This window comes from Nicotiana tomentosiformis, chromosome 4 (assembly GCF_000390325.3).
Source record: "Nicotiana tomentosiformis chromosome 4, ASM39032v3, whole genome shotgun sequence".
In the NCBI taxonomy this organism is placed as follows: Eukaryota; Viridiplantae; Streptophyta; class Magnoliopsida; order Solanales; family Solanaceae; genus Nicotiana; species Nicotiana tomentosiformis.
In genome coordinates, this window is record NC_090815.1 from 54,456,232 (window position 1) to 54,528,320 (window position 72,089).

General features: G+C 39.5%; 4 protein-coding genes, 1 long non-coding RNA gene and 1 other non-coding gene across 6 annotated transcripts; 2 read left to right on the forward strand and 4 right to left on the reverse strand.

The window, feature by feature from the left end:
- The first annotated feature begins 1,378 nt into the window (after nt 1–1,378).
- On the forward strand, nt 1,379–3,215 carry LOC138910630 (uncharacterized). The gene is made up of 2 exons (XR_011415764.1): nt 1,379–1,903; nt 2,606–3,215. It is a non-coding gene; the product is annotated as an uncharacterized lncRNA (long non-coding RNA).
- Nucleotides 3,216–18,368: 15,153 nt separating this feature from the next.
- On the reverse strand, nt 18,369–19,958 carry LOC138909714 (uncharacterized). Its single transcript, XM_070200926.1, has 3 exons — nt 19,334–19,958; nt 18,690–19,087; nt 18,369–18,587 (listed from the first exon to the last, which is right to left on the reverse strand). Exons 1-3 carry the CDS (start codon nt 19,956–19,958, stop codon nt 18,369–18,371), a joined length of 1,242 nt encoding a protein of 413 aa, XP_070057027.1.
- A 1,506-nt stretch (nt 19,959–21,464) lies between these two features.
- Nucleotides 21,465–21,571, forward strand: LOC117275998 (small nucleolar RNA R71). The gene has a single exon (XR_004506221.1). It is a non-coding gene; the product is annotated as a small nucleolar RNA R71 (small nucleolar RNA).
- An 8,915-nt stretch (nt 21,572–30,486) lies between these two features.
- LOC138909715 (uncharacterized) lies at nt 30,487–31,092 on the reverse strand. Its single transcript, XM_070200927.1, has one exon. The coding sequence runs from the start codon at nt 31,090–31,092 to the stop codon at nt 30,487–30,489; it is 606 nt and encodes a 201-aa protein (XP_070057028.1).
- A 6,738-nt stretch (nt 31,093–37,830) lies between these two features.
- LOC138909716 (uncharacterized) lies at nt 37,831–39,426 on the reverse strand. Its single transcript, XM_070200928.1, has 2 exons — nt 38,930–39,426; nt 37,831–38,041 (listed from the first exon to the last, which is right to left on the reverse strand). Exons 1-2 carry the CDS (start codon nt 39,424–39,426, stop codon nt 37,831–37,833), a joined length of 708 nt encoding a protein of 235 aa, XP_070057029.1.
- Nucleotides 39,427–39,722: 296 nt separating this feature from the next.
- LOC138909717 (uncharacterized) lies at nt 39,723–40,151 on the reverse strand. Its single transcript, XM_070200929.1, has one exon. The coding sequence runs from the start codon at nt 40,149–40,151 to the stop codon at nt 39,723–39,725; it is 429 nt and encodes a 142-aa protein (XP_070057030.1).
- Nucleotides 40,152–72,089: the final 31,938 nt, after the last annotated feature.

A 72,089-nucleotide genomic window follows, 5' to 3' on the forward strand; every position in this document is an offset into this window, starting at 1 on the left:
CCCACTTATAATCATACATTACGAGTTGTGGCCATGTTGGCCCGTGATAGAAGAAAAAAATGAGTTACAGAGTGGTTCGCTTGAGCTAGTATGGCACCGGGTGCCAGCCACGCCTCACCAGATTTGGGGCATGACAAAGTGGTATCAGAGTAAGTCGTGTCCTAGGGAGTCTACAAAGTCATGCCTAGTAGAGTCTTACTTATGGGTGTGTTGCGCGCCACATTTATAACTGAGAGGCTATAGGAAATTTAGAAAATATTACCCTTCTTTTGTTTCCAAATTGTGCCATAGAGCTGAGTAGTAAGAAGTTAGTATGAAGCTTTCGACAGATTTTCTATGCACCAGATGTGCAAGTATCACAGAAGAGCTTTAGGCATAATTTCTACCTATGTTGAAGGGAGGTTATGAAAGAAACAGAAGATACGATATGAGATTGAAAAGTAAGTAAGGTAAAGGTGAAGAAGATACAAGATACTCAAGTACAAAAGGTTGTGAATAGTTGAGACTTCAGATATAGTTTGGGTTTTAGTTTAGTTTAGAGAGGAGACCCTAGTAAAAATTTTGTAAATCTCTAAGAGTTAACATTCGAGGACAAATGTTTTAAAGGGGGGAAGGATGTTATATCCCGTACTTTAATATTAGTATGAGTCGTAGTAATCCTAGTAATCCATATGAGCTTGAACGGATTAAGAACATTCATAAGGTTATAAAGAATTTATGACTATGTTATTGTAAGACCCCGTAAGTTTAACAATATTGATACTGTTATATACATTTGATATGTTATTTTGAGTGGAACATATTTGTAAAAAGTTTGAAAAATATGATTTTATATAGCTATTAATATTGCTACTTTCGAATATGCTTTAAATTATACACATAATATGAGAAAGTTTATGAGATTTTCTTTATTGTAAAGATAGAAATTATTTTTTTTTCACAAAAAAAGAAGTTTATTTTTTTTTACCATTTTAAGAATTAAGCGTACGAAAATTTGTACTCTTTATATGAGATTAGGAAAATTAAAAGTTGAGAAAATATATGTATTTTTACATAGATGTTTTAATGAAATAATAGTGTATGCATTGATTTTATATGGTACCATGATTTATTAATATTTTTATATTTTAATAGTAGTACTTTAGGATGAGGACAAGACTATTTTCGAGGTTATAAGTATTTATGATATGTCAAGCAAGTGATAAGTAAGTGTTATAAAGGTCATAGGGTAAACGAATCGAAGAAATTGAGTATCGCCGAAGTTTGCAATTTGAGATAAAATACGGTCCAAGGTATAATACCCTGTATTTATGGGCTAGTGCCATACAAGGTACCACATGACCGTGATAGTAGGGTACATAAAATGTGTTAAAAGTGAATAGTATTTCAGGTAATTTGAGATAATTCTTAATTATATGAGTAATTGATTAATTATTGATTAGTGGGAGATTAACAAGTCAATTAATTTGAAATTTGTGGATAATTATTTTAGTGAGATTTTTGGATAATGATTAAAGGGGCAACATCCACGTGGGATGATAGGAATTTGGCAACAAATTGCCAACTACTCATGTGCTAAGAAGGTGGTGGCAATGTTTAAAGACATTTACACCTTTATATCATTTTGTTAAAGGATGCTATTAAGAAGACAAATTGTACGGCATTTTAGGGATCTCTCTTTCTTATAGTAAGCAACATCCCATTCCTAACTAGTGATATTGTTCATAAGTTTTAAAGTGAATTGGGTATTACTTCATTGTGATGTAAATTAACGTGAAGTTATCAAGAATACAACCCAAGTTTGATCCAACGTCTATGACCTTCAACAGGTTCGTATGAGCATTCGAGGTTAGATGTTATCAAAAGGATTTACTAGTCGTAGTCATCAAAAGATGGAATTGAGGTATGTTAAGGCTATCACTCCTTTTCTTTTGGCATTATCCAAGTAACGATACGTAAATGTAATGTTATTCCATAAGTGGTTCTACTCTTAGCAGTTAAGGATATTTATGTTATTTATTCCGGTAAATTTATATTCAAGCATGTCTAAGTATGGATCTAGTTTCCTATTGAGATATTATGATAGAGATGTTAATATTTTTAATATAGTGATACATGCATCTTTATGCATTTACCACCGTGCTACGACCGGGTAGGCAGTTACCACCTGTTGGGCAGTTATGTATCATTATTTACCGCTGGTTGGGAAGACATGCATATTCATTTACCACCGAGCTACGGCCGGTCGGGCAGTCATGCCTTTACCATCGAGCTATGGCCGGTTGTGCAGTTATACATTTATCACCGAACTACGATCGGTCGGGTAGTCATGCATTTACCACCGCGCTACTGCCTGTCGGGCAGTTACCACTGATCAGTTGGGCAGTCATGCATCATACGATATGGATAAGAGTCTCAAAGAGAAGCATTATAAATATAAGTATAATAAGTATGCAAATACGGTGGCACTTCAGAGATTCAGGTTGATTCTTATATGTCTTTAATAATTGTTGGCTTATTGTTATGTTTCAGTTCCGCCTTACATACTCGGTACATTATTTGTACTGACGTCCTTTTGTTGGGGACGATGCCTTCATGCCTGCAGGTACAGATAATCAGTTTGACGAGCCCTCATAGTAGACGAGGTTAGCATTCAGCGAAGGATCAGTAAGACTCCACCTCATTCGGAGTGCAGTCGAGTCTATGAGTCATCGTGTCAGAGTTTTTCTACAGGCTTATGGGTAGGCTGGTACCCTGTCCCATTTGATGTCAAATAATCTTAGAGGCTTTGTAGACAGAGATTTATTTTATACAGTATGTCAGAGGCCTTGACGGCTCATATATATTCATGTTTTAAGAACGTTGGTTCATTGATACAACATTTACCCACTAATAGTCATACATTACGAGTTGTGGCCATGTTGGCCCGTGATAGAAGAAAAAAAATGAGTTACAGAGTAGTTCGCACGGGCCAGTACGGCACCGGGTGCCAGCCACGCCTCCCCAGGTTTGGGGCGTGATATGACTCAACTCTCTCAATATAGTAAGTAAAATAGATGTCCAGCCTTATAAGGCTCGGTATACATATAACTTCTTTGTCGTAGTAGGCTCGCTCATAGGCGCCCGACCATACTAAGCTCTGTATTTCGACCAACTGGGATCGCTCATAGGCGTTCGGCCAGAGTAGGCTTGATATATAACTTACCATCTGATCAGAGGTTGCTCAATAGGGGACTGCCCATTGATTATAACTCAATGGTAATGAAAATATTGTAATACTGTATATATAGGCTCTCTGCTCTCTTGACTGGAAGAAGACAACATACAATTAAATATGATGTCCCGATAAGGAGAATACTGTAATTTATGAGACTAGGATAATGTATATAAATTCGGGAGTATGAACTTCTCTTTATGCCTCGTTATCAATCACATGTAGTTATAGGATCATGCCAAAATGAAGAAAGGTTTAGCCTTAACATACTTGAACCGATTCTCTTGACAATCCCTTTAACACCGTTGATTGCGACAACATGTAATGACAGATCGAAGTAGGGAAAATTCGTATGATATTCTTGAGAAAGATTGCACCGTACTCCCTTAAAATTGCAAAATCCCACGTTGCTTAGATGCTATGAAATCTTTGCTTGAATTTTATTGAAGCAATTTACTTTGTCAAAGCAAATCCGTATGACATTCTTTCTTAAATGAATGAAATGAATTAGAAAGGTCCCCTTTTTATAATGGTGTGGGCCCCACTTATAAGGCTTACTTTAGCCACCTATAATCTCTTAAAATACCACCTTTCACATACATATAAGAGTCATTAAATTGACTTTAATTTGTTGCCAAGTATTCATAAACCCATGTGAAGGTTGTCCCCTTAGTAATTATCCAAAAAGATCCAATTTGCAAGTTAATATCCCATTTAAAAATTCATAATTATTCAATTATTCACATAATTAGAAATTATCTCAAGTTACTTAAAATACTACTCACTTTCAATACACCTTATATATCTTACTATCATGGTCATGTGGTACCTTGTATGGCACTAGTCCATAAATACGGGGTATTATAGCTTGGACCGTATTTTATCCCAAATTGCCAAATTTCGACGAAACTATTTTCTTCAATTTTTTTACCCTCTTACCTTCACAAATTTACTTATCACTTATTTGAAATATCATAATACTTATAATTTCTAAATAATCTTGTCCTTCAACTGATGTCAATTATCTTACGATAATTTCAACGTACAATACTACAGGATGCAACATCGTCATAATATAATACTGCGGAGCGTAACATCATCGTAATATAATACCGCGGGACGTAATATTGACGTAATACTGTGGGGCGTGACATCATTCCCCCCTTTGGAATATTCATCCCCGAATGTTGACTAATGCATTTATCGGTCTCATAACCGGATAACTCTTACGAATAGTTTTAATACTGTCCTTTTCATCTAGGTAACTGCTATGTGAATAAATTCAAAGGCCAAGGCATTCCCCCCCGACTTCCGATCTTGTAATTGTTGCTACCTTCTATCATGCAGTATGTACGACACTGACCTTGTAAGTGTGCCTTTGTGACTCTTCTCTTTTTTTTGCTCCAATTTCTAGCCAATCTCTAGGCCTCACTTTGCAAATATATATAGAGCTTGATAAAATGTCCCTCTAGGCATCTGTAGGTATATTGAATTTCTTTGCTCGGTACTTTGTCGAACTTACGAATATTGTTATACCTTATTTCATAGATCTGTTTATCCATCCGTATGACTTTGTTGCATCTAGGTAGGTCATACTATACCATAACTCTTACTTTGATTTATCGTTACTGAGGTCTGCGACCAAACTCTAGGTTACTCTTGTTGCTTATCCTATATGCATAAAGCTAAGCTTTTTAACGCTTCTTCATTACTGTTCATCTTATGACTGATGGCCTAATCTCATCTCGTACTTTGTATCTTTTATCCATCCATTGTCGCTTTACCTCAATATTGATCTACGATCTTCCATTGATAACTTGAAACTTCTTACGTAATACATTGCCACTAGGGCCTATGTTGCATGGTGGAACATTTGAAGTGATTTTCCTGATCCACCTGGGGTGATACGATACTATACTTCCATAACCATTTTTCATAGCATCCCAATATGGTTTAACTTACGTGGGTATTTTAACCCTGTACAATTCATGAAATTATTACTCAATCAAAGGCCCAAATATCATCCTTTATCTATCACAATTACACCCTCATTCTACTACCAGGGCAGCATTCCATCTCTACCAATTGCTATTAGTATTAGACTCCTTTAGGTTCGTTCAGGCTATGTTGAGCTTTCTATAACTTAGAGAAACCATTAGCTCTCTTGTTTTTATGGGCTTAATCCTGAGGACTTATCCATTTATCGTCACCTTCTCACTCGCCCCTTTCTTATCCTTACTCCTGTCATAAAACCTTGTCGCTTTACTATACTTTAGCTTGCAACTTATACATATCTATTTATACTACTCGCAACCTCCCTTCAACTTGATTGCACCATAGATTTCCTTATGTTATTCTGGAACATCAAGCAAGACATCACATCATCTCTAACTCTTCTTTAATATCTTGGCTAGATCTGTCGATCCCTAGAAACCATCGGCTGGAAGGTATGCCACTAATGACACTGCTATTATTCCTGGATACTGAATCCCAATGTTTCTAGCCCTCTATCTGATATATGGATTATTCACAACCTTCTGCACTTGAGTATCTCGTACGTTATTCATCTCTACCTTATTTACCTTAAAATCTTGCATCATGTCTTCTATCGCTCTCATGACCTTCCTTCCACATAGGTATAATTTACATCCACAACTTGAAGCTCTATTATAATACTCGCACCTCTAGCGCATACACAATCCGGTGGGAGCTTCATACTGACTTCTTATGAGGCTGGTACTCTTCTAACTGGCTTTATCGTAGAGCCGTTATAGAATATGGTTTTTGTACTATCTCTCTTGTACCTTTGATATTAAGAGTGATTCTGCTATGTTCTCAATCACGATTCCTATAATTTTCTGGGTCTAATAATCAGACTTCTGATTTACTTAGTTGATTAAACTCTTTCAGTTTCCTCTTCCTTCTAATCAGCCTTCATGTAGGCTTAAGCTATCTTCCGATCTGCGGCTCCTGGTATTAGTTATTACTTTAGCCTTTCATGGGCGCAATAGAATATCCATGATACAATCTTCTAACAATTCAATCCTTTGTCTACACCCTGGGCTCAATTCTTTCTTTTGTCTTATACCGGAGTCTTCTACGGCTGTATGAATGTCAGTATATATGCTGCATGGATAATATTCTAAAATCTTAAGTGCATTCATAACGTAATTATTCTGGATTATTGATTGAATAATTCTTTTCGTTCCATCTCAGCTTTCTTTAAATGTGAGCTATTACTTTTCCTGGTCTTTCTGCCCCTTGTTGCGTGCATACTTAGCTTATCTTAGTTCCCACGCATGCCAGAATTTTCGTGCAACTCATATGATCTCGAATATTACTTTTGATTTTACTTCCCATTCATTAGCCACGGTAGGTGCCACTTTCTTATGGAGTGCCTACAATGTTGTGAAACTATGGTTATAAGACCATTTCCTCTTTAGGTCACTGAGCTTAGGTTGAAGCCTTCTTCCTTATTTTCCTTAGCTAGTCTTTCGTTTTAGTACTTAGGGAGGACCCTATGATTCTTGCAAGGCTGCGAGCTTATTACATCGTTTACCCGGCGGAATATTTGATGTTCTTTCTTACTTGTAATTATCCTTACTTACTTACCTTCATGCCCTTGTGCTCATAGGGTTGCTTCTGAGCTAATATTTTGATTGTCTTCCCAGTGGAACTCTCTTTTATCTCTGTAACACTCATACAGTATATTTAACTACACCATTCCCTATCTTAATATTTCTCAAGGTTTCAATGTCATATCTGCGAGACTGAATTCCCCATATTGGTGTTCACTGTGTTTATCTTGCACGATTTATTGATTTGTCTGTATCCTGTTATCTAGCCATAACTAGGCTCTTCCTGAATCAACTACTAACTACTCATTGGCCCATTCTCATATCAATATTCCATGTCATTTTTCTTGGGTTATTTCCTCTGTCTTAACTTACGTCTCGCACTGGCTCGTTATCTATCAATAACATCTCGGGCAAAAACCCATAATTCCTTTCCTTGATGTCGTGCTTGCATAATGTTCTGGAATCGTAGCATATCTGTAGGATTTGAATAAGTGCAATTTCATCCCTTTCTCATTTTTATCGCATTCCTTGTTTACCACTCCATAGGTACTAGAACCACTTAATTCTGACTTAATATCACGTCACTCCATATTCCCCCTTTAGGGGAGTACTAAGAGTTGGAGCTACGGCAATCTACCTATAGATATTTTACCTCTTCATTTTTGGCATCTTTTCACATCATCGATGACCCTTACTCGCCTTGCGGTAATCCTTTTGTACTAAGGATAATAAAATTCCTTACTCGCGAGGGTGACAATTACTATAACTCGCACATACAGTCTCTTAAGCTTAACCTTGTTCACATTGCTTGCTTTAGGGAAGTGTCTTCCTGAATGACCATTCTCTGAATTTCTCATGAATCTTCTTCTGTTATCCATTCTGTTATTGCCGGAACTAAATCTAAAATTCTCATGATGTCGACCACTATCAAACCACTCAGCCCCTAATTCATGTTTAGTTTATCTTGTTCACTAGCCCATACTAATTTCTATTATTCTGAGGTCTAACTTTTCCTTCTGGTAGTCGCGTTGGAGTCACGAACTTATTTCTTGAAATGAGGATATAACTGTAAGGCCTATACTCTTTTTGTTGTCTTAAGGCATGTCACCTCTTGTCTCTTCCTTCGCTTGACTATAGATTCTGTAATACTCTACCGTTGTCATCCATGTATCACATCTTACTCATAATGCTTCATTAACTCTCTTCTCTTTTCTCCCTGCTAACATTTTTGTCTATCACTTTATTCTGAAAACTTCAACAAGACATTCTTTTGCTTTTAGCTCCCCTTTGCTCCATCCAGTGGCTCTTTGGGTTGCTCAACGTTCTCGCTCTACTAGGGACAGGAGCCATACTAAGGTAATATTTATCCCTTCCAGGCTTTTAGTGCCTATCTTCTGAATTTTTGATCACGCTAGTATTCATATCTAATTGTAATATTCTAGAGTGCACTATCTGAGTGTCTCACAAGGAGATCTTATTAGCACCTTTGTAATATCCTTTGGAAATGTCAACTAACGCAAACAATCCATTCACCATTTTGGGTTACTCTAACCCCAGCCGGATCCGGATATCTCGTCCTTCTCTTATACTAATTCTGTTAACTTCCATAGGACATAAATGAGATGGGTGTCGCCATTTGTATGTACCTCTGTTATTTTTGAAGGTAACTCAAAAGGCTTATGTGCCTCTGCCTGAATTTGTAAATACTGATAATCTTCATTAACTGGGCGCCTTGTACCCTTCTTCATCTTGTTTCTTTTACTTGTTGAAACATGTATCTATCTTCTGAATCTCTCATTGCCTTTCACCATAAGGGTAGATAGATATTCTTGCCTTAAGGTTCCTTATCAAGAGGCTTACATGTCTTAGTACACACATGATCTACTGGAGACCTTACATTTACTCATCATAAACATCATGAAAAATCGAGTTCCTCTGACTCAACTCTTCCATAGCCACATGCAATCTCTTACCAATTGTCTTTCTAGATGTAGGCATCGTCGTATTATGAATAAGATAGAGTTAAGGAAATTGAGTTCTTACAACTGAGTTCTACCACAAGATCTAGAGTAAGAAAAAAGACTGATAGTCCTAAATGCCCTGTAGCCTCCTGCTTATAAGTGTGGTGCACAACACACCCATAAATAACTCTACTAGACACGGCTTGTAGACTCCCTAGGATAGAACTGCTCTGATACCACTTCTGTTACGCCCCGAACCTGGGGGCGAGACCAGCACTAGGTGCCTCACCTATCCTTGCGTACCAACTTGCGACTAAGGGACTCTGAACATATAATCTCATACTTTGGCCATGGGCCACATTGCAAGGCAATTTGCAAACACTGACTAAACATCAATATAAAGCTGGGCCGATAAGGCCGTCATAACTACTACAGCTGGCAAACCAATCAAAATATACATACAAGCCTACAAGCCCAAAATACTACACTAACTGATAGGATATGTCCACAAGCCTCTACTAATGGATGTACTGTGATCGGAACAGAGCCCCGACCTACCCATAACATATATATACATATATACACAATATGTACATATAACTCTATACCCGGCAACTTCGAAGGACGTGGAGCTTACCGATCAAACTGAACTAGGGCAACACCTACTGAGGAGGTCTATCCGTTTATCTGTCTGAACTTGCATGCATGAAATGCAACGTCCCCGACAAAAGGAACGTTAGTACAAAATAATGTACCGAGTATGTCAGGCAACAGAATAACTGAAAGCTGAAACTGAACTGATAATATAATAACTGTAAGTAACTGGGAGTCAAAGATAATCTGAAGATCTGCTTACCTGCTGATACTGACTCAACTCTCTCAATATAGTAAGTAAAATAGATATCAGGCCTTATAAGGCTCGGTATATATATAACTGCTCTGCCGTAGTAGGCTCGCTCATAGGTGCTCGGCCATACTAGGCTCTGTATCTCGGCCAACTGGGCTCTCTCATAGGCGCTCGGCCACAGTAGGCTCGGTATATAACTTACCATCTGATCAGAGGTTGCCCAATACGGGCCTGCCCATCGACTATAGCTCGATGGTAATGAAAATATTGTAATACTGTATATATAGGCTCTTTGCTCTCTTGATTGGAAGAAGACAATACTCAATTAAATTTGAAGTCCTGATAAGGAGAATACTGTAATTTATGAGACTAGGATAATGTATATAAATTCGGGAGTATGAACTTCTCTTTATGCCTCGTTATCAATCACATATAGTTATTGGATCATGCCAAAATGAAGAAAGGTTTAGCCTTAACATACCTGAACCGATTCTCTTAACAATCCCTTTAACACCGTTGATTGTGACAACGCGTAACAACGGATCGAAGTAGGAAAAAATTCATATGATATTCTTGAGAAAGATTGCACCATACTCCCTTAAAATTATAAAATCCCACGTTGCTAAGATGCTAAGAAATCTTTGCTTGAATTTTGTTGAAGCAATTTACTTTGCCAAAGCAAATCCGTATGACATTCTTTCTTAAATGAATGAAATGAATTAGAAAGGTCCCTTTTTTATAATGGTGTGGGCCCCACTTATGTGGCTTACTTTAGCCACCTATAATCTCTTAAAATGACACCTTTCACATACATATAAGAGTCATTAAATTGACTTTAATTTGCTGACAAGTATTCATAAACCGATGTGAAGGTTGTCCCCTTAGTAATTATCCAAAAAGATCCAATTTATAAGTTAATATCCCACTTAAAAATTCATAATTATCCAATTATTCACATAATTAAGAATTATCTCAAGTTACTTAAAATACTATTCACTTTCAACACACCTTATACATCTTACTATCATGGCCATATGATACCTTGTATGGCACTAGTCCATAAATACGAGGTATTATAGCTTGGACCGTATTTTATTCCAAATTGCCAAATTTCGACGAAACTCATTTTTTTTAATTTTCTTACCCTCTCACCTTCACGAATTTACTTATCACTTGTTTGAAATATAATAATACTTATAATCTCCAAATAATCTTGTCCTTGAGCTGATGTCAATTATCTTACGACAATTTCAACGTACAATACTATAGGGTGAAACATCGTCTTAATATAATACTGCAGAACATAACATCATCGTAATATAATACCGTGGAACGTAACATTGACGTAATACTGCGGGGTGTGATTGGTAGCCTTTGATATTATCTTGGGCATGGACTATTTGTCGCCCTATCATGCTATTATAGATTGACACGCCAAGACTGTGACGCTGGCTATGCCAGGTTTATCATGGTTAGAGTGGAGAGGTGTTGCTCCCAAACACACACACAAGTATACGTGGTCGTACAAGTAATAAAGTGATAAATCGAGTGTCGAAACCACAATGACTTGTGTTAACTACCCACTAGTTTCACCAAGATTATTATTCATTCGAGTCAATCAGAGTTCAAAAGTGTTATTATACTAAGCAATAATTCTAACAAGTAACTGATTTATCAAGCAGCAAAATAGTTATTTTGTATTCAGTAGAGACAAATATTCCAGAGTTATGATCGATTGACCAATCCTATTGTGTTCTAATTAACACTCCCTTTCATACAATTCACTCACGGTTGCTAATTAATTCTCCCGAATTACTACCTGCCTATTCAAAATAGATTGATGCCTATATTCCTATGGAATTAATCTATTAAGAACGCATTAAGAGTACAATATTTAATTAAGCATGGTGACTAGGTATATTCCTATCCTAAGCACAAATCCGCCCCCCACTCGTAGTTAAGATCATGCTCTCTTCAATTCTTCTTTAATCTAGACGTAGATTTCCCAAGCATAATATAGATAGTAAATAGAACCTAAATGTTGGCCATACAATTAAGCAATTAATCACAGAATTGAAGAAACAACCATATATTAGTGAATTGTAATCAAGGTTAAGTCCACTTTAAACGACAATATTCATGGCTAAATTACAACCCCAGAACTATGGGTTTTAACCACTCATGATAATATCAAAATAAATTCACAAGTGTTGAATAATTGAGAATACTAAGAAAAGATAAAAAAAACTGAGATATCCTCACTCCCGAATGTTCCTCGTGTGTATTTATTTTTCAAAGTTGTGCCTCCCTTCGCCAAATAGGTTTAGTCTTGCTTTTATACGCGTTTGGGAGGGGGAGGGGGGGTCTTAGGCCGAAATACCCTTGTCCCGGGAAAACTAGGAAAAACTTTCCATCACGAGCACCCAGGGTAGCGTGGGGCACTATCCCTGTCACTGGGAAAAAATGCATTCTGACTTCTGCTCCACAAGTATCGCCACACACTGCCTGTGGCGCTACAAAGTGGCCATTTTCCAATTTTGCTTCTTTTTGGCTCCAATCTCGCACCTTCGCCCCATATTGTCTCTGGATGATTCCTGCACATTAAAACACCATGAATTAGCACAAATCATTACATTTCACATCAGAAGTCTATGAAACACGAGTAAAATGTGAGGCGATATACATATAAATATATATACTTTAAGCTAAATATCAACACCCCACACTTAAACTCTAGCTCGCCCTCGAGCAATGGGATTATCAACTACACCCCAACAATGTACACCTCTCAACTAGAGAGGAACACTCCAATTTTTAACCATACACTCTACCCTTGACTATGATTGATGCCGACAATCAAGCATGAACATACAAATTTTACATTCTTCCCGTTTCAAACATGCCCAAGTATAAACATTTCAATTCAAACAACCTATCCGTAACCACCCTACCTCAAGAGCCGACTCGTTACCACTAAGCACTCTCAACTCGTGCACTCACTCAACAAGAGAAGTTTACAACGTTACCAATCTTTCATGAGATCATGTTCCCTTACCAACAAACAACAGAGTGAATATAGAATTGTCCACACATTCAAGTATGCCTTTGAACATAATTTAAGGACATCACACAATTGAACAAAATTCGCCCTCTCACAAAGAATTTCATGTGCATCCCATGGTCATACGATAAGCTTGCCCGTAGTGTACATATCGACTAATCTAAGCTAGCCAAATCTAGGATCAATTAGGAATTTAAGGATGTAATGTAGGCTAGGGACGGGTAGGATACATTTAGGAATAGTGACTAACCCTTCTAAGCACTTTAATACACTACACTCAAAAATCGAGAACACCTTCTTCTCAACCAATTCACTCGCCACAACCCATATACAAAATAGCCTATTTTTCAATTAAGAACTTATATATTCCCACTAGCACGAATTAGTAAGATTGGGAGGTGTGTTTTTCTACATTATTTGAACTATTCTTTTTTTCTTTCTTGCAATTTTTTTATTTTTCTCTTTTTTTTTTCTACACACACTCCATGTATTAAGGTTCATCGGTTAGTGACCTTTTTATACAACTTTAGTGCACCTTAAGGCCTTTCCATGGTTCCACTCAAAATCTACTCCCCAATCTCTCACCTTAATTCTTTTAGCGTCCAAGTGTCTTAGGAGGTAAAGGTTCAACAATCTCAAATTAAGAACAAAATAGGGATACGGCTTGTAATGTAGATGCCAAAGACAAGGTCAATAGGCTCAAAGGGGCTAGCAACGAAAAATTTTATTTTTAAGTGACAAGCACAACTATGATCAAGCAAGAAACGCCTATGTCATCTCCTAGACCAGCACAACTTAATGATTTTGCTTCGATTAACAGACGGGGTGAGTTCTAGACTACACAGGATAGCGCAGAAGATCACAAATCCTCACAAACACATTGCACATGAATCAATCAAGATGATTCTGTTCAACTCTCAAGTCAAGCAAGCATATATAGTTGAGAAATTTTAAGCAATATTGCACTTGTGGCATACAAGTTGAACAATTGAGAAAAGGTATCATAGAGTAGGCTGTTTATTTTACTCAGGCATCACAGTTTTAATCAAATGTACGGAAAGATAGAGTACATGCCATAGCCTAATGTGCCAGCACCAAACACGTCAATAGGTACCTCAGAGCAACTCAGTTTCTTCCTAACCTACTCCTAAAAAAACAAAGTACCCAGTTCGAGCTACACCCTTGGAAAAGAACTGGCGCCCAAAGAAAAACCAAGGGATACTACCTAACTATCCTAAAAAAAGAATCTTTTTGGTGTTTTTAATCGGACTTTAATCCCTCAAGAAAATTGTCCAAAAGATCCATCATCGGGAAAAGTTCGAGTTTTTTCTTAATTTTTTTTCTTTTTCTATTTTTGTATTAAACTTTTATCTTTTTTGTTTTCTAAAACTAGAATAATTCTACTACAGGTTCCTAATAAAAAACTACTAAAAATAAACAGATTTATATAATTTACATCACAAGAAGTAGTTCCCCCACCCCACATATAACATATGCATAGTCCCCGATGCATGTAAGAATTTAAAGCAAAGTAAGGTGGAAAGAAGAACTTCCTACTAGTCAGATTCCACCTCCTCAAAATTCTCACCAGCCTCAGCTCCGGGCTCATCATCATCATCAGTTCCCTGGGGCACCAAAGACATGGGCCCCGTGACTTCATCACCAATCTCATCCTCAGTGTCGGAGCCTTTGTGAGTGTTCTCATCCTCTGACAGGTGAACGGGACTGCCAGGTGTAATTCCCAACATCTCTTTGAAAGAACTGGACAGATCATTACGTAGATGCATATGCTCCTCGTCTGATACACCCAACCTGCTCATGATCACATTTAAGGAGTTATAGAGATACCTGTTGAAGTTCTCGTCCCTCTTATTTCGTGCCACCTGGCTAACCTTAGACGTAGACTCTAACAAAGATGTGATGTCCATCAACCCCTTAGGAGCCTCCACAACCTCATCATAACCGGGATATTCCAGCACTCTCCCGGGAAAGCATGTTCTCAGTGAGCAAGTTGCCAAAGAAGAATCTCTTGATTTTCCACCCAAATCGTGTACGGGCCATCTCCCCTAGCATGATCTCACCCACATTGATGGGTTGCCCAGTCATCAGAAAATATATCGCACACACTCGAGCTCGAGTGCATTCACTATTGTGCTCAACTGGCATTAATCTCGAAATTTTTCCACACCTTGGCGGTCTCGTTGAAGTCGAAGCGGATCATCTCAAGATGGGCATCACCCTTAGTTCTTGTAGCCTCCGCAGGTTAGGGCTATCAACTCCCAAAAGTTCACATAAGGACCGCCTATCCATTGCAACCTCCTTTCCATGGACCCAAGACTTGAACAAGTCCCTATTCCAATTAGGATAAAGTTCTTGCACCATGCTCAAATTTGCATGGCCGGGCCACTCTAGGAACTTATCCATCTTCATTTCTCTCAACTGGCCAAGCACGTCCAGGAAGTTCTTTTCCAAAGTTTTCACATTAATTCCTATTTCGGAGACGTACTGCCCATATGGCACAAAATTATTATTCCATTGGATAGCATCACCACGAGCTAGATCCAAATTAGGCCTTGGTCCCAATGGTGCCTTCTTTGATTCGTCGGCAACTTGTTTCCCTTTCGCTTGCCGAGATGATCCTTCCCATTGCTTGTACTTTTTAGGAGCGGGAGCAGTGGTTGAGGACTTCCCTACTCCCTTGCCCTTGTTCGCACTATCACAAGCCATAGCAACCTACAACACAAATAATAATGCATCGTGAGAGTCAAAGATGACCCCATAATTAAAACTGAATGCTCAATGTAATATATTCACAATCGTGGTTTAAAATGCACAAGTGTTGCACCACAAGGCAATGGGTACTCAAGACTTCCCCATGCCGCACAATTGTAATTCACTAACTATGCCACACACATAAAATAGTCGAACAAGGCGAAGTGACAGCCTTAATGCAAGCAAGTGGCACATGGTCCTTAATTTCGACAACTAATACACTACTCTAGCCAATTCGAACAACATGCTACAACATATAAAATACACCATACATGGTGTGGGTGACATGGTTATAGCATGTGAACATTAAAGACAGGCTTCAGGTTATGTAAACCCACCCCCAAACACCCCACACTTAGCCCGATATCACATAAAACTACATTCGGCTACTCAGACTTCACCGGTGCACAATTTGCTTTTCAAGCATTTTATCAAACACATGGTGGGCATTATGTGTCTGCAACTTAATTCAACAATGGTGGAAAATGGTGGCCCTCCCAAATTTCACAAATTAGAGGGAATTATAGTTTACTACTCCATATACAACACAACAACCAAGTTGTATCAACCAATTTCGTTCCACATTTGGTCCACCCACCATAGAACAACTTCTAATAAACAACTTTTGAGGGAATTTGGGGACTGGGCGTTTGGGAGGGGGATGTTCACTATAATCTACAAAGTAAAAGAAAAAGAAGAAGAAGAAGAGAAACATATTTGGAGGAATTAAGATGAAAGCAAGAGAAAACATGAGAAATTGAGAGAAAGAGAGAGAGAGATAGACACGGGCAGAGCTTGAGAGGGAGAGAGACGGGTGAGAGAGATAGAGGGGTTTAAGTTTGTTTTAATTTATGGTGAGGATGGGTTGGGTTAATGGATATGGGTTATAATGTGAGGGTATATGGGTATCTGAGTCGGGTTTTATGGGTATGGGCTAATAAGAAAACAATAAAACATAAAAACAAAAACAAAATTGAAACTCACTCGTCCAAGCCCAGCGTGTCCCGCTAGGCCTGGTGCTGGGGGAACGGACTATACTGTTTTCTGCGCTCTAGGTAGCGTTGGGCGCTGTTCTGCCAATTCCTTTTTTGAATGATATCCCTGATTCGCCCGAGCACTTTATATATCCAATTTACATACCTCAAACCATTCTACCTATAATTTCTATGTCTACAAAGAAAACAAAAACCCTAGTCTACTCTACTAAAATAATTAGAAAAACTAAGCTATGAAAGCAATAAAAATTGGGTTACCTCCCAACAAGCGCCTGATTTAATGTCACGGCACGACGCAGTGCCTCGCTCACTCATCAGCGAGTACTACCTTGGACTTCTGATGATCAATGATTCCTCCCCAATAGTGCTTGACTCTTTGCCCATTCACTAAAATTTTTCTTTAACAATTTAAAGCGCGCAACTTAATTGCACCATAAGGAGGGACTCTCACTACCTCAAATGGACCTGACCATCTCGATTTTAACTTTCCAGGAAATATCTTGAGCCTAGAATTGAACAATAGTACTTTTTGGCCTGGTTCAAAGTGATGTGGCTTGATACGCTTGTCATGCCATCTTTTTGTTTTCTCTTTTTAAAGCTTAGAATTTACATAAGAGTGCAGCCTGAACTCGTCTAACTCATTCAACTGCAAGAGCCTCTTCTCGCCCGCAGCTTCAAAATCCATATTCAACTTCTTAATTACCCAGTACACCTTGTGTTCAAGTTCAACAGGCAAGTGACATGCCTTTCCATAAACAAGCTTATACGGGGACGCCCCAATTAGTGTTTTGTATGCAGTTCTATATGCCCACAAGGCATCATCTAACTTTGCAGCCCAATCCTTCCTATTCACACTCACTTTCTTCTCTAATATTTGTTTTATTTCTCTGTTGGACACCTCAACTTGTCCACTTATTGGCAGATGATATGCCGTGGCAACTCTGTGGCGGACCCCATATTTGGATAGAAGGTTATTCAACAACCGATTGCAAAAATGTGTCCCTTCATCACTAATCAAGGAATGTGGAGTCCCAAACCTCAAGAATATATTTTTCTTCGCAAAAATGTGTCCCTTCATCACTACCACATTGGCATCAATGGTTGGAAACGCAATCGTCTTTACCCATTTTGACACGTAGTCAACCGCTAGGAAGATATATTTGTTCCCTCTAGACAATGGGAATGGTCCCATAAAGTCTATCCCCCACACATAAGAAATCTCCACCTCCAAGATGTTATTCAAAGGCATCTTATGCCTCTTTGTGATTGTTCATGTTCTTTGACACTAGTCACACTTCTTAACAAATGCATGAGAATTCTTGAACAATGTTGGCCAAAAGAACCCAGATTGTAGCACATTTGTAGTTGTCCTATAGCCTCCATGATGTCCATCATAAGGCGAGGCATGGCAATCATACAACATTAATTGAACCTCCTTTTTCTGGAATGCACCTCCTCATCAACTGATCATCACACTATTTGTACAAGAATGGCTCATCCCAGTAGTAGAAGTTTACATCATGTAGAAACCTCTTTCTAGTTTCAGATTCTATTTTAGGAGGAAGTACAACACTCACAATATAATTCACATAATCCGCGTACAATGGGGGAGGGTCTTGGGTGACAGCAAAAAGTTTCTCATCAGGAAATGCCTCCTTAATTTATCCACCTTCCTCCACGTGCTCATGATTTTTCAACCTTGATAGATGGTTTGTTACTTGGTTTTGTGTGCCCTTCCGATCTCGTATTTCTACATCAAATTCCTGTAACAACAAAACCCAGTGCATCAATCTAGCCTTGGATTCTTTTTTAGTAAAAAGATATCTGATTGTTGCATGATCGATATGGACTATGACTTTTGTTCTCATCAAGTATGACCGAAATTTCTCAAAGGCCCAGACAACGGCCAACAACTCCTTTTCAGTGGTGGTATAATTCAGTTATGCATCATCAAGAGTCTTACTCGCATAGTATATGGAGTAAAACATCTTGTCCTTCCTCTGGCCTAGCACTGCCCTAATAGCATGGTCACTTGCATCGCACATAAGTTCAAATGGTAAGGACCAATCTGGTTCCGCGATAATGGGGGTTGCCACCAACTTCTTTTTGAGCTCCTCAAATGGCTTCAGGTAGGCTTCATTACAATTGAAGGTTACATCCTTTTCAAGCAACCTTTAAAAAGGAGTAGCAATTTTTGAAAAATCCTTAATAAAGCATCTATAGAGCCCCGCGTGTCCCAAGAAACTCCGAACACCCTTCACAGAAATGGGTGGAGGTAATTTTTCAACCTCCTCCACCTTTGCCTTATCAACTTCAATGCCACTCTTTGACACTCTATGGCACAACACGATGCCTTCTTGTACCATAAAATGGCACGTTTCCCAATTTAACACCAAATTTGTTTCTTCACAACGGGCCAACACCTTGCTCAAATTCTTCAAACAGTCATCATAAGAAGACCCAAAGACTGAAAAATCATCCATGAAGACTTCCACAAATTTCTCCATCGTATCAGTGAAAATAGCCGCCATGCACCTCTGGAAAGTGGTCGGCGCATTACAAAGACCAAATGACATTCGCTTGAAAGCAAAGGTACCATAAGGACATGTGAAAGCGGTCTTCTCCTGATCCTCTGACATATGAAAATCTGGTTGTACCCCTAATAACCATCAAGGAAGCAACAATATTTATGCCTTGCCAATCTGTCCAATATTTGGTCAATGAATGGAAGTGGGAAGTGGTCCTTGCGGGTTGCTTTTTTGAGCCTTATGTAATCAATACAAACTCTCCACCCCATCACGGTGCGAGTAGAAATTAGCTCATTTTTCTCATTCTCTACAACAGTCATCCCCTTTTTTAGGCACATATTGCACTGGGCTTACCCAGTTGCTGTCAGAGATGATACCTGCATCAAACCACTTAATTACTTCCTTCTTCACAACCTTTTTCATAATGAGATTTAATCTCCTTTGTTGCTCAACACTGAGGTGGTGTCCATCTTCTAGAAAGATTTTATGCATGCAAAATGATGGATTGATTCCCTTGATGTCAGCAATTGTCCACCCAATAGCCTTTTTATGCTCACGAAGCACTTTGAGCAATTTCTCTTCTTGAATATCGGTCAAGCTGGATGAGATAATCACTGGCAATGTCTCAGAGTTCCCCAAATAAGAATAGCGCATGTGCGCTGGAAGGGGCTTAAGCTCTAGCTTTGTAGCTTCTTCAATAGATGGTTTAGGAGGGGTCAGAGTAACAGGTCTGTCTAACTCCTCAAATTTCCCAAACACATGGATATATTTGCAAGACATGTTAAGTACTTGCTCAATTCCTTCCATCATCTCATCTTCAATGTCTTCTTCATCCCCAATCAAGGCTCGTTCAAGATGATTTATGGGGCTCATATAAGGCACCAATAATGATGCATCACTTTCCACCACAGAAATCATGGATAGCTCTTCATAGTGGGCTGGCAATCTGAGTTCTTTATACACATTGAATAACTCCACTCGATCACCCACTCTCATCGTCATCTTTTCTTCGCATACATCAATAATCGATTAACCCGTGGCTAAGAATGGATTCCCCAAAATAAATGTGACTTTCTGATCATGCTCATAGTCCAAGATAATAAAATCTGTAGGGAATATGAAAGAACCCACTTGAACTAACACATATTCAATCACTCCTTCAGAATGAGCAAAGGATCGATCAGCCAACTGTAAAATCACTGTGGTTGGGCGACGCTCACCCAACCCTAATTGTTTGAACACAGATAGCGGCATCAAATTAATGCTCGCCCCAAGATCACATAAAGCTCGCCCGACTGCATGCTTACCGATCATGATTTGGATAGTGAAACTACCTAGATCCTTCAATTCCTGAGATATCTTTCTTTGAATTCTTGAGCTACATTCTTCGGTGAGTGCCACAGTCTAAAACTCTGTCAACCTCCTCTTATTTACCACTACATCCTTGATGTATTTGGCATATTTGGGCACTTCTTGTAGGATGCCTACCAGTGAAATATTGATTTGCACCTGCTTTAAAATATGAAGAAAATTTTTATAACCGGAATTATCCTTCACTTTCTGCAATCTCTGAGGGAACAGAGGTGGTGACCTTTCAACTAATAGTGGGGGTTGTTTAGCCACCGCCTCTTCAACTGGCTTCTCTGACTCTTTTGCTTTTTTTGATTCTACTTCTATTGTGGCCGGTTTCTCATTAAAGGTCACTTGATTTATCTTTTTCAATGGGTCTTCTTCTAACTATCTCCCATTCCTCAATGACACAACATTAATAGATGCCTTAGGATTAGCCTCAGTGTCGCTTGGAAGAGCTCCAACTGGTCGAGTATTTTGTCACTAGCAAGTTGCCCCATTTGCCTCTTCAAATTTCGAATAGGTATAGAGTGTGCTGTTGCCTGAGCCTGCTGATCAACCATCAATTTCTTTAGCATATCCTCAATGTGACTTGTCGGGTTTGTAGGTTGTTCAGCCTGTGAAGGTCTATATTGCTATTGAGGAGCTTGTGGCCTGTACTGATTCTAAGCACCTTGGTTTCCACCCCAAGAGAAGTTTGTGTGGTTCCTCCAGTTAGGATTGTATGTGTTCCCATACTGGATTGTCTGACCCCTATTTGCATTACCCATAAAACAGACAGACTCTGGATTAGCTGGGCATAAGTCGCTCCTGTGACCCTCTCTAAATACTTCACAAAATATCTGAACCCGTTGCACTGGCTGAGCTTGTTGCTTGTTAATAACCAAGGTCATCTTATTGACTTTGTTGGCCAATATGGAAACCTGTACTGATAATGCAAAGACAACATTTAACTCGAGAACCCCCACATAGTTTTGCACTGTGTGTCTGCCCATCTCTCCTTGCCAATAAGGATTGGTTTTGGAGAATTTTTTCAATAAGGCATAAATTTCATCAAAGCTTTTCTCCAACACTTGACCTCCTGTTGTAATGTCCACCACAATGTTTATCTCTGGATGGAGCCCTTCTATGAAGGTGTGAGCTAATACTTAATTTGTCTGGTTGAGATGAGGACAATCTCTGAGCAACCCATTGAACCTTTCCCAAGCTGAATATAAAGACTCCCCCGATTTTTGTTTAAAGGCTACTATCTCACTTCTGATCTTTGCAGTTTTGCCTGAAGGAAAGAACCGTGCCAAAAATTTCCTTGCCAGATCATTCCATGATGTTATTAAATGAACCCGTGTTCCGCCTTCAACCACCTCTTTGCTTTGCCCAACAGAAAAAATGGGAATAGTGTATGCCTCGCATAGTCTGGAGTGACTCCATCAGTGATATAAGTATCACTAATCTCCAAGAAGTTCAGGAGATTAGTGGAAGACTCATAATCTCCGTCAGTGATATAAGTATCCTCACGTGGAAGACCCATAAACTGCCTATTTGCATGTAGTAGTTGGATCATGCTTTGTTTTAGCTTAAAATGCCCAGTGATTCTGGGCTTCATGATGCTGGAGGTGACATTAGCAATGCTGGGCATCGCCACCTCCTAAACAGCCATATGTTGCTCCTCTGCCATGTTCACATGAAATTGAACAAGTGCTTTAAGATTATCTGTGTCCCTTGCTTCCCTCAACCTCCTGTGAAATGTTCTCTCAGGTTCGGAGTCAAAGCCTTGAAGTCTATCCTGGCTTCTGACCCTTCGCGTTCAATCAAAGTTCCTGATAGCAAAGCAACCAATAAGAAACGTTAGACTTGACAAAATAAACAACTAAAGTAAATGCTAGAAAGTAGTCAATATTCATGTCTCCGACAACAACGCCAAAAACTTGTTGCTCCCAAACGCACACGCAAGTATACGTGGTTGTAAAGTAATAAAGTGATAAATCCAGTGTCGAACCCAAAGAGATTTATGTTAACTACCCACTAGTTTCACCAAGATTATTATTCAATCGAGTCAATTAGAGTTCAAAAGTGTGATTATACTAAGTAATAATTCTAACAAGTAACTGATTTATCAAGCAGCAAAATAGTTGTTGTGTATTCAGTAGAGACAAATATTCCTGAGTTACGATCGATTGACCAATCCTATTGTGTTCTAATTAACTCTCCCTTTCATACAATTCACTCATGGTTGTTAATTAATCAAACAATTGCTCTCATAGTATTCTCTCGAATTACTACTCGCCTATTCAAAATAGATTGACGCCTATATTACTCTGGAATAAATCTATTAAGAACGCATTAAGATTACGATATTTAATTAAGCATAGTGACTAGGTATATTCCTATCCTAACCATAAATTCCCCTCTCCCCTCTAGAGTTAAGATCATGCTCTCTTTAATTCTTATATAATCTAGACGTAGCTTTCTTAAGCATAGCATAGATAGTAAATAGAACCTAACTGTTGGTCATACAATTAAGCAATTAATCATAGAATTGAAGAAACAATAATATATTAGTGAATTTTAATCAAGGTTAAGTCAACTTTAAACACCAATATTCATGGCTAAATCACAATCCTATAACTATGAATTTTAGCCACTCATGATAATATCAAAACAAATTCACAATTGTTGAATAATTGAGAATACTCTAGAAGATGAAGAAAACAGAGATATCCTCACTCCCATATGTTCCTCGTGTGTCTTTTTCCTTCAAAGCGGCGTCTCCTTTCGCAAAATAGGATTAGTCTTGCTTTTATATGCGTTGGGGGGTGGGGGGGGAGGGGGCTCGGGCCGAAATACCCTTGTCCCGGGCGAATTAGGAAAAACTTCTCGTCACTAGTAAAATGCGAGGCGATATACATATAAATATATGTATATACTTTAAGCTAAATATCAAGGGGTGCATTAGATTATGTTCCTAGCAGGATTCTATCATTTCTAAAGGCTCAACGGATGGTTGAGAAGGGGTGTGATGCTTATCTAGCCTTTATGAGAGATGCCAGCGCTGATTCTCCTACCGTTGAGTCCGTTCCTGTAGCGAGAGACTTTCCAGATGTATTTCTAGTGGATTTTCTGGGCATGCCGCCCGATAAGGATATCGACTTTGATATTGACTTATAGCTGGGAACACAGCCTATTTCTATTCCACCATATCGTATGGCCCCAGCGGAGCTAAAGGAGTTAAAAGAGCAGTTTCAAGAGTTGCTCGATAAGGGTTTCATTCGGCCTAAAGTGTCGCCTTGGGGTGCTCCGGTCTTGTTTGTAAAGAAAAAGGATTATTTTATGCGCATATGTATTTATTATCGGCATTTGAACAAGGTTGCAGTAAAGAACATGTATCTATTGCCACATACTGATGACTTATTTGATCAGCTACAAGGTGCCAGAATGTTCTCGAAGTTTGATTGGCGGTCAAGTTATGATCAGCTGAAGATTCGGGATCCGGATATTTTGAAGACTGCCTTTAGAATTTGGTATGATCATTCTAAGTTCCTTGTGATGTCATTTGGGCTGACCAACGCCCCAGAAGCATTTATGCACCTAATGAACAGTGTATTCTAGCCTTATCTTGATTCATTCACTATTGTGTTTATTGACGACATCTTGGTGTACTTTCGCAGCCGAGAAGATCATAAGCAGCACCTAAGGATCGTGCTCCGAACCTTGAGAGAGAAGAAGTTGCATGCAAAATTCTCAAAGTGTGAATTATGGCATGATTCGGTGGCATTTTTGGGTCATGTGGTGTTGAGTGAGGGGATCAATGTAGATTCGAAGAAGAATGAAGCAGTGCAGAATTGGCTCTAACTGTCTTCAGCTACTGAGATTCAGAGTTTCCTTGGTTTGGACAGGTATTATGGTCGTCTCGTGGAGGGTTTCTCATCTATTGCTTCACCTATGACCGGATTGACCCAAAAGGGTGCTCATTTCAGATGGTCCAAGGAGTGTGAGGGCTTTAAGAAGCTTAAGACTGCTTTGACTACATCCCCAATGTTAGTGTTGCCTATAGGCTCAGGGTTTTATACTGTGTATTGTGATGCGTCACGTGTTGGCATTGGCGCGGTGTTGATGCAAGACGGTAGGGTAATTTCCTACGCATCTCGACAGCTGAAGACCCATGAGAAGAATTATCTGGTCAACGACTTGGAGTTGGTAGCCATTGTTCATGCATTGAAGATCTGGCAGCACTATTTGTACGGTGTTCCTTGTGAGGTCTTTACCAACCACCGGAGTCTACAGCATCTGTACAAATAGAGAGATCTTAACTTACGGTAGCAGAGGTGGTTAGAGTTGCTTAAGGACTATGATATCATCATTCTATATCATCATGGGAAGACCAATATGGTGGCCGATGCCTTGAGTCAAAAGGTAGAGAGTTTGGGTAGTTTAGCATATCTACCGGTAGCAGAGAGGCCATTAGCATTGGATGTTCAGACCTTAGCCAACCAGTTTGTTAGATTAGATATTACAGAGCCCAGTTGAGTTCTTATCTACGTGGTTTCTCAGTCTTCTCTATATGATCGTATCAGAGAGCGTCACTATGAGGACCACCATTTGCTTGTCCTCAAGGACATGGTTCGGCACGGCAATGCCGAGGAGGTTACTATCGGAGATGATAGTGTTTGCGGATGTAAGGACGGTTATGTGTGCCTAATATGGATGGGTTGCGTGAGTTGATTCTTCAAGAGGCCCATAGTTTGCGGGACTCTATTCATCCGAGTGCCGCTAATATGTATTAGGACTTGAGGTAGGACTATTGGTGGAGGAGGATAAGGAAATACATAGCAGAGTATGTAGCTCGGTGCCTAAATTATCAGCAAGTGAAGTATGAGCATTAGTAGCCGGGTGGTTTGCTTCAGCGACTTGATATTCCTGAGTGGAAATGGGAGCGTGTCACCATGGACTTAGTTGTCAAGTTGACCAAGTCGGCTCATTTCATCCCGGTAGTGACTACCTATTCTTCAGAACAGCTGACTCGGGTTTATATCTGTGAGATTGTCCGACTTAATGGCGTACCAGTATCCATCATCTCTGATCGGGGTACGTAGTTCACATCACATTGCTGGAGAGCCGTTCAGTGTAAGCTAGGCACACGGGTTGAGTTGTGTACAGTATTTCACCCCCAGACGGACGGACAGTCCGAGCGCACTATTTAGATATTGGCAGATATGCTTCATGCATGCGTTATGGATTTCGGGGGCTCTTGGGATCAGTTCTTGCCGCTTGCAGAGTTTTCCTACAACAACAGCTACTAATGGAATATTCAGATGGGAGACGGTGTCGTTTTCCAATTGGGTGGTTTGAGCCGGGAGAGGCTAAGTTATTAGGCACAGATTTGGTTCGAGAGATGCTTTGGAGAAGGTCAAGATGATCCAGGATCGGCTTCGTACAGCCTAATCTAGACAGAAGGGTTATGTAGATCGGAAGGTTCGCAATGTTGCATTCATAGTTGGAGAGTGAGTCTTGCTCCGGGTTTCACCTATGAAGGGTATGATGAGGTTCGGGAAGAAGGGCAAGATGAGCCCAAGGTATATTGAAACTTTTGAGATCTTTTAGAGGATTGGTAAGGTGGCCTACAAGCTTGCATTGCCACCTAGTTTATCTGTGGTTCATCTGGTGTTCCATGTTTTGATACTCCGGAAGTATTATGGTGATCCGTCTCATGTTTTAGACTTCAGCACAGTCCAATTGGATGAATATTTGAATTACATTGAGGAGCATGTGGCTATCTTGGACAAACAGGTCCAGAAGTTGAGATCAAAGAATATTTCTTCAGTGAAGGTTCAATGGAGGGGTCATCCAGTAGAGGAGGCAACCTGGGAGACTGATCATGACATGCGAAGTCGTTATCCTCATCTATTCACCACTTTAGGTATGTCCTTATGCACGTTCGAGGACGAACGTTTGTTTTAAGAGGGGGAGAATGTAATGACTCGACCAGTAGTTTTGTGTAATTATGCCCCGTTACACCTTTTTATGCTTCACACATGTGTGTTTATGATTTTATGACTTGCGAGGTCGGTTAGTATCATTTCGGGAAGCTTTCGGGTTGATTTGGACCCCTTTTTTTTAGCAAATTTATCACTAGGGTGGATACCTAGTGGCTAATATATAAATAATACTCCAAAATTGGAATCCAATGTTACAATTTGTCCAAAAAACAAAGCTAAATGATGTAAAGCTAAATCTAGCTACACTATGAAACCTAACTATTACAAGTGGTAAAGTAGACAACTCCCAACATTTGGTGATGAGTGTATCCACGAGACAAGAGCAAAACCTCAATGTAGCACCTCCAAAACTCTCACTAGGCACCAAGTTTTGCATTCCATAGGACAAGGCAAATGTGAATCTCCAAGCAACACCATCAAATTCTGGGACTGACCAAGCATCCAAGCAGTATGCATATGCAAACATCCTCACTTTGAATAACAGAATGCAATATGAGAATAGTCTCCTCCCTATGTCAATGACACACGTAGAGAAGTGGACTTTCTTTTGAATCAAAGGATGTACCATGATCTACCTATAGCAGCTTGTATATAGGCTGCATTCCTGCGTTTTAATCACCCAACATGCACTGCCATAACACCTCCATAATAGGCATGTTAACATGCCAATACCACTGGACCATATCATAAATGTACACATATACACAATAGCATACCACAGAGCCAACATCATTGAAACCCAGCTTAAGTTCACCATCTGAGGCTTTAGTAACAATTGATAAGTTAGAGAGCTATGAACTAACTGAATGCATATCCTGTAGTGAATACATACCCAATATACAATGCATAAGACATGCAATGACCTAAGGCTAGACGTGAAGACATGTTGTGCCCTTATATGATGAGAAATTCACTGCCTGCTTGCACAAATACTTCCATATACCTTTAGAACACCACCAAAATGAGCATGATAATAGTCTAATACCACTTGAAAGCACCCTAACCGTATACAGAATGTCACTGTAACAACACAACTAGCAAGAACATCCATTAAGAAAACTAACATACTCATCAATTTGGAGCTCTTCTTTTAGCAATCCTAACCCTAAGATTAGGAGTCTGTGACTTGTCCAGATTGATTAGTCTCCTCCCCGCACTTGGCAGTTTAGAGAAAGAGTGAAACTGGATTGTACCTGCAAAAGAAAATACAAGGTTAGCTAAAAAGTCTGCCACATTGTTGCCCCCCCCCCTAGTTTATGCTGGAATAGCACATTGAAGTGCTCCTTCATCTCCTGTATTCTCCTCACTTCAGCTATAATACACCATGGTGGATCACATTCTCATTCAATAATCTTCTTTAAACTCAATGAATCAGTTTCCAATATGAGAGGGTGTAGCTCATGAGCCACACAATATGCTAAGCCTTCTTCAATTTCCTTAGCCTCAGCAACAATATTTGTTGTGTCATCCAGTTGCTTTGCTCGTGCATATACCAAATCACCTTCACTATACCTCACACAGAAGCATATAGAACTAGGTCCTGGATTACCTCTTGTAGCTCCATCAGTATTGTACTTATACTATCCACTATGAGGCAGCTGCCAAGTCACCCTTCTAGTCACCAACACTGGCTTGTATCCCTCAAAGAACTTGACCATGTCTGGCCAAAGATAAGGGATACCATGAAGCCAGTTATACCTTGACTTTGCTAAGAAGTGGAAGGTCTTGTTGATCTCATGAATCACTCTATTAACAGATACTGAACCTCAATCTCTATTTGTGTTTCTCATCTTCCAAAGTTCCCAAGTGACAATATTTGGCACAGCTTGATACAATGGCTTATGTTTTGGGTAGTTGCAGCATTCCACCACTCTCTAATAACTTGATACACCTGTACTAGTTGAAAATTAAGCCCTACAGCATTCATAAATGTCCTCCACACTCTAGTAGCAGTATGGACAGACAGGAAAAAATGATCAAATGATTCGTCTTATGGAGCTTGACAACACCAACAACAAGACATGTATACATACCCCAGTTTTCTCCACATATCATCAGTAGCCAATTTTAATCTCCAAAGCCTCCAAAGGAAGAAAGATATCTTGAAGGGTATACCTTTAATACACATCTACTTGAATTCCTAATTAATGTTTGCCCTATGTCTCACTAGTTGCCATGCACTACTAACTGTGAACTTGCCTGATGCTGTAGGTCTCCACCAAGGCTTGTCCCAGTAACCTCCAGTGTCTTCAAATTGCACCTGCTATATAATATGTTCTGCAATATCCTCAGGAAAGGATTGTTCAACTAACTGCTCATTCCAGTAATTCCTCTGCCTCAACTCTGCCACTTCTTGTAGGTCATCATTGATGTGAAAATCAGGTGGCATTACATGCTATAAAGCTCTTAACCCATTCTAGTTTTCATGCCAAACATTTGTAGTACCACACTTCATCTCCCACCAAATCTCATGCTCCACCTCTTGCCTAGCGTTTAACATTTTCCTCCAAACATGTAAACCTTGCCTAAATTGTACCATTGTTGGTATCTCCTTCTTGCAATATTTGTTTCACATAAATATCGACCACAATGATTGCAGTACTAAATCTCCACCATAGATTTGCAAAAAGTGCCCTCGATACATCAAAGAAGGATCTGAAGCCTAACCCTCCTTCCTCCTTTGGGAGACAAAGCTTCTTCCATGAGGACCAATGTCTACTCCTCCCTTTTTCCCTATTGCTCCAGAAGAACCTCGCAAATAACTTATACAAGTGTTCCAATATGTTTTTGGGAGGATCTAAAACTGAGAGTAAGTACACTGGCATGCTTTAAAGCACACTACTAATCAGTGTAGCCTTGCCTCCATAAGATAACAACTTTCCTTTCCATGAGTGTAGCTTGGCCTTTACCTTATTTACAGGATCATCATAGTAGTCTTTCCTTCTCCTAATATAGAATATTGGATACCTTAAGTATATGAAAGGTAATGCACCCTTAGAAAAGCAAGTAATATCACCAACTGTTTGAACCAAAGCATTTGTCACATTAGAGTGCATATAATAGGAACTCTTTGCCTTGTTGATGAGCTGGCCTGAGATCTTCTCATATCCACATAACAGTGCCATGATCTTCCTCAATGAGTCTGGATGAGCTAAGGTAAAGATAATTGTGTCATCAACATATGTAAGATGGCTCAATGGATCAATCCACTATGGCATTTCAAAACCCCTATAAGAATTGTCATCAAATAATTTGTTCAATGATCTAGACAACACTTCGACTGACAGTATGAATAATGCTGGATTTAATAAATCTCCTTGCTTCACCCCTCTAGAAGACTGAAAGAAGCCTGTACGAAGATTGAGTACCAGCTATTTGACAGAAAATTCCATATCATGATGATAAAATATTCAGCAAATCACATCTTCCTTAACACATAAAGCAAGTACTTCCAAGATACCCTATCATATGTTTTAGCCACATCCAATTTTATCACTACATTGGAAGGCTTGCCCCTTAGCCTCATGTCAGTAATAATCTCCTGAGTGAAGAGAATGTTTTCAAAATACTTCTTCCTTTCACAAAGCCAGACTGGTTGGAGGATATCAAAGAAGGTAGGAACTTTTCCAGTTTATCATGTAGAACTCTAGACATCACCTTGTTTATGAAATTGCTCAAGTTTATGGGCCTCAAATCTTAGAAAGTCTGAACCATTGGCTTTTTTGGAAGTAACATTAGGTTAGTAGGTGTGATAGATTTAGGCAGTGGTGCTTCCCCAAAGAAGTGCAATACCATGTTATGAATATTAATACCTATGATGTCCCAATATTCTTGATAGAAAATGCCAGTGAATCCATTAGGACCAGTAGCACTCTCCCCACTAAGTTAAAAAACGACAGCCTTGACTTTTTCAAGAGTAGGATATCTGCATAATTCCAGATTTTTCTCCATAGTTAACATAGCAGGCACATTGTCTAGTAGAGTGAAGTTAGTAGGATCAACTTCTTTAGTGAATTATCTCTGGTAGAATTCCACAGCAGCAGAAACCATATCATCATTGCTTTCAACGCAGACTCTATCCCCTTTTGTATTCTTTTCAATTGCAGCTTCTGTCTCTTGCCATTAACATGATTGTGGAAGAATCTTGTATTCCTATCTCCTTCACCAAACCATGTCATCCCATCCTTCTACTTCCAGTATTGCTCTTTTATGCTTAAGTATCTCTTCAATTTAGCTTGTGCTTTTTGAAGAACTATTCTATTCTCAACTATAGGTTCTTCTTCAAAAAGCATCCCATTCACCTTCACAATGTCTTCCCTAATAGCGAGTTGTTTAAATATGTCTCCATATGTCTCCTTGCACCATTTAGATAAAGCAAACTTCACCTTATTTAGCTTTTGCTTGAACATAAGATATGGATCTCCAATAAAGTCAGCAATCCAGTTCTGCCTAACCACTTTCTTAAATATTTCATGTTTGGTCCAGAAGTTCAAGAACTTGAAAGGCTTGATGAAGTTAGTAGCTTGTTCACCACAGCTTATGAATAGAGGGGCATGATCTGATCCAGTCCTAATAAGATGTCCAGCATCAATGGTACGGAATAGATTATGGAATGGTAAATTCACCAAAACTTTATCCAACCTCTTAAAGATACACTCAGCATTTGGTCTACCATTCCACCAAGTGAATAGACTTCCTTTGTAGCCTAAATCAAAAAGCTCACAAGAGTTCACACAAAAGGGCAAAGTCTTCGTATTCAGGAGGGTGTACTGGCCTTCCCCTAATATTCTCATCTTCATGTAGCACATCATTGAAATCACCACCAATAATCCAAGGCAACTCCATATCACTTGCAAGATAATACAGATTATCCCACAATTCCAGCCTCTCTAGTTAAGGACATTTAACTTATACAAATGTAAGCAAGTTGTGTTGACCAATATTCTGATGATAGAGTTTGATAGTCACCTACTGTTCAGTATCCATCACTAATTCCCACACTACAGCAGCATCATAGAAAAGCCAAATCTTCCCATTAATGTTAGACATAGATGCATCCATATTAAGTCTTCTTCTGTATCTTTTAATATTTCTTGAGTTCTGAAAAGGTTCCATCAAGGCAACCATAAATAATCCATGTTCCCTATACATATTTATCACTCTTTGAAAGGCCTGTTGAGTTTTAAAAGACCTTATGTTTAATATCAAGGTCTTGATCGTCATTTGGTAACTGAGACTGCCCTCTTGGTCATAATTCTTGTAGGTTGAGAGACTTCTTTAACTTGACCTTGCTTTTTGCCCTTCTTACCACTTCTGCCAGCAACTCTTAGAGATAAGTCTGCATCTCTAGCAACTGCCTTGAAGTTGCCTATAATAGATTCATCCTCCCCCTCTTCTTCAATCTCACCTTGTTCTACCTCTACATTCTGAAGGTCCACAGGTGCCACATTTTGCGTGATAATTTCATGTAGTATTTGGTTAGGTGACTTCAATGGGACATTGATTAGAAGCTGCATAGGCTACCCAGCTCCTAAGTCACGGGTTACTAGCAATGCCTCAATTGCACCTATAGCCTTAGGAATAATGGCATGCGCATGTGACACCCTAGTCACCTCCTTCAACCCCTGGTTATGTTGTTCCATTGCTCCTGAAGCTTCTTGCATCAACTTGAATTGCAATTCATAGACTGAACCCAGATTAGGGTTTACTGTAGCAGTATACACTGGAATTACTGTTCCATTGGATTCCATAGGCTTACCATCAGCTAATTTGTTGTTTGACCTCACTGTATCATCTAAGACCATTGTAGGAGCCTTGTTAACATATCCTACACCATTACCATCCATCGCATGAGCTGCAGCTGTAGAGAAACCTTTGGCAGTGTTGCTAGGGTTTACTGTTCCATTTCCTTTCTCATTCCATGTAGCTTCTTCACCTGCACCCTCTTTGTTTCTAGCTTCTACTAGTGATCCTACACCTACTCCAATTGGTTTTGCTATTTTTTGCACTATGGTTTGATCCAGAGTTTCAACCCCGGTTTCCTACATCCTAGCTTGTGACTCTAGGCTGCTTTGCATGATAATTGTTATGAGTATCAGTAGCATTTTTTAAGTCTGTATCCTCAACTTCGTCACCCCATGATGTGCGTCTATTGCTTGATGCATCAGTTATTCCAATTCCCTTTGAGCTGCCATTGTTTGTTGTTCCTATGGTATCAACAGCCCTTAAAGAGCCTCTCATCTTGTGTGAATAAACTTCTTGACAAGAATGATTAGTTAACACATTAAGTACCTCTTTAGGAGTTCCAAACCTTCATTCAACCCAATCCACAGTTCTTTCCTTTTGCGTGTCCACCCCAATTCCACTAGCATTAGGATTAGAATTAGGGTTGATTCGTTTAGCCGTTATAGTAGAACTCCCTTTTCCTTTAGGATTTAAACTGGATGTGGTACATTCTCCTGTTGCTTCTTCTCCTTGTCCTTGTTGGATTCATTTACCAGTTGTTGCTTCTCCTTTTCTTTAATAGTGTCATCTCATTTTCTATTCGTAATTTGTAAGATTGGTTGCTCAATCTCTTCAACCTCAAGAGTATCAAACTTGTTCTTTGTAGCAACTATTTCAGCATTGTTCTCCCCGTTGACATATCCTGCTCCTTGTTTCTTTTGCATCTTCAATTATATGGCCCCTATTATCCCTTTGATGCTTATTCTTTCTCCTTTGCATCCACTCCTGCTTGGCAGGATTTGCAATTTGTTTCCCCACTACTTTACCACTTGTGAGGGCCTTGGTTGATGCAGCTGCAGTACCAACAATCTCCTGCCCACTACTTTGTTCTGCAACAGTTTCTTCATACTTCTTATGCAACTCAGGATGAATCATCCAACAATTAACTTCATTGTCTCCTTGTTTCTTACAAGTTTTACCATAGTTTGGAAGATAATCATACTTGATTTTAATCCATTTAGATTCCTCCAACCCAGTTTCATCCTCTTCTTCAACTATTTTAATTCTTTGAGGGAATTTAGCAAGAAAATGTAACGCCCCGACTTCGAGGAGCCCGACCGGTGCTTAACCGAGATACCCCAGTCAAGCAAGCATGTATAGTACCTTCTACCCAAACTTACCCATTAATAAAGAGAAGATCTATTTAATTCATTAGACAATAAGGAAGTCATGTGATCAACACCAGTTCATTACCATTAGTTACATCATTAATAAGTCTCAAAATACATACACTTTCATAGTTTGAAGTGGAACATGTGGTAAAAATACAACATTACTAGTCTGACTTTCCCAAAACCAACATAAGACCCACACTATGTCTAGGGAGCCTCTAATAAATACAGTAGAGTACGATGATAGTGCCGGCAATAAGACCAAGGCTATACCTCAAAATATAATACACAAGGAACAAAAGATATACGACCCCGAAATGAAGTGGGGCTCACCAAGTCAGATGTGAAGAGGGTGTACCGCTATCACTGATCAAAGTCGCCTGCTATGGAACCACCTGCATCCATTAAAGATGCAGCGCCCCCGGCAAAGGGGATATTAGTACATGTCGAATAGTACTAGTATGAAAACCAAACACCCCCTTCAAGGATTTGAAGTACAACATGAATGTGACAAATAATGGAAGCAATAAAAGAGCTTAAATAGCCGCTAAAACCATAGCAGAATTCATTTAAAGCTTTCAATAAAATTTATAAATTTCAAGTTGGGGATCCTCTATAACAACCTCTACCACACTACCACAATCTATACACAAAGCGGCCCTGCCGCCTCACCCCAATGTGTGCGAGTGGAGGTGTAATCATAATACCACAATCTCTACACAAAGCGGTCATTCCACCTCACTCCAATATGTGCGGGTGGAGGTGAAATCATAATGCCACAATCTCTACACAAAGCGGCCATGCCGCCTTACCTCAATGTGTGCGGGTGGAGGTGTAATCATAATGCCACAATTTGGATTCTCAAAACAATAATAGTTTGTGCAAAAGATTTCCTTTCATATCAAACCCTTTCGCACCCTTAGCCTTAACAAATATAAGTTCATAAGATTTCATCATATGAGTTGTACGAATTTGATCACATTGATTTCGTACAAAACTTTCTTCCCAAAAAAAGGGGTATAACATAATTAAGTCAAAATTGAGAATCATTAACACATGAGTGTTCTGACACGTTATGCAATTTGGGAATCAATTTACTAGCTTGAATATCGTACCTCAATAGTGTTTCAAGTTCGAACAACTCATGATGGAGTTTTGTAAGAATACGAGAATTCCTATACTAGTAGAAGAGGTTAGCCTTCATACCTCGAAAGAGCTTTTCGTGGTGCAACAATAACTTCCCGACACTCCTAATGATGCAAATCTATAGAAAAGGGTAGAATTACAAGCACTATTAGAGGAATTCATATGGCAAGAGCTGCTACAATGACAACCCAACCTTTCCTCCACCAATTCAACAACAAAACTACCCAAGATTGTCCAACAACTTCCCCACAATCCCTATTAGCTCATGCATGTGATGAGTCTGCTCTCATCACCCATAACCAACCCAAATTCGAAATTGGAGAATTGGGAGAAGAAATTCTTACCTTTTAGAAACCCTAGCAAGTTCCTCTTGATAAAATTCCAAGACTTGATCAGAGTTGAGTAGTGAAATCCTTGAATCCTCCCATTTCTCTCTCTAGAATAGCTCTCTTCTCTCTTTAAAGTATTAGATAATCCCTCAAAAATGACCCCTATGGCTAGATAAAATGAAATGGGATATGGTTATGAAATTAGAAAAAATAAAGCCCCGATGCAGGTCTGCGATCGCATATGCAACCGCATAACACTTCTGCGGTCCGCAAAATGGACAGTATAATGGCCCTCCGGAACTGGGCACTTCTGTGCAGGTATGCAACAGGTCTGCGGTCGCATAATGGACCGCAGAACCTCCTTCCGAAATTTCCCATGTCAGTTCTGCGACGGATGTGTGGCCCGCAAATAATTATGTGGTCGCATAGTTGACCTCAAAACAACTTCCAAAATTGGCCCATTTTTCTGCTTCACTCTACGGCGGATCAGCGGTCCGTAGATCAGTTCTGCAGTTGCATCTACAATCCTCAAACACATTAGCCCACCTCGGCACCACGAAACCCTGCATTTTAGGTGAAATTTTACGGAACTTACATCCTCCACCGCTTAGGATCATTCGTCATCGAATGAGGGTCAAAATCCGCCATTAGCATCCAATGTGACTCAACTGTTACTTCACACCCCAGCAGTTCTAAATTTTAACTAGCTCCCTAAATTTCCAAAAATTTCTCCATAGTCTCCCCTGTAATTGGGCCTAACCACCAGCCATAGAATCCCAAAACCAGTCCTAACATCATAACCATAACACAACGATGTAAAACAACATGGAAACAACACCGGCCTCAATGACATAGACATTACATTACCAAAAGAAGTATCCTTAACATAAGTCGTACATGGGAAACATAATTCATAGAAGGTAAACTCTTAACATTTTCATAGAACACAGCTACCTAAATACATAATTATTCAAACAAGTGAAGGTACTTACCCTTCATCTCTTCCTCGGCCTCCCAAGTGGCCTCTTCAACCTGTTGGTTTCGCCACAACACTTTCACGGAGGCAATCTCTTTGTTTCTTAGCTTTCGGACCTGCCTATCATGAATGGCAAAAGGAATCTCTTCATAAGTCAGTTCCTCGTTAACCTCAAAAGCCTCAATCGGAACAATAAGCAATGGATCTCCAACCACCTTCTTCAACATGGACACATGAAATACCGGGTGCACTAAAGACATCTCTGTAGGTAGTTCAAGCATGTACGCTACCTGACCAATCCTCTGAATGATTTTGTACGGTCCGACATACCTTGGACTCAATTTTCCTTTCTTACCAAACCGCATTACACCCTTCATGGGGGAAACCTTCAAGAATACCAAATCATCCTCTTGGAACTCTAAATCCCTATGATGTACATCCGAATAAGACTTCTGACGACTCTGGGTAGTTTTCAATCGTTCCTTAATGATCTTAACCTTCTCCATAGCCTGATGCATGAAGTCTGGCCCTATCAACTCCACTTCCCCAATCTCGAACCACCCAATGGGATATCTATATCTCCTACCATATAAAGCCTCGAACGACGCCATCTGAATGCTAGCATGATAACTGTTATTGTAGGTAAATTCTATGAGTGGCAAATGATCATCCAAACTACCCTTGAAGTCAAGAACACAAGCGCACAATATATCCTCAAGCGTCTGAATGGTCCGCTCTTCTTGTTTGTTGGTTTGTGGATGGATAGTTGTACTAAGATTCACCTGGGTACCCAACCCTTGCTGAAACTTCTTCCAAAACTTAGATGTGAATCGTGCCCCTCGATCGAAGATAATAGAAATTGGAGTGCCATGCAACCTGACTATTTCCTTGATATATAACTGAGCAAATTGCTCCGCTGTGTCGGTAGCCTTGACAAGTAAGAAGTGTGTTGATTTTGTGAGTCGATCCACAATCACCCAATCGATTCGAACTTGCGAGGACTGCAAGGTAGTCCTGCCACAAAGTCCATATTGATCATCTCCCATTTCCACATCGGAATTTTTATGTTCTGTGCCAACCCACCGGGCCTTTGATGTTCGGCCTCTACTTGTTGACAATTTGGACATCTTGCCACAAAGTCCGCTACATTCGTCTTCATATCATTCCACCAGCAAACCCTTAAGATCATGATACATCTTTGTAGAGCCTATGTGCACGAAATACCTGAAAGTGTGAGCCTCGGTCATGAATCTTTCCCGGAGACCATCTACAATTTGGAACACATAATCGCTCTTGGTACCTTAGCATACCATCATCCATCCCAAGAGAAAAATTCATAGTCTTATCTTTATGAATCCCCTTCTTCAACTGTACCAACAATGGATCGTCGTACTGCTTCTCCTTGACTTCCACAACCAGTTATGATTCGGCCCTATTTTGCATAATTACCCCTCCTTCACTAGAGTCCATAAGACGAAACCCCATACTAGCTAACCGATGAACTTCCTTGCCCAACGGCCTTTGATATGCCTTCAAGTGAGGCAAACGACCCATATATTTCCGGCTAAGAGCATCCGCCACAACATTAGCCATTCCCGGATGATAGAGAATATCAATGTCGTAGTCTTTGAGTAACTCAAGCCATCTTCTCTGCCTCAGATTCAATTCCTTTTGTTTGAAAATATATTGAAGGCTCTTATGGTCTGTGAATATATCCACATAGACCCCATACAAATAATGATGCCAAATCTTCAATGCAAATACCACCGTCGCAAGCTCTAAGCCATGTGTTGGATAGTTCTTCTCATGATTTTTGAGTTGCCTAGAAGCATAAGTGATTACCTTGCCATGTTGCATCAATACACACCCTATACCGATTCTTGAAGCATCACAATATACCACAAACCCATATGTACCCTCTAGTAGAGTCTACACCGGTGTCGTAATCAATCTTGCTTTCAACTCCTAGAAGCTCTTTTCACAAGCATCTGACCATTGGAACTTAACTGTCTTCTGTGTCAATTTAGTCAATGGAGAGGCAAGAGTAGATAATCCCTCCACAAACTTTCTGTAATACCTAGCTAAGCTCAAGAAACTGCGAATCTCTGTTGGAGTTGTAGGCCTCGACCAATTCTTCACAGCCGCGATCTTCTGCGGATCAACCTTATTTCCTTCTCTGAAGATGACATGACCCAAGAATGTGACAGATTCAAGACAAAATTCACACTTTGAAAACATCGCATACAACTTGTGCTTATATAGAGTTTGCATAACTGCCCTGAGATTATCGGCGTGGTCCTCTCTACTTCGTGAATACACAAGAATATCGTCAATGAACACTATCACAAAGGAGTCAAGAAAAGGCTTGAAGACTCGATTCATAAGATCCATGAAAGCTGTCGGGGCATTTGTTAGCCCAAAAGATATTACCAGAAATTTGAAGTGCCCATATCGGGTCTTGAAAGTTGTTTTCGGAATATCCTATACCCTGATCTTCAATTGGTGATAAACTGAACTTAAGTCAATTTTGTAGAAGTACTTAGCACCCTATAATTGGTCGAACAAGTCATTTATTCTTGGCAGTGGGTGCTTATTCTTGGTCGTGACCTTGTTGAGCTACCGATAGTCAATACACATTCTCAGGGACCCATCCTTCTTCCTTACAAAGAGGACCGGTGCGCCCCAAGGTGACATACTCAGTAGGATGAAACCCTTCTCTAACATGTCCTTCAACTGCTTCTTCAGTTACTTCAATTCTGCCGGTGCCATACTGTAGGGCGGATTAGATATAGGTTGCGTGCCTGGAATCACATCAATCCCGAAATCAATCTCCCTATCTTGTGGGATCCCAGGGAGCTTATCAAGAAAGACCTCCGAAAATCCATTCACCACTGGCACAGACTCAAGTGTAGGTGCCTCAGCATCGGTGTTTGTAACTCGGACCAAATGGTAAATACATCCCTTGTTGATCATCTTCTTGGCCTTAAGGTAAGAAATAAACCTACACTTTGGCACCACATCATCCCCCTTCTATTCAATAACTGGCTAATTTGGAAATTCAAACCTAACGGTTCTGGTTCGGCAATCAAACTTGGCAAAACATAAATAAAGCCAATCCATTTTCATTATTACATCAAAATCAACCATCCCCAACTCAATGAGATCGGTCATGGTATCTCGACCATGCACCGTGATAACACAATCTCTATAAACCTGTGCATCCATAACAGACTCACCAACCGGAGTAGATACAGAGAACGGCTTATGAAGTTGTTCCGGTTCGATCCATAATTCCATAGCAACATGAGGAGTGACATAGGACAAAGTGGAACCGGGATCACTAAGAGCATATACATCATGAGATTGGACAGTCGATATACCTGTGACAACATCTGGAGAAGCCTCTGAATCTTTACGCCTCCTAATAGCATAAAACCTATTGGGCCCTCCCGAGCTCTGGGTACTACCCCTAGCTGCACCACGCCCTGCGGGCGCTTGAGTGCCTCGAGCTGGGGGAGGTGCTGCAGATGTAGTAGCTGCAGAACTGGCTGGTTGTGCCATACCTCTGCCCACACTCTAGCGGGACGAACGACAATCCCTCTGAATATGACCCTTGATACCGCACCCGTAGCATATGGGTTGGGCTATGAAGCAAGCCCTAAAATTCATCTTCCCACACCTAGGGCATGGAGGCCTCCGTTGCTGCTGGAATCTCCCTCCTGGCTGACCCTGCTGGTAGGATCCCCTATTGCCCTGACTGGGACTGAAACGGCTCCATAGCTGCTGACTGGGCCCTGATGGCTGTGCACTAACCGAAGACTGAGCAAAGGACTAGGATGGCCCTGACGACCCTCCATTCAATTCTTCAGCTTGCACGTCTCCATGGCTTGAGAAAATGCCACCATCTTCCTATAGTTCATATTAGAATTCAAGGCAGTTGTAGTAACCTCATTGATAACCAAGGGGTTGAGGCCCTGCATAAACCGATGCACTCTTTCCTCTATAGTAGGCAACATGTAAATAGCATACTTGGACAGGCAGGCGAACCTCATATGGTACTCCCACACACTCATGCTACCCTGCTTCAGGCTCTCAAACTCAGCGGCATGGGCCGCCTTAGTCTCGACAGGCAAGAAATGATCAATGAAGGCGTAGGCAAACTCACTCCACCTCATCGAAGGGCTCCCCTCCTCATAGGAGTCCTCCCACATCTCAAACCAAGAATAGGCCACCCTTTTCAGATGGTAGGAGGCCAACTCCACTCCCTCCGTCTCCGTAGCACGCATAACTCGGAGGGTCTGGTGTATCTCATCAATAAAGTCTGTGGGTCCTCCTAAGGATCAGTACCTGTGAACACTGGAGGATCCAACTGAAGAAACCTGTTCACCCTGGAACTAGCGGAATACCCTGGCTGACTAGAAGATGTAGGTGCAACATTCGACCTCTAGGCATGGGAAGCCACTATCTGAGCCAGCATCTGTATGGATCCCCTAAGATCCCTATCAGAAACACCAAGACTGGAAACTGGGGCTGGAGGTGGAATAGCTGCACCCTCAGTAGGAGTAGGGATTGGTGCAGTCGGAGTAGGAGTAGTAGAATGAGGCGGTGTAGTAGCTGGGGGAATGTCCTCACCCCTCGGGTGCTCACACGCATCACCAGGTATAGAATCAACTGCCACTCCTGGGGTGGCTTTGGCTCCTTGGGCAGTCCTTGCTTTCTTCCTAGGTGCCATATACTGAAAATTAGAATAATGTATGAGTTAGAGGAGGAACAGTCTTACAATCAGCTCTATCACACGATCTAGAACATCAAATAAGGGTATTATTCCTAAATGCCCAAGTAGCCTCCTAATTATAGATGTGGTCGACAACACACCAATAAGAAGGACTCTACTAGACACGGCTCCGAGACATCTGATACCAAGCTTGTCACGTCTCGACATCGGGGAGCGCGACCGGCGCTCAACCGGGATATCCTAGTCAACCAAGACTGTACAGTACCTTCTACCAAAAATCACCCATGAATAAAGAGAAGATCTAATTCATTCATTAGACAATAAGGAGGTCATGTGATCAACACCGGTTCATTACCATTAGTTACATCATTAATAAGTCTCAAAATATATACACTTTCATAGTTTGAAGTAGAACATATGGTACAAATACAACATTACTAGTATGACTTTCCCAACACCAACATACAACCCACAGTATATCTATGGAGCCTCTAATAGATACAGTATAGTACTATGATAGTGCCGGCAGCAAGGCCCCGGCTATACCTCAAAACATAATACACAAGGAACAAAAGATATACGACCCCGAAATGAAGTGGTGTTCACCAAGTCAGCTGGGAAGAGGGTGTATCGTTATCACTGATCAAAGCTGCTTGTTATGGAACCACCTGCATCCATTAAAGATGCAGCCCCCCGGCAAATGGGACGTTAGTACATGTCAAATTGTACTAGTATGAAAACCAAACACCCCATTTAAGGATTGGAAGTACAACATCAATGTGATAAATCATGGAGGCAATAAAAGAGCTTAAATAGCTGTTGAAACCATAGCAGAATTCATTTAAAGCTTTCAATAACATTTATAAATTTCAAGTTGGGGATCCTCTATAACAACCTCTACTACAATACCACAATCTCTACACAAAGCGGCCATGTCGCCTTACCACAATGTGTGCGGGTGGAGGTATAATCACAATACCACAACCTCTAAACAAAGCGGCCCTGCCACCTCACCCCAATGTGTGGAGGTGGAGGTGTAATCACATTACCACAATCTCTATACAAAGTGGCCATGCTGCCTCACCCAATGTGTGAGGGTGGAGGTGTAATCACAATGCCACAATCACTACACAAAGTAGCCATGCCGCCTCACCCCAATGTGTGCGCGTGGAGGTGTAATCACAATGCCACAATTTCTAATTCTCAACGATAATAGTTTGTACAAAAGATTTCCTTTCAAATCAAACCCTTTGGCACCCTTGTCCTTAACAAATATAAGTTCATAAGATTTCATCATATGAGATATAAGAATTTGATCACATTGATTTCGTACAAAACTTTCTTCCCAAAAAAAGAGGGTATAACATAATTAAGTCAAAATTGAGAATCATTAACACATCAGGGTTCTGACACGTTATGCAATTTGGAAATAAATTTACTAGCTTGAATATCCCACCTCAATAGTGTTTCAAGTTCGAACTATTGACGATGGAGTTTTTTAAGAATACGAGAATTCCTATACTAGTAGAAGAGTTTAGCCTTCATACCTTGAAAGAGCTTTCTGTGGTGCAACAATAACGTCCCGACACTCCTAACGATGCCAATTTATAGAGGAATTCATATGGCAAGAGCTGCTACAATGACAACCCAATCTTTCCTCAACCAATTCAACAACAAAACCACCCAAGATTGTCCAACAACTTCCCCACAATCCCTATTAGCTCATGCATGATATAAGTGTGCTTTCATCACCCATAACCAACCCAAATCCAAAATTGGAGAATTGGGGGAAGAAATTCTTACCTTTTAGAAACACTAGCAAGTTTCTCTTGATGAAATTCTAAGGCCTGATCAGAGTTGAGTAGTGAAATCCTTGAATCCTCCCATTTCTCTCTCTAAAATAGCTCTATTCTCTCTTTGAAGTATAAGATAATCCCTCAAAAATGACCCTTATGGCTAGATAAAACGAAATGGGATCGGGTTATGAACTTAGGAAAAAATAAAGCCCCGATGTAGATTTTCGGTCGCATATGCGACCGCATAACACTTCTGTGGTCCGCAAAATGGATCGCTTAATGTCCCACCAGAACTAGGCACTTCTATGCAGGTATACGATAGGTGTGCGGTCCACAGATCAATTCTGCGGTCGCATAATGGACCGCAGAACCTTCTTCCGAAATTTCTCATGTTGGTTCTATGACGGATTTGCGTCCCGCGAAATGATTATGCGATCGCATAGTTGACCGCAAAACAACCTACCGAATTGGCCCATTTCGCTGCTTCACTCTGCGGCGGATATGTGATCCGCATATTAATTCTGCGGTCGCATAATGGACCGCAAAAATGCCCTGTTCTGCAATAATTTTTCTTCAACTCCCCTCTGTTCAGCCCAAAACGTCTGTACCGCGGCGAGCTTCTACAATACTCAAACACATTAGCCCACCTCGGTACCACAAAACCCCGGGTTTTAGGTGAAATTTTATGGGCCTTACAGCAAATTCACCTCCACTTTCACCTTTGTGCAACTAGGTCTAGTACCATTTTGGGTCGCTAAATCAACATGTAAAGGATTACCTACTGCTCTTGCTAATGAAAACACAACTTCCTTACCAAAGAAGTTAGGTGGCAACTCTGGGAAACTAATTGAAGCAATTGCAATGGGAGTCCCCTTTTTAGGCTTCTGATGACATCCAAATCCACTACTAAAAAGTAAATGGACACGGTCGCATGCAATATAATTTACCCAACTATGAGTCGGGGTCGAATCCCACAGATAACAATATATAGGAGATTAGGCGTGTAAGAGAAAGCCTCAAGCAACGATCCAAACTAAGTTTCACTTGTTATGCTAAGCCAAACACTTAAAAATATTTTTAGAAAATATTTATGTCTAAATGCAAAAATAAAAACTAACCTAGAAAGTAAGTAAAATGATAAATGGCTATAAGCATGGATGCATTGGGAATTACACTCAAGTAACGATCCAATGTATTTCACAATTTTACAAATATGAGCGAGTTTATGTTAATTAGCCTCGGGTAATAATTCTATATTAGCTTCTTCCGAAGACTAACAAGACTTCCTAATTGAATTATCCCTAAAATAATTAAGAGATTAAGCACACCTGAATATGGCTACAAGTAGTTCAATCCTATTCCTAGGTAGAATCTATAAAGTGAGGGTTAAATCCTCAAGTTCTTGTTAATTAATCTTTCCCAACCCCAAATTATCTTTCCCAAAATTAATTCGAAATTAATGGGCGAGTCCTAGGGTTAGCTATTCCCTTTGGAAAGATTAAAGAACAAGAATAATTAAAGAAATAATAACTCACTTCATAATAAATAAAAACGTTCAATACATAAGCACAACAAGATATTTAATCCACACTTTAAATATGAATATTTCCATAAACAAGATTCAGGTGTTGGAATAAATACTATACACTTAGATATACAATACAAAGCAAGGAAATGAAGAAATGAACATAAATGGGTAAGAAATTCTCAACCAAAAGCTTCAAATCTTCAAGACCCAAGTGTGTGTGCAAGAACCCTAGCTCCAAAACTTGTCTTATCTAGTCAAGAGACTGAAAAATAAGCCAAAGATATGCCAAAGATGTTTTTCCGATAAGCTAGGTCGTGTATTAAAGGGTTTGGGGCCAAAAAGTGTGAAATTACAGAAATACCCAAAACTGAAGCGCGATCTTCGCATTTGCAAAGCAATGTCTAGATTTAGGAAGAAGGTAACAACCCTAGATGTCATGTAGCCTCCTGATTATAAATGTGGCGCGCTACACATCCATAATCAAAACTCTACTAGACACGGCTCATAGACAACCCCTAGGACAGACTTGCTCTGATACCAAGTTTGTCACGACCCAACTGGAGGGTCATGACTAGCACCCGGGCCATACTTGCCGAGCACCAACGTACATTTTATCTAACCTTCCTTATTATCTTTAAGGGCCGACAAGATCAATATAAATGGTAGACATGGATCATGAACATCCAACAATGAAAGATAATGTCATGAACATACATAACATGGGACGACAAGACTGTCAAGAAACTATATATAAGGTACGAGCTACCATGAGTCGACACCTGTCTATGAGCCTCTAAAAGAACATAAGTGCTACAACATTGCCGGAACAGGGCCCCGACATACCCATAAGGTCTATAACAAAAATGCATACCAAGACCACGGCAAGTCCGGAGAAAGGATCTTGCCAATAACGCTGAACCGGATAGCCTACTGTGATGGGGGAGCTGCGTCTACCCGTCTATCAGGACCTGCAGCACGACATGCAGCGTCCACAAATAAAAAGGACGTCAGTACGAATAAAGTACTGAGTATGTAAGGCAGAATAGCATAAGTAAGAACAATAATGTAAACAGTGATAGGGAATATACAACCTGTGACATCTGGGTACCTCTGAGGGCTACTGACATGAAATACATGATACATACATATATATATATACATAAACGTTTAAAACATATGCCTTTGTGGGCATCATCATCATCATATCGTACCCGGCCATAATAGGCTCGGTAAAACGTACCCGGCCATCATAGGGCTCGGTAGAATCGTACCCGGCCACGTGGAGCTCGGTAAAACCCAACTGATCAGTGGTTGCACAATAGGTGCCATACCCGGCCGACTATAGCGCGGCTCGGTAGAGTAAAATAGATACATATATATGATGCATGCTGGACTCGTTGGAATCATAATTTGAACCTTTCGGAGTGACATAAGGTTGGTATCCTTCGTACACGTTATTAGGATTAACTCTTCATCAAGAATCTTATAAGAATCAGGAACTACCAACAACATTGATAATATAAGAATAAGAGAAGTAACATCAATATCAATCGTTTCATAAGAAGGGCAGCAATGTAAGTACTGCTAGCTTCTAAGAGTAGAGTATCTTTGGGAGCTCGTTCATTACATTATGTACAATCGGAGTCGTGCAAAAGAATGAAAGGGATAGCCTCACATACCTTGTATATACTGCCCAACCTCAAGCTATGCAAATATCACGACTCCTTAGTCTACAATAAGATAAATGACACTATCATTATCGTTTAAGCGTCGTAACTATTATGTATCGACCACAACCTATTTTACGATGAAACGGACAGCACCTCCCCTATTTATATGACTTCCCACAAGTCAATACAATCACCAAACAGCCCAAACAACATCATTAATAATCATATTGAGCCTCCAAAACAGTCCACCAACCAACAACATTGCTACCAAGCTTTTCGATATATATTTCACAAGTTCTAGCTTCAACGACTTAGCTGCAACTTGGATAATCTTAAATATATATAGAGTAAGAGGTTCCTTACCTTTAAACAGAAAGAACAACTCCAATTTGACCTTAATTTTCCACGAAATATCCCTTCAATTCTGCCACAAGAACAAGGAAGCGAAACTAGCAATTAATTCGGGTTTTTCGGCACTAGAATTACTTTAGAAGACTTGAAATCACCTAGGGTTGATATTAAAAACTTGAAGGTGTATTTACAGAACATAAAGCACTTAAAAAAACCTCCCACACGAGCTGGAACAACACAAAAATCAGCAACAACAAGAAAAACAAGAAACTTACTAGCACCACGGGATTCCCGACATTTGATTTGTGTTGTTTGCCCTTTGTTTGGGTCCTGGATCATGAGAGAACCTTGAGAGAATGTTTTTAGGGTTATAAGGTCTGAATATACTGAAAAATAATGACTTAAAACGGGGTTGAGTTATCTTATATATGTCCAAATGTCTTAAACCGCCTTTGTGGGCCCCATAGAGAGCAGCTTGGCGCACTCTCGCGAAAATGCGAATATCTCTCTATTCTGAGATCGTATCGACGAACGGTTTAATGCGTTGGAAACTAGACTCATAGATCTTCAATTTGATAGGTAGATCACCCCATAATTCCAAGCACATTGGGAGTAAAATGCAGTAACATTTGACCTAAAGTTTAAGTAAAATTATAAACCTAAGTTGCGACAACTTTTATCCACTTTTGTTTCATAACTCGCTTGACTTCAAGACTTATGATGCGGATATTATATGATTCAAATACATTAAAACAAGACCTCTTGGGACAGTTAATCACCTCTAGTGTTACCCGAAAATACGGGTTACAACATCCTTGATTCGTTTAACTTCTAATATTTGTTAACCACTCTTATACACCCTTGTATCGTTTAAGACCAATAGGATTAACTTCTTATCATCTCAAAGATAATCTCTTCTTGGATTTACGTCGACTACCTTACGGCGTGATCTATGATATGTGAATTTGGGTTGTAACATCCTCTCCCCCTTAGGAACATTCGTCCTCGAATGTAAGGGTTTATGGGGTGTCTAACTCATCGTGGATTCCGACGGAGATTTCCGGCTGAGTTTCCCTTATAAAATGGACACTAGCCAAACTTGCAAGCAGTTAAACCCAACCTATGGCCATACAAGACTATACAAAGCATTATGGATATGTACATTATCTGCATATCACCATTTTGTATTAAAAAAAGAGTATTCACAAGCTATTGCTTATCTCATAGAGCCGTTTCACCTTATAATGCGTCCTTCTTTCCCCCGGCATCCTCGTTATCTTCACTCTGGAATAGGTAAGGGTATTTAGACTTCATCTCCTCTTCTGCTTCCCATGTCATTTCTTCTATATTCTTGTTCCTCCATAATACTTTCACGGAAGCTACATCCTTTGTTCTCAGCTTGCGGACTTGTCGATCTAATATAGCCACTGGCACTTCATCATATGATAGATCCTTTGTAACTTGTACATCTTTGATAGGGATGACCCGAGAAGGGTCTCCAATACATTTCCTCAACATAGATACATGGAATACCGGGTGGACAAATTCCAATTCAGATGGCAATTCTAACTCGTAAGCAACCTGTCCAATTCGTCGAAGAATTTTGTACGGCCCAATATACCGCGGACTCAACTTACCCTTCTTCCCAAAACGCATAACACCCTTCATCGGCGAGATCTTCAGGAAAACCCAATCACCAACCTCAAATTCCAGATCACGACGTCGGACGTCGGAATAAGACTTTTGCCTGCTTTGTGCCGTCCTCAGTCTGCTCTTGTATCACTTTCACCTTCTCAATGGCTTGGTGAATCAAATCTGGCCCATATAATTCTGTCTCACCGACTTCGAACCATCCAACTGGTGATCTACATCTCCTCCCGTACAGTGCCTCATACGGGGCCATTTTAATACTGGAATGGTAGCTATTATTGTAGGCAAATTCTATAAGTGCCAGATGGTCATCCCAATTCCCCTTGAAATCTAGAACACATGCTCGTAGCATATCTTCAAGCGTCTGGATGGTACGTTCAGCCTGTCCGTCAGTCTGCGGATGGAATGCAGTGCTGAGATTTACTTGTGTGCCTAAACCCTTCTGAAAAGACCTCCAAAAGTTAGCCGTAAATTGAGCTCCTCGGTCTGATATAATAGATACCGGCACACCATGAAGCCTAACAATCTCCTTGATATACAACTTCGCATAATCTTCAGCCGTGTAAGTTGTCTTAACTGGTAGAAAATGGGCAGATTTTGTAAGTCGATCAACTATCACCCAGATGGAGTCAAACTTATGATAAGAGCGAGGTAATCCAATAATGAAGTCCATATTAATCACCTCCCATTTGTAGGTCGGAATCTCTATATTCTGAATCAATCCACTGGGTTTCTGATGCTCGATCTTTACTTGTTGATAATTAGGACACTGGGCTACAAATTCTGCAATAGACTTCTTCATGTTATCCCACCAATACTGCTCCTTAACGTCATGATACATCTTTGTCGAGCCAGGATGGATAGAATATCGGGACTGGTGAATCTCAATCATAATCTTCTCTCGCAACCCTGCCACACTAGGTACACATAATCGGCCCTGGTATCTTAGTGTCCCATCTCCTCCGATCTTGAAAGCTGTAATCTTACACTGCTGAATTCCCTCTCTCAATCTTACTAAGGTAGGATCTTCATATTGCCGTGCTTTTACCTCGGCTACCAAAGATGATTCTGCTGTATTCTGTACAGTAACACCTCCGTCATCAGAGTCCAACAATCTGATTCTCATATTGGCCAGCAGGTGAAGCTCTTTGGTCAACCCTTGTCTACCTGCCTCAATATGTATTAAGCTTCCCATTCACTTACGGCTGAGAGCGTCTGCCACAACATTGGCTTTACCAGGATGGTGCAATATCTCGATGTCGTAGTCTTTCAGTAATTCAAGACACCTACGCTGCCTCAAATTCAACTCCTTCTGCTTGAAGATGTATTGTAAACTCTTGTGATCTGTGTAGATGTCAACATGGACGCCGTATAAGTAGTGCCGCCATATCTTCAAAGCATATATTACTGCAGCCAATTCCAAATCATGAGTCGGGTAATTCTTTTCATGCTTCTTCAATTGTCTTGATGCATAAGCAATCACCTTCCCACGTTGCATCAATACGCACCCCAAACCTATACCTGAGGCATCACAATATACCACATAACCTTCTGTTCCTTCTGGGAGAGTGAGCACTGGCGCGGATGTCAATCGATTCTTTAGCTCCTGAAAACTATGTTCACAAGCATCAGACCACTGGAACTTAGTTTTCTGTGTTAACTTAGTCAATGGTGCTGATATAGAGGAAAACCCTTCTACAAACCGCCTATAATATCCTGCTAGCCCCAGGAAGCTGCGGACTTCTGACGGTGTTGTAGGTCTCGGCCAATTCTTCACTGCATCGATCTTCTGAGTGTCGACACTAATACCCGCATCAGATATCACATGGCCAAGGAATGCTACTGAGTTCAGCAAGAATTCACATTTAGAGAGCTTAGCATATAACTTATGATCCTGAAGGGTCTGGGCATAAGCCTGAATACGGGAAATATCCATGCCCTCTACCAAGGAGGCTGTTGTGCACTCATTTATCAGATGTGGTCACCCTATCACTCATCTCGGCCACCATATGGGGAGTATACCTTGATAAAGAATCAAACTATATACTATACTCTCATGCACTCATATTACCCTGTCGAAGGTTCAAGAACTTATCAGCTCTAGCTCATCGTATCTCAGCTGGTAAGTAGTGATGAAGAAAGGCCTCAGAAAATTCCTTCCACACGGCTGGAGGAGCGTTCGGACCCCTAGATCTCTCCCAACTATCATACCATAAAATCGCTAAATCCCATAACCGATAAGAAGCCAACTCTACTGCCTCTGTATCACTAGCATGCATAACACGCAATGTACAATGAACCTGATCAATAAATGTTTGCGGGTCCTCCTTGGGGCTTGATCCGGTAAACACTGGAGGGTCTAGATTAATAAAATCACGAACTCCTGCACTAACCGGTTTATCAGCAGCACCGGTATTCTGCCTCTGAGCCTGAGCAGCTACTAAGCTACTCAACAACTGCACTGCACTGCGCATATCGTGGTCTGTAGTGCCAGACGGAGGAACTGGATGTACTGGGTGCCTCCTAATATCCTCTGGAGGAGACAGAGAGGTATGAGACGGCATCTCACTCTGAGGCTCACTTTGGCCTGCTATGGCTGGAGGCACCTGAATGTTACCCTCTCCTACAGCTGTATCAAGCCGTTTACTAATCGCTTGCTTCCTAGTCGAAGGCATCGCTAAAAGAAAACAAGGTGAATATTAGATATGAACACTTACGACTCAACTCTACGCACGATCTAGATTCAGGAAGAAGGTAACAACCCTAGATGTCACGTAGCCTCCTGATTATAAATGTGGCGCGCTACACATCCATAATCAAAACTCTACTAGACACGGCTCATAGACAACCCCTAGGACAGACTTGCTCTGATACCAAGTTTGTCACGACCCAACTGGAGGGTCATGACTAGCACCCGGGCCATACTTGCCGAGCACCAACGTACATTTTATCTAACCTTCCTTATTATCTTTAAGGGCCGACAAGATCAATATAAATGGTAGACATGGATCATGAACATCCAACAATGAAAGATAATGTCATGAACATACATAACATGGGACGACAAGACTGTCAAGAAACTATATATAAGGTACGAGCTACCATGAGTCGACACCTGTCTATGAGCCTCTAAAAGAACATAAGTGCTACAACATTGCCGGAACAGGGCCCCGACATACCCATAAGGTCTATAACAAAAATGCATACCAAGACCACGGCAAGTCCGGAGAAAGGATCTTGCCAATAACGCTGAACCGGATAGCCTACTGTGATGGGGGAGCTGCGTCTACCCGTCTATCAGGACCTGCAGCACGACATGCAGCGTCCACAAATAAAAAGGACGTCAGTACGAATAAAGTACTGAGTATGTAAGGCAGAATAGCATAAGTAAGAATAATAATGTAAACAGTGATAGGGAATATACAACCTGTGACATCTGGGTACCTCTGAGGGCTACTGACATGAAATACATGATACATACATATATATATACATAAACGTTTAAAACATATGCCTTTGTGGGCATCATCATCATCATATCGTACCCGGCCATAATAGGCTCGGTAAAACGTACCCGGCCATCATAGGGCTCGGTAGAATCGTACCCGGCCACGTGGAGCTCGGTAAAACCCAACTGATCAGTGGTTGCACAATAGGTGCCATACCCGGCCGACTATAGCGCGGCTCGGTAGAGTAAAATAGATACATATATATGATGCATGCTGGACTCGTTGGAATCATAATTTGAACCTTTCGGAGTGACATAAGGTTGGTATCCTTCGTACACGTTATTAGGATTAACTCTTCATCAAGAATCTTATAAGAATCAGGAACTACCAACAACATTGATAATATAAGAATAAGAGAAGTAACATCAATATCAATCGTTTCATAAGAAGGGCAGCAATGTAAGTACTGCTAGCTTCTAAGAGTAGAGTATCTTTGGGAGCTCGTTCATTACATTATGTACAATCGGAGTCGTGCAAAAGAATGAAGGGGATAGCCTCACATACCTTGTATATACTGCCCATCCTCAAGCTATGCAAATATCACGACTCCTTAGTCTACAATAAGATAAATGACACTATCATTATCGTTTAAGCGTCGTAACTATTATGTATCGACCACAACCTATTTTACGATGAAACGGACAGCACCTACCCTATTTATATGACTTCCCACAAGTCAATACAATCACCAAACAGCCCAAACAACATCATTAATAATCATATTGAGCCTCCAAAACAGTCCACCAACCAACAACATTACTACCAAGCTTTTCGATATATATTTCACAAGTTCTAGCTTCAACGACTTAGCTGCAACTTGGATAATCTTAAATATATATAGAGTAAGAGGTTCCTTACCTTTAAACAGAAAGAACAACTCCAATTTGACCTTAATTTTCCACGAAATATCCCTTCAATTCTGCCACAAGAACAAGGAAGCGAAACTAGCAATTAATTCGGGTTTTTCGGCACTAGAATTACTTTAGAAGACTTGAAATCACCTAGGGTTGATATTAAAAACTTGAAGGTGTATTTACAGAACATAAAGCACTTAAAAAAACCTCCCACACGAGCTGGAACAACACAAAAATCAGCAACAACAAGAAAAACAAGAAACTTACTAGCACCACGGGATTCCCGACATTTGATTTGTGTTGTTTGCCCTTTGTTTGGGTCTTGGATCATGAGAGAACCTTGAGAGAATGTTTTTAGGGTTATAAGGTCTGAATATACTGAAAAATAATGACTTAAAACGGGGTTGAGTTATCTTATATATGTCCAAATGTCTTAAACCGCCTTTGTGGGCCCCATAGAGAGCAGCTTGGCGCACTCTCGCGAAAACGCGAATATCTCTCTATTCTGAGATCGTATCGACGAACAGTTTAATGCGTTGGAAACTAGACTCATAGATCTTCAATTTGATAGGTAGATCACCCCATAATTCCAAGCACATTGGGAGTAAAATGCAGTAACATTTGACCTAAAGTTTAAGTAAAATTATAAACCTAAGTTGCGACAACTTTTATCCACTTTTGTTTCATAACTCGCTTGACTTCAAGACTTATGATGCGGATATTATATGATTCAAATACATTAAAACAAGACCTCTTGGGACAGTTAATCACCTCTAGTATTACCCGAAAATACGGGTTACAACATCCTTGATTCGTTTAACTTCTAATATTTGTTAACCACTCTTATACACCCTTGTATCGTTTAAGACCAATAGGATTAACTTCTTATCATCTCAAAGATAATCTCTTCTTGGATTTACGTCGACTACCTTACGGCGTGATCTATGATATGCGAATTTGGGTTGTAACAGCGAAGCCCTTTTTCGCATTTGCGATCTCTTCTTTCTTCGCATTTCCCACATCTGTGCCGTAATTGCCACATCTGAGGCCTTTTTTCAGATTTTCTTCTTTTGAACTTCTTTTTGACTCTTTTTTACTTGGTTTCTTCATGATCACTTCTAAATCACATAGAACCTATAAAATAGAAGTAAACGACATTAAACACATGATTATATCACTCAAACATAGCAAAAATCTAAGTTTAAAGACAAGATAAGTTGGTAAAATACCAACTTATCAAACCCCCAAACTTAAACTATTGCTTGTCCTCAAGCAATGAAAGCGACAAAATCTCTTTCCAAGTATTTATCTCAATAGTGCATCAATATCATGCCAAGTCAAAAAGGTCTACTTTAGGAACAAACACATGACTTAGATTGGTACCAACAATTACTCCAAAGCATATGAAATACCAAAAACTTCTCATGAATTTCATTACAATTCAAGTGCTCAAACAGTATGTGGATCAAAGTAGCAATCAAGTCATGACACTAAAGCTTCCAAAATTTGCCTATTTATCACAATTAACTTCCCTTGTTCATTCCTCCCAATTGAAAATAGGATTAAATTCACAACTCAAATCTCATGTGCCCTCACACTTAAGAGAGAATCTCACACTCATATATTGCAATTCAAAAAATAAATGGGATATCAAATGGAAAGAATTAACTCTCTCTCACAAAAATGTTCAAATGCACACAAGTAGTGCCATAGGCTTGCCCTTCATGTATTTCTCCACTAATGTAGACAAACTTAATTCAAAATCAATTAGTACTTAAAAGGTTATAGTTTAGGCTTTTGGTTAGGGTAGGGCATAATTTTGGCTAGAGTGACTCAAAACCTCCCTAAGCACTAAATTTTTTCAACAATCAAAGTACACTTCCTTCAAGAACTTTTCCACCCTTTCTTCATTTTTTTTTCTTCAAATATTACTCTTTTTCTCTTTTTTTTAATTACCTTTCACCTTTTAAGCAACTTCCACATCACAACTTTTCAAACATTCACCCCCAAACTTAGGCTTTTAGCCTATGTTTATACTTTCAAAGTACTTAGGGAGGTAGGGTGCCAAAAGATAAATCAATAAAGAACGAAGGGTTAAATCTTGTAACATGGTTGCCAAAGAAAACGTTTAAAGACTCAAAAGGGGTTAACTAGGGAAAATATGCAAGGGTAGGAAATTTAAGGCACAATAGCGGTCCAAGGAAGGCCTAACATCATTTTTTAAACCAAGTTAGTCTAGGATTTCGCCTTGAAGCATATTTCGGGCAAGTTCTAGACTACAAATGATGCAAAAGAACTCACAATAAATCTCACCACACATGGCACATGAACACTCAAGTGGAATACAAATCCAAAATCCAATTGAAACAAATGACTCAAAGAAGTTACATATAGCATAAGAAGCTATTTAGTGAATCAAAGAGCCAAAACTTGAGTCTAAAAGTCATGACAATGATCTTTACTTCAATCATTTTTCTTTTTCAAAGATCAAGAATTCATATGTCGAGATTTAAATCATGTTGGTACCAAGCAAGCCACAAATTGGCCAATGGGCACAAACCCCAACCCATACCACTTATTCTTCCTAAATTAACAAAAACTATATCTAAACTACAAGACTAATTCCCTTAAGAAAGTCGCCTAGCTATCCATCATCGAAAAAAGTCAACACAAAAATTTACCAAAAATTACCCGGTTCAAAAAGAAAATTGGCGTCCTCGAAAAAAGAACCGTGATACAAAGAAAACCAAGGATATCGCCACCAAAATAAAACATACTATTTAAAAAAAAAATCAAGAAGCTAATAAATATCAAGTCAATAAACATTACTATATATAAAAACAAAATTTCAAGAACCTAGTAAACATACTAATATAACACATCACATGAAAACAAAATAAAGTCACATGAAAACAAATAAAAATACCAATCTATCATATCCACAGTTATACAAGAAACCACCCCCAACTAGAGATGTTGCAATGTCCCCAATGCAACTAAACAAAATAGAGTAAAATGGTGGAAAGTGCTCCCTGAATACTGCATCAAGTGCTCTCCTCGCTGTCGGACTCAGTCGCATCCTCCTCTTCTTCTTCCTCGGACAAATGAACTGGAGCATCATCATCATCTTCCGGCTCGGTCGATGGCACTGGCTCTTGAGCCTTTAGAACTTTCCATAGCCCCTTCACACCCTTCCACATGCAGGTGAAGAATTTATCTCTCTTCTTCTCCCTTTTCTTCATCTTGGTGTGTGCATTTACCAGTTTGTCATGAGAAGTGCTCAAATTATCGTGCGTCGTGGCCAAATCAGTATATGCCTTCTCCAGCTTCTTAAGGTGATTCCCCTGCTTCTTCTGATCATCAAGATACTCTTGAAATTCTTTCTTTGAAATGCATACAGAGGGTCCCTCAGATGTCTCCCCAGGTCCCTATGGAAGGCCAGCTACTAGGTCGCGAATCAGTCGCATTTCCTCGGAAAGCATAGCAAATGGTCCTCCTGCAGAAGATGATGGCAGGCTACCCTGGTCGGTCTAAGAAGAATATCCCAACTTTCTCTTTTTTCTTTTGACGGTGCCGCCCTCTCTTCTTTTCTTCAATGGATTAATAGGCTTTCCCGGATCTATCCAGGTGTCTCCCGGATCCTCCTGAACCCTAGCAACTTGGCACAACTCAGTGATAAGAGATTGGAATATCAATGATGGACCATTCTGAATCCAATACTCCCTCATTTCATTGATGAAAATCTCACCAACCTTGAGCTGAATACCATCAAGAATGGAGGATATCATTTGAGCTCTCGTTGTTGGTACATTCCATATATTCGACGCAGGGGAGATGCGACTGCATATGATGGTCAGCCATATTTTTGCTTCAGCAGTGAATTCATTGGACGTGATCCCTCTCTTTTCAGCTTCCCATAGAACATCCACACCCGGGCATAATTTGGATACCAACCACTCGCCTGAGGCACACTCTTTCGCACGGAATGGGGACATGTCATGGTCCTGTAGGTGATAGATTTGGTTCACAGCTTTAGCTCCGAAATTCACCATTTTGCCGCGAATCCTCATCTTTGGTTTTTTTAACCTGATGACTGGAAGATTTGCCTAGAACTCCCTCACCCATTGCTCATTGGCGTTGCAAGGTTGAGGGGAAAAATAAGTCCATCCCATGTCTACAAGCCTCTGATGGAACTCTGGAAGACGTTTCGGGACCTTTTCCAGCAATATACCACTTTCGGGGAGCACTTTCTTCGAAATCAACTCGGCATAGTACCGTTCCTGGCATTTCAATGACAAGAATCGATGTTGGTCATAGTTCTCCACAACTTCCAAGGGATTTTCATGTGCAGATTCATCGGAGTTAGCGCTCATTTTCAGCTTATGGTACATGTAAACAAAACATTGGAGTGAAAACGTGGTACAGCTATGAAAAACATTGCAAAATGATTCAAATATGATCAAGAAATGATTGTACAGTCGAAACCCAGCCTTAGAAAAAATTTCAGATTTTCAGTTCAGCTTGCGACATTTTCTTCACAATTGCGAAGGCACCAGGAAATGAAAGATCTCTCAAATGCGATATATTCTTCGCAATTGCGAAGGTTGCCAGGGCTGACAGGTTTCGCAATTGCGACCACCTCTTCGAAAATGCGAAGAGGCCATCGCAATTGCGACCTCATCGTCCGCAGTCACTGAACAGTCCCAAAATCCAAAAGTTTTCGAACAAAATCACACTTTTAGATAAACCAATCATTTTTAGGCACACAAAAATGCAATAAACTTCACACACAACCACGAGTTGAAGAAATTTTAATGATTCGGCCAAGAATCTCATTCGGGCCTTTCATCAATCACATAGTAAGCACACAAAATCACTTCTATTTTCACAAAGCCATGGGTACTCAAACTTCCTCATTTTTCAGCAAAGACATAAGCTCACACTCTCAACCAACCTCACCTAGAAATCAACACATGATTTATGTTGTTTTTCAAATAATTTTTGCACAGAAAAGGAAAATTAAATTGAAACCTAGTTGTTGAGCAATAAAGGAGAGGAGAAGAAGAAGATGATGCTATGGAACATAAAGAGCACAAAGATTAAGCCTTCATACCTTGATGCTTGCAATTAGGAGTGAAAATGAGGGGGTTTCAAGGTTGGGGGAGTGAGGAACAAACCAGTCGTTTAATTTTAGGGCCTCAAAAGATTATTGCAATTATTTTTGGCAAGTGTTAAGCAAACCCCAGTATAGGTGCCGCAGAGGTCGCATTTGCGACCCCCTATTAGCAATTGCGAGCTTTAAAAATTCTGCAGAGGTCGCAAATGCGACCCTTTCTTGGATTTTGCGATGTGGCCAAGTTCTCAAATGCGAACACTGAGCTTCTGCAATTTCCAGGTACTATTTTTTGGCTCTCCGGTCACCCCGACCTGCACAAATCAACTCCAAAAATTGTGAAACTTGGCAGATTAGTCAAAAATAAAATAATAAACTATTCTAAAAAGAAAATTTCAAAAATGACTAAAAATTTTAAAAACGATGGGTTGCCTCCCACCAAGTGCCGCATTTAATGTCATGGCACGGCGCGGATCAACTTTACCACTTTTCTCGCCACTTCGACAATATAAATTGGGAATCTAACTTGGACTCAAGCTTGTGACCACGAACAACGGGGGTGGTAAGTACATGATCAAGCCACGTATTAATTTCTTCATTTTGCATTTCTTGGCTTTTTTGTGAGGAATGTCATTTTGCCTTCTTGAATATGCAAATTGTAAAATGTATGGCTCTTGTTTTTCTTCTTTGCACTTCCATATGGATTCGCACGGCTCAATTCCCATATCACCATGCAATTCCAAAGTTTAAACATGCTTGGAATGCGACTTCAAGCCTTCAAATTGTAATTCTTCCTAGATTTTGACATTCTCTTTTACCCCCGAACTAGAGTCAACTTCAACCATATTTTCAATTACACCGGTTGACTCTAATTTCATATTTTTCTTGGCATCACTAACAAGCATAGAGTCGGTTAGCGGACGTTTAATTCTTGATTCCTCAAAAATAAAGCTCACTTTCTTCCTCGAAGTTGGACTCTTCTTGACTTCTTTCCACACTCTCAAGTTGGTGGGCATAGTGATCCTCAACCAATATTTCCATTCATTCTTCCAAAGTGCGGATATTCTCATCATTTTGAGTCAAGACTTGTTTCAAGTCCTCGAGTGCCAAGTTGTGCTTCTCCAAATTTTCAAGAATGGCTTCTAACATGAGCATCATCCTCTCATTTTTAGCATTTGAGAGTTCTTCTTGGTTTTGATCAAGTGCCAAAGAAGGATTTTCGGCTTCAACCTTTAAGGAAGGTTCTTGGCTATCATTCACTTCCAAGGCTTTTTGGGCTTCTAAAGTTTCAAGCATTTCTTCCATTTGTGAGTTCAACCTTTCAAGCGCCAAATCATTTGGGAGACTATTCTCCAAAAGCTCTTCCAAGGCATTTTTGCTCTTTGTTTCCTCCCTCAAGTAGGCATTCTATCATGAGCTTGAACTCTCCATTTTGACCATGCTCAACTTCTTCCACTTTCATATCCCTATAATTGTCATCACAAAAAGTAGAATCATCATAGCAGGGGATTGGGGAAAGGAAGGACAAATAAGCACAATTATCTCAATGACCATTTTAACGACCACACTTATCACAAATACTCCACACATGGGCTTGAGATTGTGCGCACAATCCGCCCCCGGGAGAATTTAAATAATTTTTCTACGAGTGTGATCCTCCACAATAAGGACAAGGGTCATCAAAGTATGAACAACTACCATCTGACCAATTTTCATTATGCGATGCCATTTTTCAAAATTAAGAAAATAACCAAGAAACTAATAAGAAGATAAAGATAAGAAAACAAATTACACAAATATTCACAAGTTTGGACCAAAGCACTTATGCTTACTTCTCAAACAACCTAAATATGCCAAATTATTCCCCGGAAATGGCGCCAATTTTGATGACGTCCAAATCCACTACTAAAAAGTAAATGGACACGGTCTCGTGTAATATAATTTACCCAACTATGAGTCGGGGTCGAATCCCACAGAGAATAATATGTAGGCGATTAGGCGTGTAAGAGAATTATCACTTGTTATGCTAAGCCAAACACTTAAAAATATTTTTAGAAAATATTTATGTCTAAATGCGAAAATAAAAACTAACCTAAAAAGCAAGTAAAACGATCAATTGCTACAAGCATGGATGCATTGGGAATTACACTCAAGTAACGATCCAATGTATTTCACAATTTTACAAATATGAGCGAGTTTATGTTAATTAGCCTCGGGTAATAATTCTATATTAGCTTCTTCCGAAGACTAACAAGACTTCCTAATTGAATTATCCCTAAAACAATTAAGAGATTAAGCACACCTGAATATGGCTACAAGTAGTTCAATCCTATTCCTAGGTAGAATCTATAAAGTGAGGGTTAAATCCTCAAGTTCTTGTTAATTAATCTTTCCCAACCCCAAATTATCTTTCCCAAAATTAATTCGAAATTAATGGGCGAGTCCTAGGGTTAGCTATTCCCTTTGGAAAGATTAAAGAACAAGAATAATTAAAGAAATAATAACTCACTTCATAATAAATAAAAACGTTCAATACATAAGCACAACAAGATATTTAATCCACACTTTAAATATGAATATTTCCATAAACAAGATTCAGGTGTTGGAATAAATACTATACACTTAGATATACAATACAAAGCAAGGAAATGAAGAAATGAACATAAATGGGTAAGAAATTCTCAACCAAAAGCTTCAAATCTTCAAGATCCAAGTGTGTGTGCAAGAACCCTAGCTCCAAAACTTGTCTTATCTAATCAAGAGACTGAAAAATAAGCCAAAGATATGCCAAATATTTGCCAAAGATACTTTCCCATAAGCTAGGTCGTGTATTAAAGGGTTTGGGGCCAAAAAGTGTGAAATTAGAGAAGTACACAAAACTGAAGCGCGATCTTCGCATTTGCGAAGCAATGTTCGCATTTGCGAACAATGATATTTCTGTTGACCATCACATTTGCGATAAAGACTTCGCATTTGCGAAGTTTGACTGTCTGGTTTGACTTCGTATTTGCGAAGCCCTTCTTCGCATTTGCGAAGACTGCTTGCCTGGGTAGACTTCGTATTTGCGAAGCCCTTCTTCACATTTGTGAGGACTGCTTGCCTAGGTTGACTTCGCATTTGCGATGCTCTTTTTCGCATTTGTGATCACTACTTTCTTCGCATTTCCCATATCTGTGTCGCAATTGCGACATCTGAGGCCATTTTCTAGATTTTTCTTGTTTTCAACTTCTTTTTGACTCTTTTTTTCTTGGTTTCTTCATGATCACTTCTAAATCGCATAGAACCTATAAAATAGAAGTAAATTACATTAAACACATGATTATATCACTCAAACATAGCAAAAATCTAAGCGTAAAGACAAGATAAGTTGGTAAAATACCAACTTATCAGCTTCCACCAAGGGTTCCAGTTCGTACATCTTATCTGCCACATCTCTCCTTGGGCTTTTAAATAAAAAACAGGTTTTGAAAGTAGATGAACATAATCTTTCATCAATGATAGTCTGATCAACACATGATTATCTTCAATAAGGCCAATTGAGCCCGCTACTTTAAGTTCACATTGAATTGGAATCACCTTATATAGCTCTTGTATCACTGGCTTCCCATACAAATATTTCCCAAGACTGCCAGTTGCAAGCCTTGTTTCACGATTGATTGCTTCACTTCTCACTTCTTCCATTTAATTATAGGCTCCCCATGAAGATATTATACTGGTTTTATGGGCACGAGGGGTAGGGTTTGTTAACGGCCAATTTTGACCCTCCCTTTTAAATTTAATATATTTATACTTAATAAAGTACAATAAATATTTTTAAAGTATTTCAAGTAATAAATACCTATTTTTACAAATTAATTATGTATTAGTTTTAAAATTAATCACGTAGTATTAATATTATGTAATTATAAATATACTTACTATTTTAAGATTACTAAAATAACTTTCGTATATACATTACATAGGTCTTATAATTAATTTGATAAATTATTCCTTAATTTCTAGTTAATAATTCGAAATTAGTGTTACAATTTAGAAAACATAGTTTTTTTTATAGATAATTAATTAAAATAATTAGTAGTATATATAATAATTATGATTTTACCATATTTTATTAAAAATTATTAAGTTTTTTTAAATTAATTTCAAAAAGGGATTAAAAGACAAAAGGCTACAATTCCAATTCTCAATTAAAAGCAAAGTGTCCATCTCTTGAATTATTTTCAGCCCAATTACCAAGCCCAAACAGATCTAACCCAGTCCAAACTCCCCATCTCATCCCTGTGGGTAATCCTTGCCATTACTTCTTGACCAATCACCTACAACACCAACAATCACATAACACTGAAGAAAAACACAATAAGAACATCTGAAAAAAGGCAAAAAATCAATATAGTAGTTGTAGAATTTCTTCGACTAAGGCTAAGCTCTTACTCGAATTCTGATTTTTGCTCTGAGGTACTCATTTAGTTGAAGTCTTTGAGTTCTTGGATCCTAACAGCTAAACGAGCCCTATTTGGTCTGCTACCCTAGAGAAAGTCACTACATCTTCACCCCCTTCTCTTTAATTGATTTACTGGACTACTATGCACATGGTGTTGCTTTCTTTTAACCATGTTATCTTATGATGTTGATAATTAGTATAGAAATGTTGTTCTCAGCTTATGATAAGATGTTGTTTACTTACGATTACTCGTTATGCTTCTAAGTCTTTAATTACTGTTGATCAAGTTGTTATCTGACCTCAAATGACTTTCATTTCTAAGTCTAAATCATCTACATGATTAAGTTGTAATGTGCCTTAATGACTTCTCATGTTTATGTAGACTTATAATTTCTGTTATGATCTCTACCTCTACATATTGTTTCATGCATTATGTTTTTCTTATGGTCGAGATCACTATCTCATAATCCTAATTAGGATAAAACCTGAGAGTTCATAGTTTACATCCTGCACCATTTAACTGAAGCATGAAAGTCTAAGTGTTTAAGTGCTCTCCTCCTCTATGCCTGTATCTGCTAACTCTGGGGGAAACTTCTGGGTTATCCCTATGACATCCTCATGATTATACCTAATTGTTGGTTGCATCTGTACGAAACAGTCTTGTTAAGTTAAATTTTTTATGAATATCAATAACTCTTCAATATATATTTTGTTAAGATTAAGTTATCCTTTTTTTCATAAAAATAAGTCATAATCATGTTTGTTATAGTTGACTGGTAATTGCAGTTAAGCTGAACATAGTTGCCTCATGTTTAGATGTAACCCGCAGCTGCATAACTGAGTTAAAACCTGTTTGGTATAGCACTTTTTCTGCCTTTAACTTCCTTCATGGCACTACTGACTTTGTGAAGCTTTCATGTAGTTGTCTTTCATAAGGTAGGTCATAGTCATCTTGTTATAATCATGTGATAACTGATTTTTTCAAGCTGAGTATGACAGTTGCAAAATCATATGTTAATTTTAGTTCATGCACCTGAGTTAAACCGGTTTTAGTATAATCCTTCCCTTGCCTATAACTCATCTTCCCTTTATGATATTGCTGACTTGAATCTATAATAGGTGAAGCTCACCTTGTCTGTGTAAGATCACACCCCCATTTGAAATGTCTATATATATTACTGATCAAAAGTTGCATGTATCCTTGTTTGCCTGCATAACATCATATTTTGTTCTGAAGTTACACTCAGTCCTCTCTTTCCTGCTATTCTGAAACTGAACCTGATTTTTAATCCTATGAGAAGTTATCCACTACTACTACTACTTGAACATAGTGGATTGTTTAAAGATTGTTACTATTATGAGAATGATCTTGTTAATCATTTTTTGAGAGTTCCATGTTTGGATCTGTAACCTAGAGTCATGCTAAGAGTTCTGATATCTTTGATAATACCTATAGTGTTTGCTAGTCATGACCATTTGTCTGAATCTCTGTAGATTTTTAAGTAGTCTTGCCAATCTCTGCGTATGCCAGTTGCAAAGACTAAGTTAACCAATCTGTTGTTAAGTATTTGTAGTGCTACATACCTGAACTGGGTGCTCTTTACCTTTCCTTTAAATATGTTCCTCAGTGTTTAGACCTTTAACAGTAATATTATAGTGTTTCTGTTTCTCTCCCATGTGTGTTTGAAGTCTGACTTTCAGACTTACTTAATATATTCATCTAGTGTTAGAAATGTAGTCATAAGAACAAAAATTGTCATTGTGTCTTTATGTTATCATGTTAAGGGAAAAAGTATGCTTCTGTGGTAAAGAATACTATAGTATTTAGTTTACATTGAAAGAGCCTCATTGGCACTTAAACCCGTAGGAAAAAAATGAGTCGTTAGTGGTTAGGGGTATTTGGGAGTGGAGTTTAACTCTAGGTTGGGCTGCTCTACCCGGCACAAGCATTGCCCTGGGCCTTGAGACCCTTGGGAACTTTAATGTGTCGGGGAATTCAAAGGGGGCACCAACCTTTAGTAGAACTCTCTCCTTAGCCCTCAATTCATTGACAGTCTTGGTTCTTTAGGGGTTTAGTGTTTAATGACAATGAAAGGCTTTCAATGTAAATTATTTGCCATGTATAACCACCACATTAGTAAAAGTTTTCTCATAGCATTATAGTATTCATAGTTTATTACATTTTTTCTTCGATCATCTGTTTGTATGTCTGATGCATGACTGAACATATCGAATATGTATCTAATGACTGTCTCTTTTTTTTGGACATGTACATTTGTTTGGGCCTGCTGAGTTCTTAAGGAACTCAAGCCTAAGCCCAGTACTGCTGCATTTTTGGAAGTCTGAAGTCAGCTGCTGCCGTCCCTTTACTGCTGGGCCTGCCTTCTAGAGGCCCAATTTCCAGAGTCCAATCCTTTCCCTCTAAATTCCTTTACTATTGTTTACTGCTTCATTAATTTAGTTTACTGCTTCGTTACCCTTAATCTACTGCCTTGTTGCATTTTCGTTACATCTTTTGCTATTATTCTATCTTACATGTATACAACACTTATATATTGGATTACATGCTTTACTTTATACCTTAAATCATGTAAAACATAAGCAAGCCCTAAATAATATAGGATATAAAAAAGAATTAATTAGTAATTAATCCTCATTTTGCTAATTACAATTTGTTTATATCATTACTATGTTTTAACTCACCTATTTTTCTTAACAAGATTCTAAAGCCCCAGAACTTAGCAAAAACAGCAGCCCTATTTTCAAAAGGAAAATTAGATATGAATCGCAAGGCTAACCTTCTAAAAGTAAACCGACTCTTTCAAAAACCAAAGTGTTGCTGCCCAGCAAAGATTTCAAAACGAATCCTTAAGTATAATATTTAAGATTTCAGAAACCACGGTATATCTTAGGCTCACTCTTTTATAAACATCTCTTAGAGTTGCATGAACATCCATTCTCTAAAAACCAAGTGTTTTATAACTTAACCCCTTTTTACATGCTTTATAAAAACCATTCCTATACATATTTCAAAATTTCTTTCAATTATATCCATCAACATATTTTTTAGACTCCTTTATAAATTCACATCCTTTTGAAGTCTCGCATCCCTTTTATTAACATCATACTCTCATTTAGATATACGGTAAGCCATACTCTTTAACACTAGTTAAGGCATAGTATATATAATTGATTCCAAAATTAGTCTAAGTCCTATGGAGCTACCTCAAGTAGATTTTAAGGAGTGCCGAACACCTTCCCTTTAGAAGAACAAGAACTCTTATCCATAATGTCACGATCCAAAATTCACTATAGGCCGTGATGGCACCTAACGTCGCCGTTAGGCAAGCCAACGGTGAACTATTATGTTAATTGTTCATTTTATTACTTTTGAAATCATAAATTTTATTAAGTAAGGAAATTTACACCTTTAAAATCACGGGTACATACATAATTAGTAATGCATAAAAATAAAAGGTGATAATAATATGCAAATCCGTAAGCATCAACTAGAATATCCCAAAACCCGGTGTCACAAGTGCATGAGCATTTACTAAGGAGTACAATAATAATACAACGTATGTCTGGAATGTAAATAAGACAGGATAAAGTAAATAGTATGATGGAGACTATGTGGGCTGCGATACGTAGCCTGGAATGCAGCTCACCATAAAGTCTCCTCAGTTGATGCGCCTACGCGCCAAGATGACCACCAAATGAACCTGTCAGGTCCTGCACATTTAGTGCAGAAGTGTAGCATGAGTACGTAAATCAATGCGTACCTAGTAAGTATCTAGCCTAACCCCAGAGAAGTAGTGACGAGGGGTCGACATCGACACTTACTAGAGGTCCAATAAAGCAGTATGATAAATCATAAACAGATATGAGCACAACAGTAATAATGGGGTAAAAATGTAATTAACATAATCTTCAAAAATTTCTCTTAAAGATATAAATTTCTCAATCTCGTATTCTATCTCAACATCTCAGATATATCAAGTGACAATATCAAACGGATAAGGAATACCATATAAAATAACATGCATTAGTAGAAGGAAAATCTCGTGAATATTCGGACTACTAGCGATATAACGCACGATTATGCCGAGGTCGTACGGCCCGATCCAGAGTGGTGTGTACACTGCCGAGGGTCGACCGGCGCAAACCAGAGATGCATCTCAATATACTGCAGAGGCATTTGGCCCGCTCCATAAGAAAGGAAGGAACTTATCAAATTACGAAACACGTGCTTATAATACAGGTACAGGAGCATAAAGTGAATATAACCTTTACCATTCTCAAATAATTTTCCAACAACTCAAGGTGATAAGATCGGCCTAATAAATTCCCAAATCAATTTCAATTATAACTTCACTCAATTAAGCTAGCAAAAATGAGTTCATGTAATTCAAATATTACATGATAAAGTCCTAAGTCTACCCAGACGTAAATATGCATTTAGCCACGTACGGACTCTCATCACCTCGTGCATGCGTAATACCCACAACTAGTAGAACATAACAATTTTAATACCTATGGGGTAGTTTCCCCCTCACAAAGTTAGACAGAAGACTTACCTCGATTCCAAATCCTTAATCCGGCTCTTCAACCTCACTAGAACTCTTCAGACGACGTCGGGGACTTCAAAACCAACCAAAAGGCTTATAAACTAATAAATATATGCTCAAAAGTTCAAAATTTAGCTATTAGAGTAATTATCCAATCCAGTTTGGAAGATTCCTAAAATTCACCCCTGGTCCCACGTGCCCGGATTCCGGAAATATTTTAATATAAAAGTTGCCCATGACCTCCCGAACTCAAATATATTATCTATTCCACTTTCCACCGCCAAAACCATGATCAAATCCCAATTTTTCCTAAACCCTAGTTTCTTTACAAAATCCCACTAATTTCACAATTTTTTCATGTTTAATCTACCTATAATTTGCGTGTTTAGCTAAAGAATTGATAGGTATTGCTTACCTCTTGATGTTGATGAAATTCCCCCATAAAATATTCTCAGAATTGAGTGGGAAATGAGGGAAATGAAGCTAAGTCCCGTAATAAAAAGCCCTTGCACCAGTCACAGATGTCGCATTTGCGACATCTTGTTCACAAATGCGACAAAAGCATCACAACTGCGATGACTGGCCACCTCTGCCAATATCGCAATTATGACCAAAACCTTTGCAAATGCGAAGATGGGCAGCTTCGCAAAAGCGGCAAATGTTCGCAAATGCGAATGCCTCAGTGTTTTCCCCAACCTCGCAAATGTGAATCCCTCCTCGCAAATGCAAGCTTCGTAAATAAGAACAAAACCTCGCATTTGTGAGATCCACAGCACTATACCAGAAACTAGAAAACTGAGGGGTCATTTGCTAGAGCTCAAAATAACTGATCGGGTCGTTACACATAATCTCACCGGTTAGCAGACTAAATAAATAATATGATTTAGTAATTAAATAGGTACCCTAGTATACCTTTAAATATTAGGTGGAGACTCTCTTTTATGAACAACAGAGAAACCACAAGTTTAATCCATTTTTGACTAGCGCAAAATAGGGTGCAACAATATGGCGACTCTATTAGGTAACTCACACTTAGGTTCTGACCTTAGCAGACTTAGACTAATTTGGCATCTAGATTTATTTGTACATTGCTTTAATTGTAGATAAAATTGCAATTACTTGCTTACCTTCTTTATTATAATGCTTATTGCTGCTACACTCTTATTTGTTACTGCTTTATATACACTGTCATCACATTTCTTCCTATCGAGTCTTGGCCGTACACTATCATATACAATGGCACGCGAGGGTTGTCTTTTACACCCCTCCCCCCCCCCCGAACCTTCTTTTCAAAACTCTCCAGTTTCAGAGAATGGCTTTGTCAGGTCAATTGACATAACTTCTCGCAGCCTTTAGTCCAACACAAAAGTAGGAAATACTCTACTCTAGTAAAAATAGGTCATACTGTATAAACCTTAGGTGACTCGGTCCTTGGCATCGACACACAATTAGGAAATCCATCCTAATGTCAACGGGTCATGCACCCAACGACATGACTTCTATGGAAAGACAAACAAACCTGACAAGATACTTAAAGATCTGAAGCAAACACTTACCAAACATCATTCTTTTACCTACCTCAGAAAATGGAAATCAACCTAAACATCCCTGAGATTAGAATGGTAATGGGAGCACCATATAAATTGAAGCAGCAGTGGAAGAATATTCGTCGGGAACACGGAGATGAGATTCGGGCACACCTGGGTGTACTAACCGCTTTGCTGAATATCCGAGCAGACGGGGTGCTTACTCGCCTGCTGATAGAATTTTGGGATCCGGATAAGGTGGTGTTCAAATTTTCCAACTGTGAATTAGTACCGACATTGGAGGAAGTCACGAGTTTCGCGAAGCTGCCGTTCAACGGAGGGAAGCCAATTTTGCTAGTTACTATGCCCGGTTACCGGTTCTTGGATGCTTTAGGCCTGGCCAACAATTGGAGTCTCAAAAGTATCGAGGAGGGATGGGTGACCCTCGACCAGCTGTTTGACAGATTTGGGCACCATGAAAGCTACGAGTGGTATTCAGGAGAGTTTCAATGTGACCACGCAACGTGGGAGAGTCTCAGGCCTATCACTTTCTCAATGGCACTGCTGGGACTATTGGTTCTGGCGACCTGTGGAAATATTCAAGCTACTTTGGTGCCGATGGATCTAGCTCGGATGCTGAGGGATTTGTCCGCATGTGCGCGAGGGTATGATTTCTTTAAGGGTTGTAACTTGTTGCTTCATATCTGGGCTACTGAACATTTTTCAAACTGGAGGCCACCATCGATTATTTCATGGGTGTCAGCAACATGATCCATAGCCACAATGAAAGAATAAGACATTGGGTCTCCCCACATGGGCAAGAAGAATGGAGGGAAATACTGACAAATCTGAGTGGGGGAATGGATCAACTGGAAGCTATCCTGGTTAGGTGGAAGAGCAATTTTGAGGACTCCTGAGAAATACTTCATTGAACTGATCGGACTTAAAGGTATTCAACCATACTCACCCCTGCGGGTCCTCAGACAGTTCGAGATGATCTAAGATGTGCCTCTGTGGATAAGGGCAGCGCTATATGAGGATGTGTACAATGGATAGATTCCAATCCCCAGGATAAGAAGGCTCCAAGAAGAGTGGAACGTCCTGGTCACAATGCCGATGGTCCAAAACTTGTGGTGTACTCCTGCATATTATGTTTGGAGCAACGAAGAAGAAGAGCTGGCCCGGCCAAGCAGAGAGGGTATAGCCTGGTTAGAGGACGCAGTGGCTACATTGCAGATTTACCATAAGATCCTGCCACATTACTTTTTGACTACTTTGATGCACCGTCAAGTGGTCCCAGGATCCATCGATCATATATTGTCACCTGCTGAAGACGATGGCCGGGTAGTGGAGTGCATCATAGAGCCAGAAGAAGATCCGGAGAAGGAGTCAGAGTTCAATGATGACGAGGAGGAGTTTGAAGAAGACCCGGAGGAGGATCCGAAAGAAGAAGAAGAAGAAGAAGAAGAAGAAGAAGAAGAAGAAGAAGAAGAAGAAGAAGAAGAAGAAGAAGAAGAAGAAGAAGAAGAAAAAGAAGAAGAAGAAGAAATGGGAAACGACTCAGGGGATAGTTATTAGAATTGATGGTGAGGAGGAGTTTGAAGAAGACCCGGAGGAGGATCCAAAAGAAGAAGAAGAAGAAGAAGAAGAAGAAGAAATGGGAAGCGACTCAGGGAATGGTTATTAGAGTTGATTGACTTCCCCCTCTTTCCCACTTTGTACCCTTATCCCTAGTTCTCTCTTTTACTTTCCAAAAGGGCAAGTTGTCCAAGCCCATATAGTTCTGTGAAGCGGTGATGCAATCTTTGTTCCCACTTATATCAGTCCAAATTATCAATGAAAACAAATTGCTTCGGATCTAAATGTGTCAAGTCTAAATGTCTACCAAATATCTGCGATTTAGGCCTACCTTCGGCAATGAGAGCCCCCCACGAATTCTAGGAAATGCGTTAGCCTTAATGCATGAATTAATTGCTCTGTGTGATCTCCTGCTTGTATAAATGAAGAAACTGACTCTTGTTCCTTTTTCTTATACTTTCTTCTTATTTTTCATTTTGCTTTATTATTACCCCTGAAAGAAAAGAAAGTTGGTTTGTGTCAATCAAAACTGGCAGAACCACCATATAATCTAAGGTTAAAGGGAAAGATGCCAGCCGCAGAAAACCTAACTGAACATGCTCTGGTCATAGCCGACAGCCCAGGGCGATCGGGGAAATGGACGACACCAGGAATAATGAACATGTGGCCAGGATGGTCTAGGAAATGGAGTCTCTAAGGGAGGAAGTACAGCATATCAGGGAACTAGCGCACCTGGCTGTGACAACACTTCCTCAACCACCTCGATTCCCTTCTTTGGATTTGTAACACCCCGAAAATTTTTGAAGTATTTAAGTGTACAGCCCCGTAAAATTTCGCAAATGAATTCAAGCTCGCCGTAGCTCGGACATTTTGGGTTGAACAATACACCGAAAAGTAAAGGAAAATTTTTGGCGGAAAAGCGCGTTTATGCGGTCCATTATGCGACCGCATAATCACTCTGTGGGCCGCATAATGGCCGCATAAGTGAGCAGGAGAGGGTTAATTTGGGAGCAATTATGCGGTCGACTATGCGACCGTATAACTGTTCTGTGGTGCATTATGCGACCGCATAACAGTTATGCGGACCGCATAGTGATCGCAGACTCAGACAGATTTTTTTGTCATTTTGGACACCAATTATGCGACCGATATGCGGTCCGCATAAACATTATGCGGTTGCATATGCGACCGCAAAACCTGTTCCGGTGCTCTATTTTTGGGTTTTTAAAACCCGACCCTACTTAGTTAAATACACGCTTTGGGTCATTTTTGAGAAAAAATCTGATGTTTTAGAGAGAGAGGAAACCCTAGGCTAATTATTCATCAAGTCTTGCTCAGATCTTGGAAGATTAACAAGGAAAACCCACAAGATCTTCATCTAAGAGGTAAGGTTCCATACCCTAGTTTTTAATTTCGAATTTGGGTAAAAGAAGGTTGAATTGGAGTATGATTCTTGGGTATAAGAGTATTATTTGTACATGCTTGTACTAATAAGGTTTGTGGGAAGATTCTTGAGCTCAAATAAGTAAAGATTGGGTTGTGGAGTGAAGGAAATCTTGTAAAAGAACCTTGTAGTTAAATTTGCACACCTAGTGTTTGATAAAATGCTCAAATGAGCTGAGACCATGAATATCTTCCTAATTATGGTTCAATTTTGTTATGTCTCAAAATAGATTGGGATTGCTAGAATTTTCGGAACGTTGTAGTAATTTAAGTAAAGCTCAAAGCGAGGTATGTTGGCTAAACTTTCTCTCTTAGAATAGATATCCATAATGTTTCCGTAAGATCAAGTATGATTGGCTCAAGATTTCCTAACTTCTATATTCCGGGTTATTCCCTATAAACTTGTTTATTCCGAATGAGCCTTATGTCGAAAGATAGATGTTCAAAGCATGGTTTGTGTATTAAAATGTTGTGGCTTTGAGTCGTGTTTTAAATGAGAACTAGTATACCAATTGGGTGAGAAAAACTCGATATGCTTAAGACTCATAATTGCTCATATGTGTACCTAAAGACTTGATTGGAAGTGTCTTGTTGTTGATAATCTTTGAAGATGCTTGAAAATGAAATAAGCGGATTGAAGGAATAGAGTGTTGCCAACGTGCCAAGAATTTAAGTTATGTTGTGGCTAGTAGTGCATATGATTTTAGAGGATGCAATAAAGAATATTAAATGAGCCTCAACTCCACTGTTTTAAAAGTGATTTGGAAAAATAGAAGTTGCTAAGAGCTTTTATACTCAATTCATGCCCATCAGTGGCTGCTTTAACTAATGCTTTGTTTTATAAATATATCCAGTATGATTCGAGTTCTATATACTCATGTGTTGAAATTGGACATTGTCATTTATGGGGAAGAGAATTGCAAGAATAAATGGTGTATTGATTATTTATGATTTTTCATGTGCGTTTAAATTGTTGGTTGGTATGCCTCATTCTTTGGGAAGAAACCATTCGTGTTTGAAGTTCCCATTTCGAATGGATTTGAAGTATATGATTATCGAAATATTCTATATGTTGATATTTGATGGTGATCTTTGAAATTGAAAGAGGTGAAAGTGTGGAATATGAAATACGACCATCGTGCCAGGAATAAAAAAATCTTGTGAATGGCCTAATGAGCCAAGGAAATATTGTCGTTGCGAATGACTGAAAATACTAATGAGAATTTATACAATGTGAAAGATGTTGAGGTGAGTACAATAGTTTTTATGATATTTTTGTTTCCAAATCAAATCAAAAATATTTTTGGGAGCATCATTAGCAAAACTGAGGAAGGGTGGGTCATAAGGCTCACACCTAAAACTACACGTGTCGGTGTAGGGGTGGATTGTGATTATTCCCCTTATTTGGGATGAAATTGGAATCTTTGGAAAATTGTGATATTATTCCCCTTAATTGGGATGA

What these genes read in the sequence shown, in the direction of transcription:
- LOC138909714 (XM_070200926.1), bottom strand. Translation starts at nt 19,958, where the DNA reads ATGACGATGAGAGTGGGTGATCGAGTGGAGTTATTCAATGTGTATAAA. An exon ending in AATTAAGTGGTTTGATGCAG is followed by an intron (nt 19,088 to 19,333) that starts GTATCATCTCTG and finishes GATGGTTATTAG; the next exon opens with GGGTACAACCAGATTTTCAT. An exon ending in AATTACCTCCACCCATTTCT is followed by an intron (nt 18,588 to 18,689) that starts GTGAAGGGTGTT and finishes TTGCTTGAAAAG; the next exon opens with GATGTAACCTTCAATTGTAA.
- LOC138909715 (XM_070200927.1), bottom strand. Translation starts at nt 31,092, where the DNA reads ATGAGAATATTAGGGGAAGGCCAGTACACCCTCCTGAATACGAAGACT.
- LOC138909716 (XM_070200928.1), bottom strand. Translation starts at nt 39,426, where the DNA reads ATGGCACAACCAGCCAGTTCTGCAGCTACTACATCTGCAGCACCTCCC. An exon ending in TGCCGAACCAGAACCGTTAG is followed by an intron (nt 38,042 to 38,929) that starts GTTTGAATTTCC and finishes TGTCATCTTCAG; the next exon opens with AGAAGGAAATAAGGTTGATC.
- LOC138909717 (XM_070200929.1), bottom strand. Translation starts at nt 40,151, where the DNA reads ATGCGTGCTACGGAGACGGAGGGAGTGGAGTTGGCCTCCTACCATCTG.